The 72,089-nt window shown below is 36.0% G+C and overlaps 1 protein-coding gene, 1 long non-coding RNA gene and 2 pseudogenes across 2 annotated transcripts; 3 read left to right on the top strand and 1 right to left on the bottom strand.

Annotated features, from left to right (window-relative positions):
* Positions 1-1,450: 1,450 nt before the first annotated feature.
* Positions 1,451-2,387, top strand: LOC139074645 (olfactory receptor 5G3-like; annotated as a pseudogene).
* A 10,175-nt stretch (positions 2,388-12,562) lies between these two features.
* On the top strand, positions 12,563-13,507 carry LOC139074591 (olfactory receptor 5G3-like; annotated as a pseudogene).
* A 7,178-nt stretch (positions 13,508-20,685) lies between these two features.
* LOC103567141 (olfactory receptor 5G9-like) lies at positions 20,686-61,354 on the top strand. The gene is made up of 4 exons (XM_008543762.2): positions 20,686-20,733; positions 22,894-23,174; positions 53,295-53,463; positions 60,926-61,354. The coding sequence occupies exons 1-4, from the start codon at positions 20,686-20,688 to the stop codon at positions 61,352-61,354; spliced, it is 927 nt and encodes a 308-aa protein (XP_008541984.2).
* On the bottom strand, positions 34,682-38,888 carry LOC139074590 (uncharacterized). Its single transcript, XR_011524277.1, has 2 exons — positions 38,714-38,888; positions 34,682-35,025 (listed from the first exon to the last, which is right to left on the bottom strand). It is a non-coding gene; the product is annotated as an uncharacterized lncRNA (long non-coding RNA).
* Positions 61,355-72,089: the final 10,735 nt, after the last annotated feature.

Raw genomic sequence — 72,089 nt, 5'->3', positions numbered from 1 at the left:
ATCCCCAACTAGGTGTAAATTCCTAAAAATAACAACTGATGTTAGTGGCTAACTTTAATAAGCAATTGCCCTGTGGAAAATGTATCCCACAGATTTCTCAAATAATATAAATTCGGAGACACAAATATTGTTTTAACTATTGTTTTGTCACTATAGCATCTTAATTATTATATTGTCAAAGTATGATATTTTTGTTTGTTTATGAATGGAATTGAGTTGGTTATAAACATTATATGATATTAGAATCATTCCTATGGATACTCTTGCACCTTGTGCTTCTTACTGTAATTTTAATAAGTTTAATACATTCTTCCTTAATTAATGAGTCAGACAGGTAATATTCACTTGAAAATTTTGTCTAAATAAAAATGTTAATCATTTGGCATTTTACATATTTCATTAATACTAGATATTGCCTGTCTGAATTTATGCCTTAAAGAGGATAATAAACATTATGGGAACTTAGGGGAAATAATTTTATTATTGTCATGTACAAAATATATTTATACAGTCATAGATATAGGTAAAAATTATCTGGAGATGAAGTCTGCTGAGCTTACGGTGGCTACTTATTTTTCTATATGATTTCCATGAAAAGTTTCTATACAATATTTGACTGATGAATTAATCTCAAAGGAAGGCTATCTCAATGTGTTCCAATGCATTGTATTCTTTTATTTGAATTATATAGTTGTTGGTGAAATTTTCTTCACTTCATTTAACACCAATCTAGAATCCTCTGTTCTTATTTGTTTGTGCCACTTCTGTCTTCAGGATAGTCAAAGAATAAAAAAATCTGACGTCTTGTTTGAAGAGCAGTCCTTTATAAATATAAATATGATCATTATATGCTACTATATAATGTCCATTCTAAATACCTCTCTGATATTTGTATACATTTCCCCTTCTAATCCTTTTATAAGGTGAATAGATTAATGTACAAAGGTATGAATGTTGTTATGACGTCTGAGTGGTTCCATCCATTCCATAAGGACAGGAACAGAAAGGGCTTTACTTCTGTATTGTTTAGCCTATCTCAAATGTCTGTTATCAGAATCTGAATTCCTCATCATTTCTTACATTATCACTGGTAACTGTATTCTGGGGTGGATATTATTATACTATCAAGCCATAAAGATGAAATACTGAGACTGAATTTCATTTCAATTTTAGAAGCCAAGAGGGTTTTACGTCTTATAATTGGACTCCTTTTTGAGTGGCAGAGGGTACTGAATCCAAAAATATCAAGTATGAATTGCTCAAGTTTACATGGAATCTGTGCATAACTGACAGAAACTAGTACTCAGAATACTGTTGACCACTCCAACACTATTCCCATAATTGCCTCCTACACAGATAAAAACACATGTAGTTTAAAAGACTATTTTGTACACACCAATTCATTTAAAAAAATTTTTTTTAATTTCTTATAACACATTACAAGCGACCAATGGAAGATAAGAATCAGACATCAGTGATTGAATTTCTTCTCTGGAGTCTCACAGACCGTCTCCCTCAGCAGATTGTCCTCTTTGGCATGCTTTTCCTTGTCCATCTTTTCACAGTAGGGGGTAACTTGGCAATGATCACTCTCATATGAGTTGATTCCAAACCTCACACTCCTACATACTTTTGCCTAAGCAAATTTGTTGCTATTTGCTCCTCCTCGTCTCTTGACCCCAAGCAGTTGTGTAATATATTTGTGGGGGAAAAAGTCTTCTCTTTCATGGGTTGTGCTGCACAGATGTGTTTTTATGGTCTCTTTGTGGTAACTGAGTCTTTCCCTCTTGCTTTGATACCATGTGATTTGTATATGGACATCTCTAAGCCTATGTTGTATACACTCATTATATCCCAAATGGTCTATGTGCAGCTGGTGGTAGGACCTTATATCACAGCTCTCATAAGCACCATGACCCTTATGATATTGACTTTTTGCTTACCCTTCTTTGGTCAAATATAATTAATCATGTTTTCTGTAAAATTTCATCACTGCTTTCTCCTGCATGCACAAAGACCTCTATGATTAAACTTATGTTTTTATTTTTGGCTGGATCTTTCAAATAATCAGTGGCCTGATCATCAGAGTCTCCTAGGCTTTTACCCTGGTGGCCATCTTGAAGATTCACACAGCTGATGGCAGAAAGAAAGCTTTGTCCACTTGTTCTTCTCACCTGGCAGTGATCTCCATCTTATATGGGACTCTTTTCTTTATCTGTGTTCAGCATAGCTCAGGTTTCTCCCTGGACATCAATAACATGGTTTCTCTATTTTATACTCTGGTAATCTCAATGTTGAATCCCCTCATCTACAGCTTGAGGAACAGGGAGTTGAAACATTCACTAAGGAGCAAATTTGAAAGGAAAAAAACTACAGAAGGTAGATAAAAATAATTTTAATTGTGCTGCACCACAGGTGTTGATTCAATAAAGTGTGGTAAAAAGAATATTAGAAATTCTTTTTACTTCCTGAGTCTGCCAGTTACCAGGTCACTTATATACTGGGAATACTGTTTATATTGTTTTTTCCTTCAATCTTCTCCTTTGAAAACTTATGGGAAATAAAAAATAATTTTCAAATATATTAAAGATATAAATGTAATACATGCCAGAAGAAAATCCAGAAAATTTATATTTTCTTATATATGAGAAGACATTTTATTCCAGACAAGAAATGCCAATATTATAAGGGAAAGATTAACAGATTTCAATAACAAATGTTCCATAGAGCTTGTTCAAAGTTAGAAAGTGGAAGGTGAGAGAACAATTGCAAAACAAGTGACTCACAATGAGTTAATGTCCCAACAGGAAAATATTGGAACATATATGCATATATATGAAAAACAGCAGAGAAATGAAACAAAGTATAGAAATAGACCAACAAATGAAAGGGAAATTGACAGAATTGGAAATTCAAATTGCTAAAAACATAATTATATACAAAATTGTTCAACTTCACAATTGCTCATGTAAATCAAAATGATACCACAATGCTTTTGTTCATCCATCAGATTGGCAAATACAAAATGATCATGTGTGTAGTTCAGTCAAGATGGCAGTATAGGGAGACTCTGAACTCACGTCCTCCTACAGACACAACAAATTTACAACTACTCTTGCAAGTATTACCCCTGAACAAGAACTTAAAACTGGGTAAAAAGAATCCATGCAACAAGGTACAGTGCTGACTGAGGTGGAAGAGGCAGAAATTCCTTTCTGGGCATAAAAAAGCCACCTTCATGAACTACAGTCCTTTACAGCCAGTTGCGAGCAATCCTAACATACACAGCCTTTGCTGGAGGAGTGGGTGATTTGAGTGAGGGAGCATTACAGCTATAAGCAGCTTTTGGACTCAGCACAACCAAAATGAGGGTCATAATATCTCATTTTGCTGGTTATTAAGTACAATGGGGAATGCCCCCAGAAAAGATATTTGACATAAGGGGGAAAAAGCATACTCTTAAAGGACCCACATACAAGTTCACCCACTTTGAAAGGCAACCTAAAATCACCAGAAAGAAAGATGCACAGCCTTTTGGTGAAAAGAGATTCACCTCCTAGGTTCTGGGTGCATCTTGGTAAGAGGTGAGAACTCTCTGGGGACTGAGACATTGGAAGTAGCCATTATTGTAACCTAGTACAGATGTTCTGACACAGACACTTGCAGAGACCACTGGAATACTTCCCCTGGCCTATTAGCCCAGGGGTCTGCCCCACACAATAGAAAAGCAATTTAATCAAGGTCATCCAGGAAAAGCAGTCTGCTCTAGGTACTGGCATCACCTAAAGCAAGCCCTCAGGCAACTTGTGGGCCCACATAGGTGGGGTACATGGAACCTCTGCAGCCAGGTGATTGGGTCACCTCTTCAGGTCACAGCATGCATGAGGAGTTGGTGGAGTCTGTGGGGCATTGGTGGTGTGTGTGAGATCTCTGCAATGGGGTGACTGGGCCCACTTCAGTGGGTTGGGGCATGCACATGGGGCAAGAGAGTGTTGATGCAGTGTGTGACACAGTGTGGTCAGTAGGATGTTTCAGCTGCAGCAGACTTGTGCTTCTCAAACAGCCACATAGGGGATCAGCCCCACCTTCCAAAGCCTAAAACAATTGGGTGCACCCATGCCTGGGGCCATCCCCACTTAGCTGCAATCCTGACAAGGGCTTTGCAGGCCAGAGGTCAACAGTAATTGTCAACACCTGAGCCTAGCAACCAGCCATGCTCAGGGCCACTCACTGAACAGAAAATCTGCAACAGGAATGTGCTATTAGAGCTTTCAGCCAACTGTGTTGGGATTCCCAACTCCAGATATAAAGTGATGGAAGAGTCCGTAGCAGCCACAAATGGCTGAGCATTACAACCAGCAGCCAGGGTGACAGCCTAGTCTCCCCAGGCACCTGCAGCAAGAGCAACCCTGCCACAACAGAAGGATACACATAGCCCACACAGGGGAATCTCCTGGAATATTTAGAACTGATGATAAGAGGGAAGCACATTGCTGGGCATCAAAAGGCATCACTTACATAAGGCCAACTTTCCAAGGTTAGGAAACTTAGCTGACCTACTTATACATAGATACAAGCTCAGAGAAAGGCACAAAATGAGGAGACAAAGTAATGCATTCCAAGCAAAGGAAAAGGACAAGACATTAGAAAAATAGCTAAATGAAACAGAAATAAACAATCTACCTGACAAATAGTTAAAAAAACATAAGTAATAATGACGCTCACTGATCTTGGGAGAAGAATGGATGAACTCCATGAGAACTTCAACAAAAAATTGGAAAATATAAAAAAGAAATGATGAGAAATGAATAATACAATTCTGGAAATGAAAAATTCACTAGAGGGCCTCAATAGCAGAGTAGATGATACAGATGAATGAATCAGTGAGCTAGATGAATGACTAGAGGAAATCACCCAAGCTGGACAAATAAAAGAAAAAAGAAGTAAAAAGAATGAGGACAGTCTAAAGGACCTCTGGGACAACATCAGGCACAACAACATTCATATTATAGGTGTCCCAGAAAGCGAAGAGTGAGACAAAGGGGCAGAGAATCTATATGAGGAAATAATAGCTGAATTCTTTCCTAACCTAAGAAAGGAAACAGACATCCAGGTACAAGAAGCACAGAGAGCACTAAACAAGATAAACCCAAAGAGACCCACACCCAGACACATTATAATTAAAATGTCAAGAGTTAAAGATAAAATGAGAAATTTATCTCTAAAAGCTGCAAGAGAAAGGCAGTAGGTTACATACAAAGGAATCCCCACTAGGCTATCAGTTGACTTCTCAGTAGAAACCTTACAGACTAGAAGAAATTGGCAAGATATATTTAAAGTGCTGAGAGGAAAAAATCTACAGCCAAGAGTACTCTACCCAGCGAGGTTATCATTCAGAATGAAAGGAGAGATAAAGAGTTTCCCAGAGAAGCAAAAACTGAAAGAGTTTATCAACAAGAAACCAGGCCTATGAGAAATGCCAAAGTGACTTATTTAAGTGGAAAAGAGAAGACTGCAAATAAGAATAAGAAAATTCTTAAAAATAAAATCTTTGGTAAAGGCAAATATACAGTAAAGGTAGCAGATGAACCAGCTAACAAGATAATATGAAGGTCAAAAGTCAAAACTACCAAAATTATTTATTTCCAGGATAAGAGGGTAAAGGATACACACACACAAAAAAAGGGATCAGATATGATATAGAAAACATAAAATGTGGGAGGAGGAGAGGAACAGAGTAGAACTTTTAACAAGAAGGCAAATTAATGAGATCATCAACTTAATATATATTGCTATATACATAGGTTATGATATATGAACCTTATGGTAATCACAAACCAGAAACCTATATAGATACACAAAAGTTCAAGAGAAAGGAACCCAAAGATAATAATAAAGAAAGCCATCAAACCATAAGTGAAAAGAGCAAGAGAAGAAAGGACTAGTGAAGAACTACTAAAACAACCAAAAAAAAGTAATGAAATGGCTTTAAGTACCTACTTATCAATAGACAATTTAAATGGCAATGGTCTAAATGCTCCCATCAAAGTCAAACAGTGAATGATTGAAAAAAAAACAAGATTTATATGTATGCTACATATGAGAGACACACTTCAAATCTTAAGACACTCTCAAACTGAAAGCAAGGTGATGGAAAAACATCCTCCATGCAAATGACAATGCAAAGAAACCTGAGGTAGCCATACTTATATCAGACAAAACAGACTTTAAAGCAGAATTTGTAACAAGAGACAAGGCACTACATAATAACAAATGGAACACTCCCCAGGAGGTTATAACACTTGTGAATATTGATGCACCCAACATAGGAACATGTAAATATACATATCAATTATTAACAGATAGAAAAGGAGGAATAAATAGTAACACAAAAATAAGTCCCCATGGGACTTTAAGATTCTACTTACACCAATGGGTAGATAATCCAAACAGAAGATCAATAAGGAAACATTGGCCTTAAATGACACATTAGGCAGACAGACTTAGTAGATTTATAAAGAATATTCAATCCAAACCCTACAGAATGCACATTCGTTTTAAATGCACATAGAACATTCTCAAGGACTGAACACATATTATGCCAAAAACCAAGTCTCAATAAATTTAAGAAGATTTAATAATACCAAGCACATTTTCTGACCATAAAGGTATGAGGCTAGAAATTAATTGCAGGAAGAAAATCAGAAAAGGAATAAATATGGGGAGAATAAATAGGATGCTACTGAACAACGATTGGGTCAATGAAGAAATCAAAGGAGAAATCAAAACATATCTGGAGACAAGTCAAAATGAAAATAACATACGCCAAGATGTATAGGATACAGCAAAAGTGGTTCTAAGAAAGAAGTTAATAGCAATACAACCTTTACTTGAGAAACGAGAAAAATCTCAAATAAACAATCTAACAGTGCATCTAAAGAAACTAGAAAAAAAAGAAAAAAGAAAGTACAAAATCAGTAGAAAGAAGGAAATAATAAAAATCAGAGCAGAAATAAATAGAGGTTAAAAAATAGAAAAAATCAATGAAATGATGAACTGATTCTTTAAAGATAAACAAAATTGACAGAACTGTAGCTAGACTCACTAAGAAAAAAAGAGAGAAGGCTTAAATAAATAAAATCAGAAATGGAAGATGAGAAATTACAATAGACACCTCTGAAATAAAAAGATCATAAGCAAATACTATGAAAAACAATATGTCAACAAATTGGATAATCTAGTAGACATGAATACATTCTTAGAGTCACACAACCTTCCAAAACTGAATCAAGAAGAAATAGAGAACTTGAATCAACCAATCACTAGTAAGGAGATTGAAACAGTAATCAAAAACCTCCAAAAAAAAAAAAAAAAATCCAGGACCAGATGGCTTCCCTGGTGAATTCTACCAAACATTCAAAGAAGACTTAATACCTATCTGTGTCAAACTGTTCCAAAAGATTGAAGCGGACCAGAGCCTTCCTAACATTCTATGAAGCCAACATTATCCTGATACCAAAACCAGACAAGAAAAACACAAAAAAAGAAAATTACAGTGCAAAAATCCTCAACAAAATACTAGCAAATAGAATACAACAATACATTAAAAAGATCATACATAATGATCCAGTGGGATTTATTCCAAGGATTCAGGGATGGTTCAAAATCTGTAAATCAATCAAGATAATATATCACATTAACAAAATGAAGACTAAAACATACGTGATGCAGACAAAGCATTTGACAAGATACAACATCCATTTATGGTAAAAACTCTAAATAAAATGGTTATAGAATGAAAGTACTTCAACATACTGAAGGTCATATATGACAAATCCACAGCTAATATCATACTCATTGGAGAAAAACTTAAATCTATTCCTCTAAGAACTAGAACCAGACAATGATGCCCACTTTCACCCCTCTTATTTATCATAGAATTGAAAGTACTACCCGGAGCACTTAGACAAGAAAAAGAAATAAATACGATCCAAATTTGAAAGGAAGAAGTGAAACTGTCACTATTTGCAGACAACATGATTTTATATATAGAAAACTCTAAATAATACACCAAAATATTTAGAAATATTAAATGAATCTGGTAAATTTGTAGGATATAAAATCCACATACAAAAATCAGTTCCATACCTATACACTACCAAAAATCAGCAGAGAGAAATTAAGAATACAATCCCATTTACAACTGCAACAAAAAGAATAAAATACCTACAAATAAACTTAACCAAAGAGATGAAAGATCTGTACACTGAAAACTTTAGAACATTGAAAGAATTGAGGAAGACACAAAGAAATTGAAAGATATCCCATGCTCTTTCCTTGTAAGAATTAATGTAGTTAAGATGTCCATACTTCCTAAAATAATCTACAGATTCAGTGCAATCCCTACGAAAGTTCCAGTTTTATTTTTCACAGAAATAGGACAAAGAATGCTAAAATTTATATGGAACAACAAAAGACCCTAAAAACCAAAGGAATCCTGAGAAAAAAGAGCAAAGCTGGAGATATCTCATTTGCTGATTTCAAAATATACTAAAAACCTATAATAACCAAAATAGCATGGTACTGGCACAAAAACAGACACATAGATATGTGGAACAGAATCAAAAGCCCAGACATAAACCCACACATCTATGGACAGCTAATTTTCAACAAGGGAGCCAAGAACATACAATGGAGATAGGAAATTCTCTTTAATAAATGGTGTTGGGAAAACTGGACAGCCATATGCAAAAGAATGAAAGTAGACAATTATCTTTCACCATATACAAAATTAACTAAAATAGCTTAAGGACTTGAATGTAAGACCTGACACTTTTCAACTTCTAGAAGAAAACATAGGCAGTACACTCATTGACGTCGGTCTTAGCAGCATATTTTCGAGTACCGTTTCTGACCAGGGAAGTGAAACAACGGGAAAAATAAAGAAATCCGACTACATCAAACTAAAAAGCTTCTGCAGAGTAAAGGACACCACCAACAAAACAAAAAGACAACCTAACAGTCACAAACCATATATCTGATAAGGGGTTAATATCCAAAATATATAATTACCTCATACATATCAACAACAAAAAAACTAACAACCAAATTAAAAAATGAGCAAAACATATGAACAGACATTTCTCCAAAGAAAATATACAGATCACCAACAGACACATGAAAAGATGTTCAACATCACTCACTATCAGGAAAATGCAAATGAAAACTACAAGGACATATCACATCACTCCCATCAGAATGGCTGTAATTAACAATACAGGAAATAACAAATGTTGAAGAGGATGTGGAGAAAAGGGAATTTTCATACACTGCTAGTGGAAGCACAAACTGGTACAGCCACTATGGAAAACAGTATGGAGATTTCTCGAAAAGTTAAGAATAGAACTACCATGTGATCCAGTTATTCCACCACTGGGTATTTGTCAAAAGAACATGAAAGTGTAAAGATACATGTACCCCTATATTCATTGCAGCATTATGCACAATAGCCAAGTCTTAGACACAACCTAAGTGCCCATGAAGAGACGGATGGATAAAGATGTGATATATATGCATAATGGAATTCTACTCAGCTATAAAAAAATGATGAAGTCTGGCCATTTATAACAACATGGGATAGACGTTAAAAGTATTATGCTAGGGGAAATAAGTCAGAGGAAGATAGTCAAACACCATATAATCTCACTCATAAATAGAAGGTAAAACAGCAACAGGGAATGACAAAGAGGCAGAGATTGGGTTAGTGGCTAACAGAGGGAAAGGGGGTAGGGAGGAATGTGGAAGGGGTGATTAGGCACAAGTGTATGGTGATGGATTGTAATTAGTCTCAAGGTGGTGAACATGATGTAATCTACACAGAAATCAAAATATAATGATGTACACATGAAATTTATGTTATAAGCCAATGTTACCTCAGTTTAAAACAGTGATTATGTGCCATCCTGGTAAGGTTACCATTTGGTTATAGATAGCAATTTTACACTTAGCTACTGTAGCTAAGCTATGAATAGCTACATTTCAGAAAGTAATTTGATGATTGTTGTTAAAACGCACATAATCTTTGATCTAGCTATCTCATTTGGAAATCTATGCTATAGAAATATAAATACCAGACACTAACTTTGCAGAATCTTTCTTTCTTTTAAACATTGTGCAACTCATTACACAATGAATGAGTTAAGTATTCATGCTTTGGAGGAAACTCCCTGATACAATCATTGATAGATGGGGAAAAAAAATCAAGACAAAGTTTAATGTGTAGAATTAGATTTTGCAATCACAAAATCACACTTGTAAAGAAAATGTAAGGGTAAAATCTACCTAATGTGTAAAATATGTTGGTATGTTCATATGTACATGATCATGGAGAGAAGCATGCCATCATGGAGAAGCTCCAGGCCAAACTGTGCACATTGGTTATTGAAGCATGACATTGAAAGTAGCAAAGGAGGGTGTTTCATACTCATCTAAGTTGTTGGACTTGTTTTACAATAAATATGTTTAATCTTTTAGTTAAAATTCACTTTTGAAAAGCTACAATCTTTGTTAAAACTGAATGAGTGAGTGAATGAATACATCAGTAAATAAATAAATTCAGGGAGTTGGGCCCAATGCCTTCTCCTAAGGCTACTTCTACATAAAATGTTCTGTGATTTCACAAAACATTTCTAAGCATTGATGAATGAAATATTTTTCAAAAATAAATAAAACGGAGGGGCTGGCCCCATGGCCGAGTGGTTAAGTTCTCGTGCTCCACTGCAGGCAGCCCAGTGTTTCATTGGTTCAAACCCTGGGCGCCGACATGGCACTGCTCTTCAAACCACGCTGAGGCAGCATCCCACATGCCACAACTAGAGGGACCCACAACGAAGAATATACAACTATGTACCTGGTGGCATTGGAGAGAAAAAGGAAAAAATAAAAATCTTTAAATAAAATAAATAAATAAATAAATAAATAAATAAATAAAAAAATGGAGAAATTCTCATCAACTCTATTCTTCAGTGTCTTACTTTTTCCATCTAAGGAATTGTATTTTCCCCTACCCCCCAGATCTGTAATTTTCATATATAATAGTAAATTTTCCCCTTATTAAAAACTTAGAAATGATAACAAAATGCTCTTAAAAGTGACACAATGCAAATACATTGAAATTTGAAAAGTATGCTAAATATTATCTTAAATATGTCCATACAAAACTACATTTTATTGCCTTTGTAGCACAACATTTCATAGACAGAATGCATGTTTCTCCTGATACAAATGTAATTTGTTTTATTTTATACCTGCCTACAAATGATGTTTCAAACTTTGCATCTGGTATTTATATTTTTGTATCATAGATTTCCAAATGTAAGATAGCTAGTTCAAAGTTTGTGTACAATCAGCTAATCTTGTGAAATTTTCCAACACCATTTTACTAAGAATTGTTAAAACTTGGGCTTAGGAGGACAAAGGGAAATGTAATTTTCCTAATTCTTTCTAAAGAGATCAACAATTTCTTTTGCCTTAAAATGACTCTATTCTGTATCTTCATTATATACCATGTCTTAAAGTACAAGTCAAATTTTGAGATAGTCATGTCCTAGTATGACACCTGAAGTATTTTGACTTTCAATTTTTTTCTTAAACATTTATGATACAAAATATACTGAAAGGGGATTGGGAGGAGAACAGCAGGAAGCAGGTGATAATTATAAATTTCTTGACTTGCTTTCTGTTCCTTTTCAAATTGTATGCAAATATATTCAAATCAACTGTCTTCCTCTAGCTCCAGTTATTGATGTTCTGATATTGTAATGTATTCTTCTGCCTACAATTCTCTTCCTACCATATTTAAATGAATTCTACTTGTTTTTCATATACTGCTTGCATATAGCTTCCACTCAGACATTATCCTAATTCTCCAATCTCAATTAGAGCCCCTCTGTATTTTGCTGTTACAGCATCATGTTTTTTTTTCTTCAGACTTTATAAGTTTAACATGGTACATGTTAACATAGACTTTTGTTTTGTTTTTATTAGTGAGAAATATTCCCAGCTGATTCTTCATATTAGGCAGTGACTCAAATTCACTTGGAAGTGTATTTTTTTGTTTGTTTCTTGTTTTTCTGTGAGGAAGATTGGCCCTGAGCTAACATCTGTTGCCCATCTTCCTCTTTTTGCTTGAGGAAGATTATCACTGAGGTATCATTTGTGGCAATCTTCCTCTATTTTATTTGGGATTGTGCCACAGTGTGGCTTGAAGGGCAGTGTTAGGTCTGTGCCCAGGATCTCAATCTGTGAACCTGAGGCCACCAAAACAGAGTGCATGAATTTAACTACTGTGCCACTGGGCTGGGCCCACATCTCTATTACTTTTACATGTTTGAACTGTTTGGCATAAAAAGCAAACTAAAACTGAACAGTCAAAGTAAATACTTGAATATCATAAGAACATCGATTTTAATTACAGCTAATGTATTAAAAGGCTATATGGCTTTGTAATTATTAATCTATAAAATTTATTTTTGTTGTTCTTATTACAGATTGTCAGGAAACAATGGATGATAAAAATCAAAGAGCAGTGACTTAATTTATTTTCGTGGGCTTAAAAGATCATCTTCCACAGAAGATTATTTTCTTCTTGATATTTCTTTTTGTTTGTCTTGTCACATTAGGAGAAAACTTGGGGATGATCACTCTCATTTGGATGGATTCCCAACTCTGCACCCCCTTCTACTTTTTTCTCAGCCACTTGTCCCTTGTGGATGTCTGTGCCTTTTCTTCTGTTGCTTCAAAAATGTCGTGTGATAGCTTTCCAGAGAGAAAAGTCATCTCCTTTATGAGATGTGCTTTATAACTGTGGGTTTTTGGTCAGTTTGTAGTGATTTGAGTATTTTTTCCTGGTCACCGTGACATATGATCAGTACATAGCCATCTGCAACTCTTTATTGTACACAATCACCATGTCCCAGTGGGTCTGTGTGCAGCTGGTAGTAGGACCTTATGTGATGGGCATTCTAAGTGCCATCATCTATGAGACCTTCACTTTTCTCTTGCCTTTCTGGGGTTCAACTCTGGTCAACCACTTTTTCTGTGACATTTTCCCTGTTCTTTCCTTGGCATATGCTGACACTCAGAACAATAATTTGGTTCTTTTCATCATGGCTGGATTAATAGGAATACTCAGTACCCTGATCATCCTGGTCTCCTATATTTATGTCCTCAAAACCATATTGAATATCTGGTATGCTTATGGGAGGCAAAAAACTTTCTCTACCTGCTCTTCACCCTTGTCTGCTGTGGCCACCTTGTATGGTACCCTTTGCTTCATTTAAATACAGCCCAATTCAAGTTCATCTCGGACATTAATAAGGTGGTTTCTGCATTCTATACCACATTGATTCTTATGTTGAACCCTCTCATTTACAGCTTGAGGAACACAAATGTAAAAGATGCATTTAAGAGGACTTTTGTTAGGAAGAATTTCCTGCTGGGTAAATAATTCAAGAATATTCAAGTAATTCAAGACTAGCTTTTGCCATTGTACAGGTGGAGCAGCTAAAGTGTGTATTAGAAAGATAACGTGGGGGCCAGACCAGTGATGTAGTGGTTAAGTACACGTGCTCCACTTCAGTGGCCTAGAGTTTTTAGGTTCAGATCCCAGGCATGGACCTAGCACTGCTTTTCAAGCCACATTTTGGCATCATCCCACATAAAGTAGAGGAAGATTGGCACAGGTGTTAGCTAAGCGACAATCTTCTTCAAGCAAAAAGAGGAAGATTGACAAAAGATGTTAGCTCAGGGCTAATCTTCCTCACACACACGCACAGAGATAACTGGACTTGGTCTAAAGAAATGTCAGTTTAAACCTTGTCTCCTCCAATTATCAAGAATATTAAAAGCATATAAATCCTACACAGTTTTGGGTTCTCAATGTCTTAATCTGTAAAATGAGGTAATTAACTCAATGCCATCTAAATTATTTTCTTCTCTAAAGTTCTATGATTTTACACAATGTGTCCAAACTCCTATGAATGCCATCTTTTCATATAGTGGCCAAAAAACAAAAAAGATCTTCCTAGCAATCATATCCCCAGTTTTCCAGTTTTCCCTACTAGTAACTGTATCCCTTGAGTTCAATTACCTGAAAGGTTTTTCAACTCAATGCTTTATAATCATAACACAAGTTTTGATAAAAATGATTAAGCACAAAAGGTAGAATGAAACTTTAGTACTTTATAAACAATAAGTTAAAAGCCCTAGGTGGAAAATTGTGAGGGACTAAACATCATGTGTGTTTTGTACACAAATTAATACATAACATTAAAACAATACCTGAAACATGATAAATTTTCAGGAAAAAATTTAAATGAGTGAATGAATAAGACATATAGTGACCTTAAGTCATAAATATACCCTCTCCTAACAAATGGGAAATATAACTGCTTTAGGGATATATCTCTTCTAGTTTTCTCTGGATAAATTTCTTTCATTAGTCTTCTTCTCACTGATGTCTTTTCAACCCAAAGTGATTTAAGACCCACATCATTCTTCATGGAAATGACCACTTCCTAGGATTAGCAATTCTCATTCTATCTGTAATTGCTTCTAGTTTACAATCTACATGTATTCCTGACACTTTTTATTTCTATTCCTCTAGCTATGGCTGGTACTATTTGGTTATTCTGTTACTACATGAGATTTTGAAACTAAAGATATTTGCTCTTTCTTCCACTTTTCAAAATGCTGGCCATGACCATGCTCCTCCCTAAACTACTATTTGTTTTTTCTCTTTTCTTCTCATTTCTTTTCCTCCTCCTATTTTCCTTTCTTCTGTTCCTTCCTGCTCCTTTCCCTCCTTTTTTTTCATGAGATCAATGTATGAGAGATCATGTATATTGCCCTTGATTTTGGAGGAATGTGTCTCATCTAAGTTGAGTCCTCCTCAAACAGCAGAAATATTTGTCCCCATTTTCTTTCTTCATGTTACACTATCTAACATCTTTTTAAAAAGGAATTTTACTTTTTTCATTTGTTGTCTACTTGGTGGGGCCAAAGTTTTCTTACTATATGGTCCATCATTAAATGTCAACTCCCTGATTTTTATAACGTGTTCCTTCTTAATTGAATCTGGCCACCTTCTTAGGAAACTCACCTGCATTCTATGGCTGTTTCCTCTAGTGCATATTGGTTTGTAGGCTGGCTATGTCTAGGAAGAACTGGTTAATACTTTTATCCAATTTTTAACTCATTTTCTTGCTTTCTTCTGTATCAAGGCCATATTTATGGCTTGGTATTTTCTTATAGTGAATAGAATGGTAATAAGCATAGGATATGAAATGTATTTATAGACTTATTTGTAGACTCTTTACTTTATTGAGACAAGTAATTTTTCAGAGCAGAGGAGTAGGGCATATTCTAAGTGCTATAACAGGAGGACCCAGGCTACAACATTTATCTAATCCAGCCCTTTGACTTGGACCCAGGCAATCTCATGTGATTGTTGATGAATAGTTTAGCTTTCCTATTTCTGAGAAGGCTGCTGATGTGATTAAAATAGGTTTTTCTAGACCTTGATACACAGACTGACACATTGGATACACATGGAGCCTAAAATATTTTCATGGCAGTGATGCTGAGATTTTAATCCTGTCAAAGCTTTGTTTTTTTTTTAGCTGTCTTACTCACTGATGTATCCCAAGCACCTAGAATACTGCTTGATACATCATGGGTAATCAGTAAGTATTTATGCACTGAATGAATGAATACAAATGTGACATGGAGTAAAATATAATTTACCCTTTTCCTCTTAAGTACTTATGCAATCTCCTTACACTTCTGTCCCCATTCATTGCTGTGACCACAAGGGAGGCAAAAGCGAAAGTTTTTCTGGATCAATCTTCCAAGTTTATCTGGTTTTTCATCAATAACTTATTATGTCTGGCATTTGAATGATCACTTAGACCAAGAAACCTCTGGTATTTTCAGGCTTTACAGCCCTGATGTTGTGCAACTTGAATTCTCTCACTTCTTGAACTCTAGGTCTCATCATACCTGTTAAGTTCCAGTGATCTCAAATTTCAGAAATAAGAATTATACAAGTGTGATGAGTGAGAGAGCATAGTCTCTACCATAAACATAAATTTCTTATCATGACACTAGTTTTCATATTAGTGGAATAGAAAAAATATATATAATGGAAAGAAATATCTAGAAACAGACAGATGAGTATTTTGGGAATTTGTATATGATAAATTTGCCGCTTCCTTCAAATACAGAAAATTCACACTAGTCAGGAAAAATTTGAATGATAACTATAAGGGAGAATCACTCTATTACATATCAAATCTAACCTAACAGTTAATTATGTTATTTAATTAGTAATTAGAAATGTCTAGTTAGTGAATGTGTAATTAGAAATGTGAAATTAGTCATTATAAATTAGAAAAGTGTATTAATTCTTTATTATGAATTCTGATGGCAGAAAAATAGTGAAGGATATTGTTATATTTCAAGTAAATAATAGGAGAAAATAGAAGAATATAAGATATATGTTCTTTCAGTTCAATCATCTATTCCTGTCTTCTGGTGGTTCAGCAACACCCACTGACATCTCTTGTCTGGGGTCCTATTATCCCCACACTACTCAGCTAGCATTGTAGTTGTGGAACACTGTCTCCTATGGCCAAGTGTAGTCTAAAGAGGAGAGCTACCACCAATCACTGTTAGTGACATTGGTGCCCTTCTGATCAGCATATTCTTATGGTATTTATAACTGTTGCACCCTATGGGCCATGTCTTGCCAAATAGTCACCTAAAAGGTCTCCAGCTGTAAATTCTAGATTTCCCATATCCCTGAACTTCTGAATTCATTTATACACTGTCTACCATAGTGATTTGGTTAGCATAAGTCATCACTCTTTTCATGCATCCACTCAAGCCGAGAATCCAATCAAGTGGCCCTTGTCTGAGTGTCAAAGCCCCTATCTTGGGAGAGTGTTCCCAAGTAAAAAGTCTCTCATTTTCCAATTTTATATTCTGATTCCCTTGACCAAGCACTCTCAGACTCTACTCCTACACATAAACCCTTGTCTCATGCTAATACAGCTAGCAAATATTTGCAAATCCTTTGGGGTATAGTCTAGATTTTTCACACTGTTGTCAAATCCAAGACCTCCTATTTGGGTTTACCATGACTTTACCTCAATTATAGGTCTAGTGCCCTGAGGAGGTGGAGAGTTCTCTGAAGAGAAGGCATGTTGTCCTAGGGAGAGAGACCTCTACATTTTCTTATAGCCTGGTGGAATACTACCTCTCAGTGTGCAGGGCAGGCCACGTCTTCAGGATTAGATAGTTCTGAGATGTCAATATCTTCAGTGGCATCCACCCAGATATCTCCATCCCAAGTGATAGGGTCCCAGGACCAAACCTTGGCATAACAGACTTGACTTGTTTGGCCACTTAACTCTCTTTGAAGTTCAGACACTATTATTATTAAATCTTGAGCTTAGTCCCTAGTCTCTACCAACCCCACATAAAATGAACATGAGAATGTCATTGTATGTAACCAAAGACGCCCCTTGGCTTTCATATTTGGCTTCAATGGCTACTTACTCTCCCTCTGTTGTAGATCATCAATGGCTTATCAGTAACCCTCCGACTCCATTATCCTGATAGCTACTATTCCAGTCATATGTCTTAAATACCCGGTACAACATACATTCACTATTAATGCAGCTCATCCACTGGTATATCCTCCCCATTCAGCCTATTGCAAATTAGAATTGTTAGGCTGCTATCCTCTGTTGAAGGATGTCTGAACTCTTATCTATTACTGGTTATGGGGTTCTCATTGTCACATTGATGGTGACTGATTCAGCTCCAATTCGACATTTGCCTGCTCTCTCAGACTACTGATGCTACCAGCTATTGCAGGCTGCCTTCTCCTGAAGCAAAAACACTGAGATAGAGTTTGAATTGCAACATGTTTATCAAGGATGAACACTTATGAATGGAAGGGGAAATAAGTTAGATTGGGGAAAGAAAGAAGCAATACTGTGTAGCCAACTTGACAGAACCTACACCAATGTGGTGAATTTCTACAGAAGTACTGCCAGAGTTGTCTCAGGTTAAGGCAAAATGGCCAAGAATTTATATTCCTGCCCACTCAGTCAGCTGATGGGGTCTGTTCCTGGAATAGTGTGACCTTGGACAAGGTGGCTCTCTGCAGCTGAGGCCAATCCTAGCAACTGAAGGCTGTCTGCTTACTGCACTCTTTGTTTTTAGTTTGAACGTTCTTCCTTGATGAGATCTGGATGGTCCAGCTCTCTGTATAGCTTTTGGAAGAATCAGATTACCTAAGGCCAGGGGAGGAATGAAGAATTGGAGCCAAGCACAAACAGAGCCAAGATAAAATATACATTTTCTCTAAAGACATAGTAGAAATGGTAGTAGACATTGACTTGGATCTCTAAAGCCCAGTGATCTGTGTGTTGAGATGAAGTTTCAGTCTCTTGGGTCAGCTATGATCCTGGTGGAAACTAATTATAGAAACCACATAAAAGCAGATATCAGAGACTAGCCTTCTAGGTGAGGTCTAGGAAGATAGATGAACATTTTTTCAGACAATGAAGACTGACGCTTAGAATTCAGTCTTAGCTCAATTCTTCTCTCTCCCATATGAGGAAAAAAACCCTGTCCATTCAAGTTTGATCTTCCCTGGACTATCTCTCAAAGAAATAGCCTTAATTCATTTCCATCCACAAAGAAAGTTCTCAGTACCCAACCCCTAAAAGAAGGTAGATTACTCTCCTAAGTTTTCCACCTGCAACCACACTCTTAGAACTATTTGTCCATTACTTCATTTGTTTAAAAACATTCACTGAGCATTTACTCCTTAAGGCACTATTCTGGGAGTTGGGGATATAGTGTGGAAAAACTAAAAACAATCTATGCCCATTGTTACAGGCTGGTAGGACACAATAAAAATTCAGTGTTAGGTAATGGTAACTGCTTTAAAGAAAAATTAAACTGTTGAAAGGGAAAAAGTGAATGAGTGTCATGATAGGATTAACTATAATCTTTTTCAAAGGATTATCACAGATGGCCTTTATGATCATTGGATATTTTAGCAGAAAGCTGAATGAAATAAAGAAGAAAATTGTGCAGCTCCCTGGAGAGAAATATACCATAAGCAGAAGAAAGAGAGAGGAAGCTTCTGAGGTAGAATCTTGATTTGCTTTCTAAGAATGGAAAATGGACTGAGTGAGGTGACGAGAGGTAGAAAGATCTAGGTCTTTCTGTTAACCCACTTTCTTGGGCTCTTATGAAGCTTAAAATTAGTTAATACTCTCAAAACACTTTGAAGAATGCCTGGCATATAGTAAACATCTCCAGTGAGTAGATTAGTGTCCTCTGGAAAATTTTATGTGAACAGATGCCATCTCTTTTCTGAAATACCATGAAAGACTCCTTATTGCTTACAGAAACAAGTTGAAACTCATTTGCCTAATGTTAAATTACTTATGAATTTCAGGCCAAGTCTATCTATCTGACCTTATAATTTGAAATTTTTAACAGCCAATGTGGATTACATTTTCTCTCAAAGATGCTGTGCATATTTATAGCTTTCTATTGCAGCATAGACAACCCCAGTCCACCTTACTTTTATTTACCTATATTTTAGCATGCCTTTGCGATTCACCATGTCCAAGGGACTATTTCCAAACCCTCTGGTTGCAATGATTCTACCTTCCTAGTAATTCATGGGTCAATTACGGGGTCACTAGTGCTGCTATGTACCCAGGCTCCCTGTCTGATTATAATCTGTCTGAAGCAGAGCTCTATTTTAGAATCTCAAATCTGCACAATGTGAACAACTGGTACTCATCATGCAGTAGTTTATGGCTCAAAACTGTGTGTGTAGGTGGTCCCAAAGGGAGAGAGAATATTATTTTGTGCAGCTATGCTTGACACAAAGTCCCCAGACTATTTTCTCATAAAATAACTTTATTATCCTCTCTCTAGTCCTGATCTCCTGAGCTTCTGGTTCCTCAAGGGAGTTGGTTCCAATTTATACAACAACCTCTGCTGCACGTTTTCAGAACTGACTCAATGAACTCCTTTTGAAGGTGTCATTAGAAGGTCCAGGTTTCAAGATGGTGTAACTATATTGTTTATCTTCCTAGACACCTGAGGAAACTGAAAAGAATGACAAGTCTACATTTGTTGAGTAATTCATTTTCATATCAGGGTGTGTTAATTTTGGAATTCACTTTGCCATAAGCAGGCAGAGTCTAGGGCATGTTTCTTTAGACAGGTGAGTAAAGTGACTTCTCAATAGCCTTCAGGAGGCCACATATGGAAAAGAATTTAGGAACGTGGGAAAATATCATCTCTAAGCTTAGCATGACAAATAATTTGGTGCAAATAGAATATTTACTCTGTGTATTTTGGTTTAAATAACCTAACTTGCATGTACATTTTAGTTGAATTTTGTATTTGTCATAGAGATATTGTAATTTACTGGGTCATTTATGGGCTCAGAGAATGTTCAAATTAAGAGACTTTGACTTCTCTGGGTCTTAATTTATTCACCTTACCTAAATTGGGTGTTATAAGTAGAAAACAAACCTCTGAATCGGCTGACTTGAATTTTCATGCTGCTCACGTCATAGTCGCATGTATACCTTGGATAATGACTTTTCAGTATTAGAATATTTGGATTGGGTACAGCCAAGGAAATTTAACTTAATAGGCACTTCCACAGAAAGAAACCATCATTTTCACACAGGAATTTAAGTTTTATACAAATTATAAAGCACAACAATTATCACTGATGGATGTATTTCATCACATTTGTTTACAGAGGCAATTTCTTGAGATGATAGATGTATATATTCTAGTTTCATCTTATGAATTTTTTTTCATAACTTAAGTTTGTGACACTTAAAATGCCCTGTTTCCATCTTCTTTAGTATAGCTGATTCACATATGAATGACCTCTAGTGATTTTCTATGTTTAGAAAAACTAAATTCTTGGAACATTTTACTACTAAAGTATAGTTTTTCTGACTAATCTTAAATTCTACCCCTCAAGGTCTTTTCTTCCAAGCTCTGAGACAACAGGAGGTCAGGGGCTTTTAATTTCATTAATTTCTTCTTAACAAAACCCTTTCAAGATTTTTTTCAGGAAAGTATATTGTTAGACTTATGTCACTGCTTCTCCTGTGGCACATCCATTAATATTTTTATATGATTGTGCTTTTGGAATCATTATGATTATTTCAATGCCCAAATTGATACCTTTCTTCTTCAATTTTTGTTGATCGTTGTCCTCATTTCCTCTTGTCCTCCCTCCTCATTCATTTCTTATGAAAATATGTTTTATTTTGGGATAAAGATTCACAGGGAGCTTCAAAGATAGTACAGAGAAGTTCCACATACCCTTCACCCTGTTTTCCCCAGGGGTTACATCTGATGTAACTACAGTACAACATCTAATCCTGGAAAGTGACATTGGTATGATGTGTGTGTATCCTTCTATATAACTTTATAACATGCTTAGGTTTTTTTAACCAACACCTCAGTCAGTAGACAGAGCTATTCCATCTCTACAAAGATCTCCCTTATGCTACCCCTTTACAGACTCACCACCACCCTCCTTCCCATGATTCCTGAGACTGACAACCACTCACATGCTCTCCATCTCTACAATTTTGACATTTCGAGAAGGTTATATAAATGGAATCATAGAATTGTGGACTTTTGAGATCCACCTTTTCAATTCAGTCTAATAACCTTGGGTGCATTCAAGTTCTTGTGTGTGTCATATTTTGTTCTTCTTTATTATTGAATATTGTTCTATTGTATGGATACACCACAGTTTAACATTCACTTATGGTAGGACTTTTTGGTTATTTAAAATGTTTGGCATTATAAATGAAACTTGTATGAACAAAATTGTACAGGTATTTTGTGTGTACATAAATATTCATTTTTCTTACAAAATTACCCAGAGTGTCCCAATCGTCCTTAAAATATTTATATTTTTCCTCTCAAAAACCTATTAACACTATTTGGATCACAAAAGCAATATTTATGTCACACAATATTTAAGAACTGCTCCCTCCTTTGATGGACTTAAAAATCTGATGGAGTTCGATTAAAGTAATCAGTGTATACACCATTGATATGAGGGAACATGAGAGTTTTGGAAAAGGAGTCACACCGGATTTTCATCCAGTTCCAAAGTTAACTTCTCTTGTCTCAGTTTTCCCTCCCTCTTTAGATATCATAACCTTAGATAACTTAATTAACTACTGCTATAGATTCTAAGGGCATTGGGGAGGAAGTTACGTTACCAACGTCTATTTACCCTTAATTAGCAGTGAGAATAGGTATCAGTCTAAATTCATTGAATTCTCATAGTGCCTTTTTTGATGGTGTGCTTCTTAAAATGTCCTTGGTTCCAAGGTAAATATTTTTAGAAACATAACCTGGGATGGTTAGAGAACTTGCCTCAGATAATCTCCAATGTCCACTTCTGGGTTAAAATTCTATGATTCTATTTTAAAAGCCTGTTTCCAAGGAAGAAACAGAAGAGTTCTATGAGGTATAATGTCTTACTCAGGATCACACAAATAGTTCGTGGATAGACAGCATGACTGTCAGGAGTAGAAATCAAGAGAGTGAGACGTCAGGCCATGCTTTTTAACTTAAAAAAATAAAGTTAAATGCAGATCAAAAATTAAGAAGTCTTTAATTATGAACTGAATGCAAAGAAACATTTTTCTCTTTCTCATGACATTAAATCAGAGAAATGGATTAATGGAAATCAAACTACGGTGATTGCGATTTTTTTATGTGGGCTTAACACATCAATTCCAGCACCAGGTCGTCCTTTTTGTAATATTTCTCTTGTTTTATCTCATCAGTCTTCTGGGAAAATTGGGGATGATCACTCTCATTTGGATGGACTCCCGACCCCACACCCCAATGTACTTTTTTGTCAATCACTTGTCCTTTGTGGATGTTTGCTCCTCTTCTGTCCTTGGTCCCAAGATGTTGACTGACATCTTTGTGGAGAAAAAACTAATCTCTTTCTTTGGTTGTGCTACCAAGTTATGGCTTTTTGGTCAGTTTGTTGTGACTGAGTGTTTCCTTCTCGCTTCCACGGCTTTCTCAATCCTTTATGGGACAGCTGTCTCAATCCTTTATGGGACACTCTTCTCCATCTATGTATGTCCGTCTTCTAGTTTCTCCCTGGACATCAATAAAGTGGTTTCTGTGTTCTACACATCAGTGATTCCCATGTGGAACCCCCTCATCTACAGCTGAGAAACAAAGAGGTCAAGGATTCTTTCAGAAGGGCATTTGAAAGAAAAGAGTTTCTTATGGGTAGATAAACTAGAACATCTTTTGTATTACAGGTTGAGAACTAAGATAAATACAAGATACATGAATATGGGCTGGATGTGGGAAACGTGTTTAGATTCACTCTTTATTTTACTCTTAAGTATTCTGTGTCATTGAAACATCATAGAAAGTCTTTACATTATAACTTTTTCATTTTTATTTTCTCATTCAGCAGGAATGAGTCTTAGAACTTTAAACTGAGTTTGGTGGATTATTGAATGTCAAAATTTTAAAAGATATTCTCAAGGTTTGTGACTCATATAATAAGAATATATACAGATGGCCAATAGGCACATGAAAAGATGCTCATCATCACCAGTCATCAGGGAAATGCAAATTAAAACTACAATTAGATATTATCTTATGCCCATTAGAATGGCTATAATCACCAAGATAAAAAACAACAAACGTTGGAGAGGTTGTGGAGAAAAGGAACCCTCATCTAGTGCTGGTGGGAATACAAACTGGTGCAGTCACTGTGGAAAGCAGTATGAAGATTTCTCAAAAAATTAATAATAGAAATACCATATGGTCTAGCTATCATACTACTGGGTATTTATGCAAAGAATATGAAATCAACAACTGAAAGACACCAATGTACCCCTATGTTCCTTGCAGCATTATTCACAATAACCAACTTGGAAGCAACCGAAGTGTCCATAGACCAAGGATTGGATAAAGAAGACATGGTTTATATATACAATGGAATACTACTCAGCCATAAAAATGGTAAAATTGTCCCATTTGCAACCAGATACATGGATCTTGAGGGCATTATGCTAAGTGAAATAAGTCAGACAGAGAAAGACCAACACTGTATGGTTTCAATCATATGTGGAATATAAACAAATTTACAGACAAAGAGAATAAATTAGTGGTTTCCGGGGAAGCGGGGTGGAGAGCTTGCACAAGGGGTGAAAGGGCATACCTATCTGATGCATGACAAATAATAATGTACAACGGAAACTTCACTATGTTATTAGCTTTTACAAGCACAATAAAAAAAAGTTCTTTGCTAAATCCCGAGTAGGTGTTAGAACCACTCACTTAACAGTAGTGTTGTTTTACTGACAGGAGGTTAAGTTCCCTCAATTGCCTGTGAACTTGGTCTTGTCTCTTTAAAAATAAACTGTTAAAAATTGGATTATGGTCAAAAGGTAAAAAATTCCAATTATAAGATAAATGATTCCTGGAGATGTAATTAACAGCACAGTGACTATAGTTAGCAATATTGTCTTGTACATTTGTACGTTGCTAAAAGAGAATATATCAAAAGTTCTCTTAACAAGAAAAATATTTGTAGCTATGTAAGGTGATTGATGTTAACTAAACTTGTGTTAATCATTTTGCAATAGATACATATATCATCATATTCTATACCTTGAACTAATACAATGTGACATGACAATTATATGGTATTCACTAGGCAGGAAAAATATTGAATTTATGAATTATTATTAATTTGTTTGTTGAGGTAATACTTGTTTATAACATTATATCAATTTCAAGTGTGCATCAGTATATTGTGACTTCTGTATACATCATGTTCACTGCTAAAAGTCTAATTTCTATCCATCACTGTACAAATGTGCACCTTTACCATTTTCACACTTTCCCATGCCACTTCTCTTCTGGGAAACAACAATCTGTTCTCCATATCTGTGTGTTTATTTCTTGTTGCTTTTCATCTTCCACATATGACTGAAATAACATAGTATTTGTGTTACTCCATCAGACATATTTTACTTAGCATAATACCCTAAAGTTCCATCCATGTTGTCACAATTGGCAAGATGTCACCTTTCTTATGGTTGAGCAGTTCTCCATTGTGTGTGTATATTATATATTATGTAATTATGTAACCACATCTTCTTTATCCATTCATCTGTCAAAGGGCACTTAGGTTGTTTCCATGTCTTGGCTATTGTAAACAATGCTTCATTATAGGGGTACCTATATCTTTTCAATTTAGTGTTTCCATATTATTTGGATAAATACCCAGAAGTGGAACAGCTGGGTCATATGGTAGTTTTATTCTTAATCTTTTGAAAAATCTCCATACTGTTTTCCAGAATGTCTCACTAGTTTATATTTCCACCTACAGCATATGAGAGTTTCCTTTTATCCACATCCTCTCCAACACTTGTTATTTCTTGTCTTTTTAATAACTGCCATTCTGATGGGTGTGGATAATACCTCATTGTGGTTCTGATTTGCATTTCCCAAACAATTAGTGATGTTGAACATCTTTTATGTGATTGTTAAAAAAGGTATTAATCAGTAGGTATGTAAATATAACACTCTCTAATACTCCTTTTGTGTTTGGAGTACATATTTTGCAAAGGCTTTTTAAATCCCATATACTCTCTACTCATAGCAATAATTTATTGGGATTTTGTCACTGTAATTACATTATTCATGCATGTGAAGTGCAGAATGCATTGAAGTTATTTAATAAAGTGTTAGTTATTACTATTGATACGTATTGATTTTTGTGTCAAGGGTGGGACATTAATTCTATTTTTATAGAAAATGAGCCTGAGAGCTGTGAAGAATCAATGGATTGCCCATTACCTCATACATTTGTCTCACACATTTATTTTCTTCAGATACAATATTCTTTCAACCATACTTTTGTGTTTTATGTTCTGTAGCATAACAACAAATCCAAGAAATAAGGGAACAAACCATTTGTTGTACAATTGTACGACTCACTGGGATCAACATTTTAATCTTGAAGGCCTTTTTTAAAAAGTAGTTAATTTTAGTAGGAAGATCCAAGATGGCAGCGTGAACAGACTTCTTTGTCTCTCCCCCTTCGAATCTACAGCTAATTGGACATTCATCGCTTGACAAAGGATATCTATATAGCATCTCAGGACATCGGAGAGACCCACACTGCTATACATCAGAAGGCAGACGGACATCCCTACCGGAGGAGGTGGAGATAGGTGAAAACTATCCAACCCCGACCCCCGAACAGCCTAGATCCTGTGGGCAGCTTTCTCCCTGCAGACACCCCCAGAGCATCGCCACACACCAAGGGCAGGAGGGAGTCCATACCAGAGGAGGGACGGTGGAAACAGGTGAATGGACCCCTACCCAAGCCCCCCGCATTTACTCCTGAGACCAGAGGGAGGCTCCAGGGTTGCACACGGGAGGCCGTGGGGAAAACCCCTACCCGCCATAAGCAGAGAGGTCCCGCCCAGCATCAACAATGCCTGGGGGCCCCCAGAGAGAAACCCAAGAGGCGCGCCAGCCCGCTGGCTGCCGCCGCTAGCTCCTCTAAACAGGCTTTTGCCCAGGAGGGGATCTGGACTACCAAAGATCTCCTGGGAGAGGTCCAGGGCTGGGTGGAGATCCAGCTGCTGGCAACGCGGCCCAGGGTGAAAAACTCTGAAGTCCTGTCCTGGCGGCAGGCAGGGACTTTGCCTGCCATTATTGGAGAGGCTCTGCCCAGCCTCCGCAAAGCCTGGGGGCTCTCCCAGATGGTGCACCAGCCCGCCAGCTGCCACAGCAAGCTCCACTGACCGGGCTCTAGCTTGGGAGAGGCTCGGAACTACCAGAGATCTCCTGGGAGAGGTCCGGGGCTGGGTGGAGCTCCATCTTCCAGCTGCACAGCCTGGGGGAGAAACTCTGAAGGCCCATCCAGGCAGCAGGCAGGGTCTTTGCCTGGCATTAACAGAGAGGTCTTGCCCAGCATCCACAACACTGGGAGGGTCCCAAAGACGAGAATCTCAGGCAGGACAGCAGCCGAGCAGCTGCCACTGAACTCAAGGTATCCAGCTATCCCCCAGTTAGGGCAATGAGCTCCCCAAGATCCTAGGGGAGAGGACTGGGGCTGGGTGGAGTTCCAGCGACCTGGTTCTGTGGCCCAGGGGGGAAACTCTACAGTCTCACAGAAGCCTCAGCGATAGCCTCTGCACAGCACTAGTAGAGAGCACCCATCTGTCAACCACAAGGCTGGAAGACCTTGGGAAAAAAGTAGCATAGCTAGGGGAGCTAACCACAGACTGTAGAAAATGCCCATAGCTCTGCTGTGACCCATAGTGGACAAGCGAGATTTTGTGGGTGCTGACAGTGACAGAGCTGCAAATATAAGTGATCCTGCCCCTGGCCGCTGGAAAAGCCCATAAAACCACTGCAAAACCTAAGGAGGGACCACGTCTAGGTGGTCTGCAACAGTAGGCACCAGCAGCCTGAAGCCCCCCTGTGAAAGCCTCCACAGCTGAAGAGGGAACCCACAGGATCACTGTGACTGCGTGGAGGGGCCCAGGCCCAGTTAGCAACAGCTGATAGGGTTCCTGGTTGGAGCAGTATAAACAGCTGTCCTCCCACCACACCAGTAGAAACAAGTGGAAGCAGTAACTAAACTCTATCTCTATGTGGAGGCACAAATCTACACCATCAAGCAATATGAAAAAATATATTAAATCTCCAGAACAGAAGGAAAATGACAAACACACAGAAAACAACACCAAAGACAATGAAATATACAACCTAAAGGATGATGACTTCAAAACAGCCATCATTAAAAAACTCAATGAGTTAAAAGAGAATTCAGATAGACAACTCAAAGAGTTCAGGAGCTATGTCACAAAAGAGTTTGATACTATAAAGAAGAACCAAACAGAAATACTGGAAATGAAGAACACAATAGAGGAGATTAAGAATAATCTAGACACACTGAACAGTAGGGCCGATAATATGAAGGAAAGAATTAGCAATTTGGAAGATAGAAATACAGAAATGCTGCAGACAGAGGAGGAGAGAGAGCTAAGACTAAAAAGAAATGAAGAAACTCTCCAAGAATTATCTGATGCAATTAGGAGATGCAACCTAAGGATTATAGGTATACCAGAGGGAGAAGAGAGGGAGAAGGGGGCAGAAAGCCTATTCAAAGAAATGATGGCTGAGAACTTCGCAAACCTGGGGAGGGAGATGGAACTTCATGTAACAGAAGCCAATGGATCTCCAAACTTTATCAATGCAAGTAGACCAACCCCAAGACATATAGTAGTGAAGCTAGCAAAGGTCAATGACAAGGAGAGAATATTAAGGGCAGCCAGGCAGAAGAAATTAACCTACAAAGGAACTCCCATTAGGCATTCAGCAGACTTCTCAGCAGAAACTTTACAGGCTAGAAGAGAATGGAATGATATATTCAAAAATCTGAAGGACAAAAACCTGTAGCCGAGAATTCTCTACCCAGCGAAAATATCCTTCAAATATGATGGAGAAATAAAATCTTTCCCAGATAAACAAAAATTAAGGGAGTTCATTGCCACCAAACCTCCTCTTCAAGAAATGCTCAGGAAAACCCTCATTCCTGAAAAATCAAAAAAAGGAAAGGGACTATAAAACCAAGAGCAAAGAAGATAAGTAGAAGGACAACAACAGAGAGTAGCAGCTCTACATCAGAACAGACTAAACCATGGGACGAGAAACAAAGGAAATTGAAGAGAACTGGAAAACAAGACATAAAATGGCACTGGTAGGCCCCCACACTTCAATAATCACTCTAAATGTAAATGGATTGAACTCTCCAATCAAAAGACACAGAGTGGCAGGATGGATCAAAGAACAAGACCCAACAATATGCTGCCTCCAGGAAACACACCTCAGCCTCAAAGACAAACACAGACTCAGAGTGAAGGGATTCAAGACAATACTCCAAGCTAATAATGAACAAAAGAAAGCAGGTGTCGCAATACTAATATCAGACAAAGTAGACTTCAAAGTAAAACAGGTAAAGAAAGACAAAGAGGGACAGTATATACTGATAAAAGGGATTCTCCACCAAGAAGACATAACACTTGTAAATATATATGCACCCAACACAGGAACACCAAAATTTGTAAAGCAACTCTTAACAGAACTAAAAGAAGACATCAACAATACTATAACAGTAGGGGACCTCAACACCCCATTAACACCAATGGATAGAACATCCAGACAGAAAATCAACAAGGATATTATAGAAATAAATGAAAACTTAGACCAGATGGACTTAATAGATATATATAGAACACATCATCCAAAAACAGTAGGCTACACATTCTTCTCAAGTGCGCATTGAACATTCTCAAGAATAGACCATATTCTGGGAAACAAAGCAAGCATCAATAAATACAAGAGAGTTGAAATAATATCAGGCATCTTTTCTGATCACAATGCTATGAAACTAGAAATCAACTACAAGAATAAAGCAGAGAAAGGTGCAAAAATGTGGAGACTAAACAACACACTACTGAACAAACAATGGATTATTGAAGAAATTAAAGAAGAAATCAAATATTATCTGGAGACAGGTGAAAATGAGAACACGTCATACCAAATCATTTGGGATGCAGAAAAAGCAGTCCTAAGAGGGAAATTCTTCTCAATAGAGGCTCACCTCACAAAACAAGAAAAAGTTCACATAAGCAACCTCAAACAACACATAACAGAATTAGAAAAAGAAGAACAAAGCCCAGAATCAGCAGAAGGAGGGAAATAATAAAAATAAGAGCAGAAATAAACGATATTGAAACTAAAAAGACAATAGAAAGGATCAATGAAACAAAGAGTTGGTTCTTCGAAAAAATTAGCAAAATCAGCAAACCCTTGGCCAGACTCACCAAGAAAAGATGGGAGAACTCTCAAATAAATAAAATTAGGAATGAGAGAGGAGAAATCACAACGATACCAAAGAAATACAAGGGATCATAAGAGAATACTATGAAAAACTATATGCCAACAAATTGAACAACCTAGAAGAAATGGACAAATTCCTGGACTCTTACAACCTCCCCAAACTGAAGCAGGAAGAAATGGAGATTCTGAATAGGCCAATCACAAGTAAAGAAATAGAAACAGTAATCGAAAAGCTCGCCAAAAATAAGAGTCCAGGACCAGACGGCTTCTCTGGAGAATTCTACCAAACATTCAAAGAAGACTTAATACCTATTCTTCTCAAACTATTCCAGAAAATTGAGGAAGATGGAGTACTCCCCAACACATTCTATGAAGCCAACATCACTCTGATCCCCAAACCTGACAAGGACAACACAAAGAAGGAGAACTACAGGCCGATATCACTGATGAACATAGATGCAAAAATCCTCAAAAAAATTCTGGCAAACTGAATACAGCAATATGTAAAAAAAATTATACACCATGATCAAGTGGGATTTATACCAGGGACACAGGGATGGTTCAACATCCTCAAGTCAATCAACGTGATACACTACATTAACAAAATGAGAAACAAAAACCACATGATCACCTCAATAGATGCAGAGAAAGCATTCGACAAGATCCAACACCCATTTATGATAAAAACCCTCAATAAAATGGGTATAGAAGGAAAGTACCTCAACATAATAAAGGCCATATATGACAAACCCACAGCCAACATCATACTCAACGGAGAAAAACTGAAAGCCATCCCTCTGAGGACAGGAACAAGACAAGGGTGCCCACTTTCACAAATCCTATTCAACATAGTACTGGAGGTGTTAGCCAGAGAAATTAGGCAGGTAAAAGAAATAAAAGGAATCCAAATAGGCAATGAAGAAGTAAAACTCTCGCTGTTTGCAGACGACATGATCTTATATATAGAAAACCCCAAAGAATTCATAGGAAAACTACTAGAAACAATCAACAGCTTCAGCAAAGTTGCAGGGTATAAAATCAACATGCATAAATCAGTAGTATTTCTATACACAAACAATGAACCAACAGAAAAAGAACTCAAGAACTCAATCCCATTCACAATCGCAACAAAAAGAATAAAATACCTTGGGATAAATTTAACCAAGGAAGTGAAAGATTTATACAATGAAAACTACAAGACTTTCTTCAAAGAAATGGACGACGACATAAAGAGATGGAAAGACATTCCATGCACATGGGTTGGAAGAATAAACATAGTAAAAATGTTCATACTACCTAAAGCAATCTACAGATTCAACGCTAGCCCAATCAGAATACCAAGGGCATTCTTTACGGAAATTGAGCAAAGAATCCTAAAGTTCATATGGGGCAGCAAAAGACTGCAAATTACTAAAACAATCCTGAGTAAGAAAAACAAATCCGGAGGCATCACAATCCCCAATTTGAAAACATACTACAAAGCTACAGTGATCTAAATAGCATGGTACTGGTACAAAAACAGGTCCACAGATCAATGGAACAGAATTGAAAGCGCAGAGATAAAACCTCACATCTATGGACAGATAATCTTTGACAAAGGAGCTGAGGGCCTACAATGGAGAAAAGAAAGTCTCTTCAACAAATGGTGTTGGGAAAACTGGACAGCCAATGTAAAAGAATGAAGATCGATCATTCTTTTTCACCAGTCACAAAAATAAACTCAAACTGGATCAAAGACTTAAAGATTAGGCCTGAAACAATAAGTCTTCTAGAAGAGAATAGAGGCAGTACACTCTTTGACATCAGTTTCAAAAGAATCTTTTCGGACACTATAACTCCTCAGATGAGGGAAACAATAGAAAGAATAAACAAATGGGACTTCATCAGACTAAAGAGTTTCTTCAAAGCAAGGGAAAACAGGATTGAAACAAAAAATCAGCCCACTAATTGGGAAAAAATATTTACTAGCTACTTATCCGACAAAGGATTAATATCCATAACATACAAAGAACTCACACAGCTTAGCAACAAAAAAACAAACAACCCGATGAAAAAATGGGCAGAGGACATGAACGGACATTTCTCCAAAGAAGATATAAGTATGGCCAAGAGACACATGAAAAGATGTTCATCATCCCTAATCATCAGGGAAATGCAAATCAAAACTACACTAAGATATCACCTTACACCCGTTAGATTGGCAAAAATATCCAAAACCAAAAGCGACAAATGTTGGAGAGGTTGTGGAGAAAAAGGAACCCTCATACACTGTTGGTGGGAATGCAAACTAGTGCAGCCACTATGGAAAACATTATGGAGATTTCTCAAAAAGTTAAAAATAGAAATACCCTATGACCCAGCCATCCCACTACTGGGTATCTACCCTAAGAATCTGAAATCAGCAATCCCGAGAATCCCATGCACCCCTATGTTCATCACAGCATTATTTACAATAGCCAAGACGTGGAACCAACCTAAATGCCCAGAACCTGACGACTGGATAAAGAAGATATGGTATATATACACAATGGAATACTACTCAGCCATAAAAAAAGGACCAAATTGTTCCATTCGCCTCAACATGGATGGACCTGGAGGGTATTATGTTAAGCGAAATAAGCCAGACAGTGAAAGACGAACTCTATATGACCCCACTTATAGGTGGAAGTTAACATATAGACATGGAGAACTGATGGGTGGTTACCAGGGAAAAGGGGGGGTGGGGGGAGGGTACAAAGGGTGAAATGGTGTGCCCACAAAATTACTAACAATAATGTACAACTGAAATCTCACAAGGTTGTAATCTATCATAATCTTAATTAAAAAAAAGTTAAAAAAATAGTTAATTTTAGTCCACTGACTAAAGGATGTAAATAATCTCTAATACCCTAGAATTTTTTTGCTTGTTTTGCTTATTTTTCACCATACTTTCTGGTAGTTTTGGTGTCTGTATTAGGTGATGACTTGGGTCAAGATACTATTCAATTAAGAGGAAGCGGGAGTTAGGTAATGTTATAATCAACAATTAATGTAACAATTTTTTTTGTATATGACTTTCATGTGCCTAAAACTTTACTGGGTGTTATTCATATTGAAAAGAATGGTGCTCATGAAAACTACAACCTGGTGGAGCATAAAGACAAGCAACAAACTAAAATATTAAAAAGATGATTACATATCCATGGTGATTTCTGTGACAAAAATAATCAAGGCATCAAGATAGACTATAAAGGAGTATGTTTATGCAGGGGTAGTAAAGCAAAACCTTTGCAAATAATGTAGAAATAGTGAAAAATATGAATAAATTCTGTTCATTGTATGGCTTTCCTTGGAGTCTGGATGTCAGTATTTGGGTTATAAAATTAGAAGGGACCTACAAAATAGTGTTACTGAACACAACACAGTTTCATTACCTGATGTGCAGGAAGGCCAAATTGCAGCAATGTCGGGTTTGTAGAAAGTAAAGAGGTTTATCATTGAAATGCAGACAGACAAGGAGATGGGAGTTAAAAGTCAAATCCATATCCTCAAAGGGAAAAGGATAAGGTTTATATTCTTGCCGAGGAAGATTCACATTGAGCTAACCTACACTGCCAGTACTCCTCTTTTTCTTTTTGCTTGAGGAATATTAGCCCTGAGCTAACATCTGTGCCAATCCTCCTTAACTTTTTGTATGTGGGACACCTCTATAGCATGGCTGATTTGTGCAGCAGGTCCACACTAAGCATCCAAACCCACAAACATGGACCACTGAAGTGGAGAGCATGCAACGTTAACAACTTGGCTTCAGGGCTGGGCCCAAAAAGGGTAGGGGATTTTGCCTGGGGTTTTAGGTAGTGGAGGAGAGTATGTGCTTGGATTTTAGGTAGGGGAGAGGGAGAAAGTGGCCTTCCTGATTGGCGTTTTCCCACCAGTCTGCATTTTCCTTTAAGACTGACTTTCTTTTTCTTTGTCTAGACTTTTCTGTTTAGTTTTCCTTCTCAGCCTGTGTTTGGCTTTTTCAAGCTGCATCTCGTTTTTCTTGATGTCTAGACGTTAATTTCCTAGGAAAAACATTTCACACTTATTCTAAGGAGGGACAGAAAGACCTGGTTAGTTTTAAATAACAGTTGATTATGCTGAGTATGCACATCTGCAGTTAGTAAAGCTTAGCTCAAATTTTTGTTCTAGGCAAGATTTTAAGTTCTTCATTCTCAATTTCAGTACACATTGTCTTATGATCATTCCTAAATCTTAGGGAATTGGAGGGAAGACCACTCTAGCTACTTCCTGCTGTGAAAAGGTGAAGTTCAGTGTCTGAGGAATGAAACTGTTCTATCTTTATTTTTAAATGGTTTTGGATACTAGGTGGGGAGAGCAAGGAATCCTTTGCATGAATAATATTTTTGCAGTCTGATCAATGGCTTTGGAACAAGATTTAAGTCCATATTTTATAATTACACAGATGGTCACACATATTGGCAAAATCGACAGCCCAAGTTTTAGTATCCCCTCCATAGTGGACCTCAATCCTAGGGGAATCTTTTGTAAGATGCCTGTAAACCAATAAAGGTTAGGGCCTAGAATCTGAGGTGAAACCTGATGTAGCCATGTAGCCTGCTATCTAATAGTCCAACAAATAAGATAAGAAACTGGGAGTCATTTATTACTTATCTTTAGGGGGCAGTCTTCTGAACAACTTGTGGCCTATAAGGTGTTCCCTTGTTGTTTCAGAGAAGTCAGTGCCTAGAGTATGAAGCCAGGCAAGGTTTGGGTTATCCCAATTGTGATGATTTTCTACAACATTGTTCCTGTTCCCTGTGGCATTTCTCTTGTGGTCTCATTCAGTGGGGATGAAGTTGATGTTCGGTGTGCTGGTACTCCCAGGATTTCAATAACACTCAGTCTCCATGATGAAGATGGTGCAGAGGGACATCTGACAGTGTTTAATTCCTTAATTTGAGTTCCCCTGGGTCTTTTGGATGATCTCTAGAACATAGAACATGTCTCCCAAAGTTAGACCTATATTGTAAGCAAGTAACCCAGTATTTAAGAAGAAGCATTTCCAGAGAAATAGAAAGAAAAAATGAGATTAATATTCAGAAAAAAATATAATCCAATTTCTGAGCCCAGGGGATGACCAGTCAAGAAGATTTCCAGATTTCAAGGTTCAAGCATCTTTTGCAGTTTGAAATGTCTGATGATGTCATTGAGTGTTCAGGTAAACATTTGATTGGCTTATACAGTAACAGTCATGAAGATTGTCTAAACATAGGTTATCATTGTGTTTTCTCTTAAATTTATATCAAGTCATCAAGCTTTAGTTTACAGGACATCTGGAAAAATGGTGCTTTCAGTTCTCAATGACTCAAAATGAAAAAGATGGAAAAAATTAAAAACACCAATTTGGAGATGAGTGCCAGATTTTTGAGGGAACTAAAACAATTCAAGATCCAGTTCAGTTTACAGGTAAAAAGCAAAAACTTCAAAGACAAATAACAGAACTAGAATCTAACTCCACAAATGTGTACTATAGTTTCTACTGAAACATAATTTTTTTCTCTAAAATAACCCTCATTTTTTCCAAATATAGTCAAATTCAGTCTCATTGAATTGAAAAATAAGTAGTTTCAATAAACCTGTCTCAATTATTTACATAAGTACGGCAAGAATAGCAATTGATCATATAAGGTCTTTGCTGAAACTTATATAAGGAATCTCAGATTGAACTTTAAAGGACTCTTGAGGCCATGAAAGCCAAGCTAGGGACTTGTCATCAGACTCTGCCTGCAATGCACACATATTTTGGGTAAATTCCTCTCTTCTCAAGTATCCCAAATTATCTTGAGATTCTTGCACCAGCCAGGGAAGTCACCTTCTTTATTCACCTGGTAAGGTTGTTGGGAACCCTTTAAGCAAGGCAGCAGATCAGTATTTCCAAGTGGCTTTATTTGTTATGTAAAGTCAATCCTGTGACGTAGAATTGTTTGGTAATATCTGAGTCTATGCCTGTTTATGCCAAATATGATATTCAAGTCAAAGCCTTGGTAATATAACCAATGTTTTGAATTGTGCCCTGGTATAAGGAGAATAGATTTTTATTGAACTTATGCAAATAACTATATTGCCATGAAAATAAATATACTTATTCATTAAGAGTCTCCAAATTCTGGAGGGATAAGGTGGGGAAAAAAATAAATGCTTCACTTCAGTTTATAAATTGCTATGTCATAATCCCTTAAGAGATAATAGAAAAAGATTTTCTTAAATCTAGGGAAACAAAAAATAAAAAATATCAGCAATATTTCAAAAGGAAATTCATAAAAATTGTAATCATTCTCATAAATTTATTCAGTTCCATGTAATCACTTTTGATCTTGATCTTTTGTTGGCAGTTTTATGAGGCCATCAGTTTCTCTACTACACGTCTGTAATTTCTTACCCAGCTAAATTTAATAATCTGAAAGTTTATCAGAAATCTGGATTCTAGAGCAAATGTCAGATTCATTTCCATGAATCTCTCTAGAGATGAAACATATTTTCAAAAACATCAGAGTAAAACAATACTGTCTGTGAATAACAAAAGACTTAAAAATGGCAATTGACAGAGAAACCTAGCTATTTCTGTGACATACAACACTTTGAGATAATAACTAGAATTATGACTGACAACCAGGACAGATCAGAGTATTAGGAATGTTATATAATTTTTAAAGCACTTATATTGATGATATTTAGCACACAATATAACCTCAGAAGGTTTATCATCTTTTATTTGACAATACTTCCTATGTAATTTAACACATCAAACAAGTTTAGTTTAATAGCTCTCTTCTTATAGAAAGAGAGAATAAATTCTTTGAGAATTACCAGAGTTTATTGGTAATCCTCAAAGTTAATTTTAAATCAGAAGAAAGACTTTATCCAGGATTTGAAACTTGAGGAAATTTTGTCAAAATTTAAGAAGATTGTAAAACAGTTGCTCAAATGGGAAACAATGCTTAGTTATCCATTCAACCAAAGTGATGACAGAAGATCTCAAAGGCAAATGTAGAGAGTTAAATGCTTAAAGAAAAGCTCTCATTGAGAGACCTTAGCCTTTTTGAATGTAGAAAATGATTTTAACAGAACATAGATTCTCTTTTTCTTAGGTAGATTTACTCAAAAATAAAGAAAAATCTTTTATAACCTCTTTATCAAAAGCAGAGCAAATTTCAAGAAAATTATGTTTTTCAGAGAGAGAAAGACAAATTCTAATTTTGCACCAGCTTACTTGTGATATTGATACATATTCACTTAATTAAATTCATTTTAATCACTGCCAACTTGACAATGCACAAAACTCTTTCCTTTGGGTTTTATTTCTACAAGCTTGCTGTCACTTGCTTTTTACATTCAGAATTTGTCCCATGTCTTCTCTCCTTTTACTTTAGGACTTATATATCTTTCTTAAGAAAACAAAAAAAAATCCATTTTTTATAACTTCTTTACTGAAAACATACATCTTGTTTTCTTGTAAGATGTAAGAATGTAAGAAAACATTCATCTTACCTTCTTCTAGAAATACGTGCTTTCTCATATAAAATTTTTCATCATAGCGTAAAACATGTTTATTGATAAACCCAATCATCTATCATTTCCTCTGAGATAACAATCCAAAGACAGCCAAATCTATGCTTAGTAATCAATTTCTAATATTTTATCTTATGTGGAAAGTACCTAGCAATTCAAAAAACTTTTACTAATTAACTTAATTTAATAAAATTCTAAGGATTCAAGTTAACAAAAAGATTTTGGAAGCTATTTTTCATGTATACATACCACAAACCATAGTTATCATACCCAAAAACTCCTTCATTTTTTATATATGTAAATCATGTGATCTAAATAATTATGTTTAGATTACTCACCAAAACCTCATGCAATGTTAAGCAGCCAGCCATCATATTAGCTTTTTAAGTACATTCATCACAATGTAATTATTGTTAAAATCTTCCCCAAAAAACTTTCATCCTTTTCACACCCATTTAGTTTACCTATTCCCAATAATTATATTTAGATTCCCTACAAAGACTTCATGAAACATCAGACAAAATCTGCTATTATTCCAAGTTATTATGTTTTTGCTGACAAATTTTGTAACAGAGGTTACATTTCTGTATCATATCAAATGTTGACAACTCTGAAGCATTTTTATTTTAATCAAACTGACACACTTAAACACACTTTCATTTACCAAAGATCATTGTATATCATGTTAACTCAAAAGACATCTGAGGTAGTTTCTATTATACTTAGAAATAATTTATATAGATAAGCCCTTACTACAAGCCAGTTAGTTAGAGCTGTTTTAGAAATTATACCATCTGGAGGTAGACAAATATATAGAGAGAGTTACACGCTGGTAGACACAGAGATCTTCAAAATTTTAGCAATGTCTCTTACAAAATTCAAAAAATAGTTGAATACAAATTGCTACTTGGCAGATGGACCTGCTCAGATGGGCAAAGATTTTTACTAACAGTTCTTTTGCTTTTGCTATAAGGATTCTTTTAAGTGCTATTTTTGAAGTCATTTTGCCTTTTAGAAGCTTCTGCATACTAACCAAATGTTCCATTCCATTGTCTCTGAGAGGTTTTGAGTCTCTTTTTAAAGAGGACCCTTAAGGTGGACTTACCTGAAACAGAATTTCCTCAGAATGGTCATTGTAGATCCAAATTATTTCAATAGCTTACCCATTTCCTTTTGCATAATTTTAAATCAGGATTTTGGAAGAGCTGAAAAAGGGAACTTAGTGAGAGAAGAGCAGCAGATTTGGTTTCGTTTCACTAGCATGTTTGCTGCTGCAGCTGACATCCACCATTCTGGCATGAATTTTATTTAATTATTTTCATTTAAAGAGGCAGTAAAGGATTCCTGATCCTATTTAGAAGCCTCAAAACTTAAAATAGTCATCCCACTGGGTAAATTTTATAGCCAGTTTTTCCAAACTGCACATGCAAATATACCAGTTTGGATAAAGTGAAATGGTACCATTTGGCCAATTTAAAATGAGGCCTCCTTTAGTAGGTTTAGTTAAAATTATCTGAAGGGTGGATTTATATGCTCTGACAATATCAGGCATTGGAAACATTACCCACTGAGACATATGTTTATCTTCATAATATAATCTATAGTACAATCAAGCAAAAAAGATGAAATTATTTTATATAAAACCCATTTAAATATACCAATTTTCTTACAAAATTTTTTCTCAATTTCATCAACTCTTATAACTGTAATTATAGTTTTCATTAGGACTTTATCAATAAGTCTCAGCCTTATAATACTGGGTAGGGGAAGCATTCCTAGCCAGGCATAACATCCCTCCCCAAAAAGCATTCAAACAAAGTTAACATGACTTCTTAATATAATATTAGCTCAAACATTTTAATCTTTATAATCTTATCAATCTTAGCACATTAACTGTTGCCCCAAGTGATTATTGGTCAGGTTTCTCATTGTAATTTCTGTCTTCTGGCTTTTTAATTTTTTCCAAATGAGAGTAAATATGACAGGCTTTTTTGAGGTCCCTTCACATTAGGAGGCTGGTAGGGGGTCCCTTTAGCCTGCTCAACCTTAGACAGTGTTTTATTAAAACCTTTGTTTTAACTTCATTAATGTCCATTCTATTCATCCCATTTTTTCATTTTAATAACTAGATAAATATTTTTGTCCTGCTGGGGTGACTCCTGTGACTCTTCCCTTTCTGATTCTTTTTTCTTTACCCCCTTTATAATATTTATCTTATTTGCCCCACTGTCTTATTTCCTAAAATTCTCTTTAAAAATTTCCACCTTGTAAAGCAGAGTCCCTTTATTTTTTTCATCTTTATTTTATTCTTCTGTTAACTTGATATTTTCACTAGCATCTGTAAGACCATTTGAGGAAGCTGAAACCCCAAATTTGATTGTTTCATCTTTTTCTTTTTCACAAATTTATAACAGAAAACATTCCAACTTTGCAATATATAACCCAGAAGCTTGCCTCTGAGAATCAAATTTGAGTTTCCCATTATGGCATCACCCACACATACACACATTATGCACATTTGCAGACAAACACACACAGTTATCAAAAGAAATGGAACCAAGATTTCCTTTATGAGAACAAAGCTTCGGTAACCTGAAAGGGAACCCCTGAAAAGGTGAACAAATTACACATTCACATGTGCACACACACACACACACACAAATATTAAAACAAGTGGAACCAAGAGTTAGCTCTTTCAACAAATCGGGCTTCCCCTGAACAAACTTTAGTAAGCTGGACCAAAGCCCATGAAACTGAGGCAAACAAACCACACATTCACAAACATACACACACCCACAAATATCAAAACAAATGGAGCTCAGAGTTAGTCCTGGCTGAGTGAGGATCTCTAGCTGTTTCATCAAAAATACCCCCTCCAAACAAACTCCAGTAACCTGGAACAAAACCCCTGAAGCAGAGGCAAAAAAAATGAAAGAGAAAATAAGACTCAGTAACTTTTAATGCGTCAACTCAACAAAAGTACCAAAAAAATGGAAGCTGGAGTTTTCTCTCTGAGCAAATTCCCTAGTACTTTCAACAAAATTGTGGCCCCCTTGGGGCCAGCCCCATCGCCCAGTGGTTAAAATTCTGCATGCTCTGCTTCAGCAGCCCAGGTTTGTAGATCCAGATCTCAGATGCATACCTGCACCACTTCTTAGCCATGTTGTGATGGTGACCTACATTCAAAATAGAGGGAGATTGGTGCAGATGTTGGCTCAGGGCAAATCTTCCTCAAGCCAAAAAAAAAAAAAAAAAGAGGAAGATTGCTAGTATGTGTTAGCTCAGGATGAATCTTCGTTCAGAAAAAGATAATAAAATAAAATAAAAAATTAAAATTAAAAAAATTAAAAAATAAAGTTCAGACCCCCTCAAACAAACTCTGGTAACCTGGAATAAAACCTCTGCAGCAGAGACAAACAAACAAAAGTAAAAATAGTACTTGGTTAATTTTAACAAGGAACCTTGCCAAAAGGACATCCATTCCCAACCAAAAGCAAAAACTAAAAAGAATCTAAAGCCTGTTTCCTTGCCACGAGAAAAATGCAGCTACGTACAGTGGTGTCAGGTCAGCAGAAAGTACCCAGGATAGTCCTTATGGCAAATTGTATAGGCAAAGCTGGACAGCTTCCCAGGAAATCCCAGTCTGACCAGGGTCACAGAGCCAAGGACAAAAGAGCCTCTTGGCTGGCTCACCTAATTTATAGCAAACTAAACACAGGTTCATTACCCAATGCTCAGGAAGGCAAAAATCACCCAAATGTCACACTTGTAGCAAGGAAATATGTTTATTATCAAAAGACAACCAGACAAAGCAATGGGAATTAAACCTCAAATCCACCTCTGTGAAGGGAAAAGACCAGGGGTTTATATCTGAGATTTTAGATAGAGGAGTGGGAGCATATGCTGGGGTTTTAGGTAGTGGAGGGGGAGCACATGTCCTTTCTAGTTGGTGCCTTCCTATAATCCTGCATTTTGCCTTGAAGATTTGGTCCCTTTTTCCTTGACCATTTGGACTTTTCTGGTTAGTTTTCATCCTAAGACCATGTGGGTTTGGCCTTATGAGACTGAATCTTCTTTCTTCTTGACGTCTGGACATTGACTTCCTAGGAAATACAGCACACTCATATGCTAAAAAGGGAAATAAAGACCTGGTTCGTTTTAAACAGTAGGTAATGCTGAGTATGCACATCTTCCATCATCAAAGTTTATCTCAAGTTTTTTCTCTAGGGAATATTTTAACTCCTATCTCCTCCTATGGCTGCTTTTCAATATAAACCTCTTTCCTTGCTGCAAGCCTGACATTTTAGTGATTTGGCCTTCCTTCAAGATGGTTAATGAATCTGTGTTTGTGTTTAATATCAACAGTAAAAGATAATTCTGGAAATTCTAGAACAGAGGGTAATGTTTTCAAACTAATTGATTCTGATCCTCAGAATAATTTTCTTCATTCATTTATATGATGTGGATGTTTCTGGAATGGAGAAGGTTGAAAGTAGGAAGGCCTTAGGTATTGCTTTCTTGGGATAAGACATTTACCATGAAATGTATGAGTGCAAATAAAAATTATTACTTTTGAAAATACATTAAAATACTCATCATTTTTTCACCAGATGACACTTTGATGCATAAAATAATATCTTTCTAGGGACATTATGCTAGATTAATTGTGGTCTATTTCCTAGTCACTCCAAGTTCCCATGCACCTTGCAACAAAATCAAAACAAAACCTGGGATAGATTATTTGGTAGCCTTAAACAGTGCACTCTGTTTCCTTTCTATCTTTTTAAACTACTATGTAGATTGCATTGCCCTGCAATGGTGTGTACACCATCCAGAGGCTTCCTCTCTGGAATTTCTTCAGTTAAACTTGGGGTCTTACCTGGCTTTTACATTTTCTCTTTCTTCATCCTGGAGCAGTATCGCAGTGCATTGTTTACCTCATGGATGTCTCTGCTCAAATATCCTATGATCAAAGAGCCATCTGGACTTATTTACCTAAAATACTTGTCTTCTCTTCCCATATCGCAAACAATTTTCTTCTTTTTATTATTTTATGAAGTACTTAAGAACACCCAAATATTATTTATTTACTTATTTGCTTATTGGGTATTCCTTTGTTTAGAAGATAGGATTCATGAAAGAAGGATGTTTTATATTCATTACTTTGTGCCTGACTCTACCTTGTGGTGTGGAATAGGTGCTCAATGTATATTTGTTGATTGAACCATCAAAAATGGTCAACATTATATCCTGTATTTCATGAACATTATAGTTTGCTAGGCATAGGTTCAATTATCAACTCTGGCTATGTTTTCTTGAATGAAAGTTTATCTGTAAAATCGGAAAATGCATCAGAATTGAGTAATTATACATACACATATAAATACATGTATGAATTTACACGGGGTGTGGCATGTAGTGGAAAATGAAAATGGTAGCATTTTTTTTAAAGATTGGCAATTGAGCTAACAACTGTTGCCAATCTTTTATTTTCCCCTTCTTCTTCTCCCCAAAACCCCCCAATACATAGTTGTATATTCTAGTTGCGAGGGTAAAAATGGCAACACTTTAAGAGTGAATTCATATTTTATGTTTTATTTCATTTATCACTCTATGGCAATCCTGGTGATAGAATTTTAGCATAATTTTTTGGTAAAGCCTCATATTGTGCATTTTTCCCTTGTGATATGTACTTGTTTCTTTTTGCAGACATCAATTTATTCTATTTGTGTATATAACAACACCCTGTTCTCATTTTGGAGATTTACCTCTCACTTACAGATTTCAGTCTCTGATGGATGTGACTGAGGTCCGTGCCTCCCACATCAAAGTATGGGCATATGACCTTAGCTTGCACTCTTTCTCCCTGGATTTTGAGTTGTAAGGAGAATGACACAATGATCTAAAAATGATTGTATCTCATTTATTTCAACCAGTGTCCCCTTAGTAGTTGGAGTCTACTAGTAATAGTCTCTAATACCAGGAAACTTAGAACTGTTCTGTTCCTTGTCCAGTTTAGTCTGTTCTCTCACCTTCCCATTTGTGCTGTGAGGTACCTTATATATTTCCCAGGAATCTCTCATTTCTACTGCTGTTAACTGAGGAACTCTGATACATTGCCCAATTTTTCTTTGCCTACAATAATTTTCAATGTTCATGGTTCTTTTTTCAATAATTTCTTCAATAAAAATCTCAGCTTATAATTGATTATTTAGCATACATTAGGAGAGTGGAATAGATTAAATTGGCATTTTATTTCTATTTGAATGTTAGTTGAGGATCTCAGTTATTCTTAAAAGATTCTGTTTTGATGATCATTTAACACAATTCCATTTGTTGAATAATTCTGATAATAATTAGCATTGATTAAACTTCCACGGTGTACCAGGAAACATGTTATGTGCTTTCCAGAATTATTTTCTCTGATCTCTATACTAGTATAGATATGCACACTAGTAAACTTTTAGTATTCTGTTTAAAGATGAATATACTGTTTTAGTCACTTTATTACTGCATAGTAAATCACCACAAAGCTAGGAACTTAAAACTACACAAATTCACGACCTTTCAATTTCCATTCTTCAAGAGTCTTAGTCCATCATGCTCTGATTCTCTGCTCAACATCTCACAGGGCTGAAATCAACATGTTAGCAGGTGTTGACTCCTTTCTGGAGGCTCTGGGGAACATTTGACTTCCAAACTTATTTGTGTCTTTGACAAGTTTCAGTTCTTGGTGGTTGTAGGGCTGTAGTAGCTTTTCCTTGCTGACTGTCAGTCAGGGTCCACTCTCAGCTCCTTAAGGCTGCTGATAGTCTTCTCATATGGCCCCTGCATCTTCAGACCAGCAGTGACTCATCTAGTTCTTCCTACACTTCAAATCTTTCTGACTATTCTGCTCTCAGCTGGAGAAAGCTCTAAAGCCATAAAGGTCATCTGGGCTTATCTCCCTCTTTTAAGATTAACCGTTTCGTATAATATAACATAATTATATGGGGGATGTATCATCAAATTCACAGATTCCAGTGATGAGAGCGAAGATCAGAGATCTTTGAAGCATGACTTCAAATGTTATTCCAACCATACTGATATTCACAAAGTAAACATCTATCCCAAAGACAAATAATCAGTAGGGGAGAGAATTGACATTTAAGCTTGTTTTTGCTAATGTGTGTGTGTGTGTGTGAGTTTTTTTCCTGGGCCTGTAGTTTTGATTTTTTTTTCTGTTTGTCTCCATGCTAATATAATTTTTAAAAGAACTGATTAGTAGAGAATATTTAATCTTTCATAATAACAGTATTATATATTTTCTGAGAATCTACTCTATTGTAGACACTTCACTGTGTTTTGTAAACAACTCATTTAATATTTCAGCTCACATTCTTGTTATGACTTATAGATCCACTCTACAGCCAGGGAAACTGAGGCTTCAGAGATCTCGAGCCACATGCTTCAGATCAGGCAACTACTAAATGGAATAAGTGGTGTTTGATCCCACTCTGAGTCCTCTAGAGCCTGAGTCATTTCATGTAGCTTGCTTAAGGTCATTCCTTAGAGGCAGGATACCCTTCTTTTTGTTCCCCTCAGAATTTCTCTAGAGTCACATATGTTTATTCTTCCAGACAAACATAAGGACAAAATGACTTAGAAATCTATTTAATATGATAATTCTTGTAAGACATTGTAAAACTATGGAATTAAAAGAGAGTTTGTTGTAAAGCTCTCAAAAGTAATCACTTCTGCTTTCTCATGCACAGTACTTTGGAAAGACTATTTGCAAATTGATTCTGATAAATAGTTTCTGTTCGTTTTAGTGTATTTTCATTTGGAAATGCTGATCAATTTCAAGTGAATTGTTTTTTTTTTAAATATTGGTTTAAAGGTATGCTATTTTTTCAGTGAGGAATTTTGACCCTGAGCTAATATCTGTCACCAATATTCCTCTTGTTATTTTTCTCCCCAAAGTCCCAGTACATAATTGTATATCCTGTACATCCTACTTGTAAGTCCTTCTAATTCTTCCATGTGGGACGCCACCACAGCATGGTGTAATGAGTGGTGTGTGAGTCCATGGCCAGGATCTGAACCCACAAACCCCAGGCTGCTGAAGCAGAGTGTGCAAACAACCACTATACCACAGGCCTAGCCCCACAAGTTAATTGGTTTAACATATTCTTCTTGCATAATACCATCTAAATTACTTTATTCTCTAAAGTTCTATGATTTTAGACAATGTGTTCAATCTCCTGTGGATGCCATCATTCCCTACAGCAGCCAAAACAAAGAGCTTCCTAGCAATGATTCCCCCAAGTTTTCCACTTTTACCTTCTAAGAAGTTGCTCTCTCTTGAATTAAATTACCTGGAAGACTTTTCAACCCAGTACTTTATAATGATAACACAATTATTTGTTAAAAATAATTAAGCACAAAATTGGAGTGAAATTTTAGCCCTTTATGAGCAATTACTTGAAGCCCTGGATGGACAATTTCAAGGGAGTAAACATTGTGTGAGTTTTGTACACAAATTAATACATAAAACATTATAGCAGCACCTGACACATAGCAAGTTTTCAGGAAAAAATTAAGTGAATGAGTGAATAAAACAAATTTCATATATATAGTGAATTTAAGTCATAAATATAATCTCTCCTAACAAACTGGAAACAGGTATGGTTTAGGGATATAGCTCTCTTCCATTTTCCTTTAGATGTATTTCATTCATCATTCTTCTTCTCACTGATGTCTTTTAAACCCAACTGATTGAAGACTCACATCATTCCTCATGGGAATGATCTCTTCCTATGATTATCAATTCTCCTTCTCTCTATCTATAATTGCTTGTAGTTTACAGTTTACATACTTTCCTCACATTTTTTCATTTCTACTCCTCTAGCTATAGTTGTTACTAATTGCTTACCCTGCCATTACATTAGATTTTGAAATTACACATGCTTTCTCTTTCTTCCACTTTTCAAAACGCCAGCCATATCCATCGCTCTCCCCAAATTACTGTTTGCTTTCTTTCCTTTCTTTTTACCCTTTTTCCTCTTCACCTTCTCCTTCCTGCTCCCTCCCCTTCCTTTTTTTATGAGATCAATGTGTGATAGATTATGTAAATTGACTTTGATTTTGGAGAGAGTGTATCACATGTAAGTTGAGTTCTCCTCAAATTGCAGAAATAATTGGCCCCATTTTTCTTCTTCGTGTTACACTATCTAGCATCTTTTTATAAAGGAATTGTTGTGTGTTTTTTTTTCTTTTGTCATTTTATGTCTACTGGGTGAGGCCAATGCTTTCTCACTAAGTGGTCCATCATTAAACTTCAGTTCCCTCATTTTTATAATCAATGCATTCTTCACAGAACCTGGCATTCCTCTCAGGAAAGTCACCTGCCTCATGTGGCTGATTGCATTAGTTTATATTGATTTGTAGACTGCTTATGTTTAGAAAGAACTGTTTAATGCTTTATCTAGTTTTTAACTCAGTCTTTTGCTTTACTCTGTATCAGGGCCATAATAATGGCCTGTAATTTCCTTGTATTGCATAGAACTATAATAAATGCAGAATATTAAATTTATTTCTAGACTACTTTGTTTATTGAGACAAATAATGATTTTTCAGGGAAGAGGCATGGGGCATATTCTACGTTCTCTAAGGCATGTTCTATAGTTCTCTGAAGAGAGAGCATGTTGCCCTAGGAAGAGAAACTTCTGCATTTTCTCATAGCTTGGAGGAATACTAGCTCTTACTGAGGAGAGGTAGGCCATGTCTGCATGCTTGGAACGTTCTGAGTAGCCAGTTTCCTCAGTGGCATCCACCCAGATATCTCCATCCCAAGTGTTAGGGTCCCAGGACCAGCCCGTGTCATAACAGACTTGGCTTGTTTGGCAACTTAACTATCTTTGAAGTTCAGGCATCATTATACTTAAACCCTGAGCTTGGTCCTTGGTCTCTTGCCACCCTACATACAATGAAGGTGAGAATTTCATCATATGTAACCAAAAAGATCTCCTGACTTTCACACTTGACTTCAATTGCTAGTTACTTTCCCTCTATTGTAGATCATCAATGGCTTGTCAGTAGCCATCCAACTCCATTATCTTGTTAGGTATTATTCTGTTCCTGTGTCTCAGATACCTGATACATTATACTTTCACTCATTAGTGCAACCCCTCTCACTGGTATATCCTTCCAATCCAGCCTATTGAAAATGTAACTATTGGAACACTATCTTCTGCTGAGGATGTCTGAACTCTACCCTTCACCAGTTATGGGGTTCTACTTTTCACTTTGATGATGACTGATTTAGCTCCAATTGTACGTTTTACTTGCTCTCTCGGACCACTGATGGTACCAGCTATTGCAGAATGTCTTTTTCTGAAGCAGATACTGAGAGTTTGAATTTTAAGATATTTATTAGGGATCAAATCTGTGAATGGAAGGGGAAAGAAGTTAGATCAAGGAGAGAAAGAAGTAAGAGTGTGAAGCTGACTTGACAGAACCTGCACCAATATGGTGAAATTCTAGAGCAAGTATTGTCAGAGTTGTCCCAAGGTAAGCCAAAAAGGTGAGATATTTATATTCTTGCCTACTCAGTCACCTGATGGTGTCTGTTCCTGATATGGCATGGACTTTGGCTAAGTGGCTTTTGCAGCTGAGGCAGACTCTGAAGTAGCTGAGAGTTGAAGGCTGTCTACCAACTGCACTCTTTGTATTTTGGCTGAATGTTCTTCCTTGATGAGATCTCATGGCCTATCCGTATCTATTTTCCTGTAAAACAAGATGACCCAGGGCCAGGCTATGAATGAATACCTTGAACCACATACAAACACAGCCAAAAGGAAATTTACACCTTCTCTAAAGATATGGTAGAAATGGTAGTCAATATAGAATTGGATCTCTAAAGCCCAATGATCTATGTGGTAAGGCCAAGTTTCAATGTCTTGGATCTGTTATGATCTTGCTGTAAATGAATTATGGTAGCTATATAAGGACAGTAGTCAAAGGCCAGCCAGTCAGGTGAGGTCTAGGAAGATATATGAACATTTCATCAGATGCTCAAGTTTGACACTTAGAGTTCGCCCTTGGCTCAACTCTTCTCTGTCTCATCCCAGGAAAAAATTCCTGTCCATTTAAGTTCCATCTTCCTAGAACTATCTATCAAAGAAATAACTTTAATTCCTTTCCATTCTCACAGACAGTTCTAATTACCCAACACCTAAAAGAAGTTAGATAAATCTCCTAACTTTTCTTCCTGCAGCTACACTCTTAGAATTATTTGTCCATTCATACATTTGCTTAAAAATCTTCATTTAATATGTACTCTTTACAGCACTTTTCTGGAAGCTGGGGTTATAGTATGAAAAAAACGACAAAACCCTTTCCCATTTTCATAGGGTAGTAGTATGCAATAAAAATTCAGTGTTAGGAGATGGTGATTGCTTTGATGAAAAGTGAAACTGAGTAAAGAGAAAAAATGAATGAGCATTGTGGTGGGGTTAGCTATACACTTTTACAAAAGGTGATTAGAGATGGCCTTTATGACGAGGGAATATTTTAGCAGAAACTTGAAGTAAAGAAGTAATGAAGTAAAGAAGAAGAGCGTCCAGATGTCTGGAAAGAAATATACTATAAGCAGGAGGAAGAGAGAGGAAGCTCCTGAGGTAGAATCATGCTTTGCTTGTTCCAAGAATAGAAAGTGGGTTGAGTGAGGTGGTAGGGGATAGGCGAAGCTAGTTCTTTCTATTAATCCACTTCCTTAGACTCTTATGAAATTTAAATGACTTAATACTCTCAAAGCACTTTGAAGAATACCTGGAATGTAGCAAACATCCCCAGTGACCAGATTAATCTCCTGTGACAACTTTTATGTGAATAGATGGCATCACTTTTCTAAAACACTTTGAAAGACTCATTATTGCTTACAGAAAAAAGTTCTAACTCCTTTGCCTAATGTTAAAATATTTATGAAGTTTGGGCCCAAATCTATTTTTACAATCTTATAATTTGAAATTTTCAACAGCCAGTGTAGGTTACCTTTATCTCTCAAAGATACCGTCCAAATTTATAGCTCTCTATCACTGCCTAGACATCCCAGGGCACTTTATTTTTATTTATCTCTATCTTAGCCTTCCTTTGAGATTTACTATCTTCAAGAGACTACTTCCAAACCCTCTGGTTACATTGATCCAACCACCCTAGTACCTCACGGGTCAATCATGGGGTCCCTAGTGCTACTGTGTACCCAGATTCCTTGTCTGATTTTAATCTCTCTGAAGCAGGGCTCTGTTTGAGGATTTCAAATCTGCACAGTGGCAGGGGATGGTGCTCATAATGCAGCAGTTGATGGCTCAAAATTGGAATTTCAAAGTGTGTGGGGGTGGTCCAAAGGGAGAGTTTTATTTTCTGCAATTACACTTGAGTCAAAATTCCCAAATTATTTTTTCATGAAGTAGTTTTAATATATTCTCTCTAGACTTGATTTCCAGAACTTCTGGTTCCTCAAGGGAGTTGGCTCCAAATGACACAACAGCTCTTTAGAAAAACCTCTGCTGTGTGTTGTGCAGAATTGAGGCAATGAACTCTTTCTGAGAGTGTCATTGGAATGTTCAGATTTCAGGATGGCATAACTATATTATTTATCTTCCTAGTCACCCGAAGTAGCTGAAAAGAATGACAAGTTTATATGTGTAAAGTAATTCATGTTCATATCAGGGCATGCTAATTTTGGAATTAACTTTGCCATAGGCAGGTAGAGTCTAGGGCCTGTTTCTTCAGACAAGCGAGTTAAGTGACTTCCTCAGTTGCCCTCAGGAGGCCAGATATGGAAAATAAGTTAGGAGCCTAGGAAAACATTGTCTCTAAGCTAATCATGAAGAATAATTTGGTACAAATAATATATTTTGTCTGCGTTTCTTGGTTTAAATGACCTAACTTGAAGATACATTTTGGTTGAATTTTGAGTTTGGCATAGAGATACTGAAATGTGCTGGGAGTGTTATGGGCTCAGAGAACATTCCAATTAAGAGGCATTGGTTTCTCTTGATGGTTCGTTTCCTCACTTTACCTAAATTGGATAAGTGGAAAATAAACCTCATGCTGCTCATGCCCATAGTTCCATGCATACCTGGGATAATGATTTTCTGTATTAGAATCTTTGGATTGGGTATGACTGTGGAAAAATAATGAAATAGGCATTTCCACAGTCAGAAAGTACTGTTTTCACACAGGATTTCAAGTTGAATACAATATTTTAAAAACATAATAATTATCAGTGACTGATGGATATACTTCATAACCTTTGTTTACAGAAGCAATTAGTTTATATTATAGATGTGTATATTCTAGCTTCATTTTTATAACATTTTTTTCATAATCTAAATTTGTGACACTTGAAATGCTTTATTTCCACCCTCCTTGAGTAATAGGTAATACAAATATACATGGTCTGTAATGTGCTTCTATGTTTAGAAAATATTAAATTATTGGAACATTTCCAGGCTAAGATATAGCTTTTCTGACTAATCTTAAACTCTACTTCTCCAACTCTTTTCTTCCGAGCTCCTTTTCTTTTGAGACCACAGAACGTCATTGGCTTTTACTTTCATTAATGAATTGTTAAGCAAACCCTTTGCAAGCTGTTTTTCTGGGAAAGAATGTTGTTAGATTTCTGTTGATACTTCTCCTGATGCATACCCATTAATATTTTTGTGATTCTGCTGTTGGAGTCATGATTATTTCAAGGTCCAAAGCGTATGCCTCTCTCCCTCAATTTTTCTTTTTTTCTTTTGCATTGGCCTCACTATCCCCTTGTCTCCCTTCTCATTCATTATCTTCTAAAAATACTTCTTATTTTGAAGTAAAGATTCACAGGAAGCTTCAAAGATACTACATGGAAGTCAAACATACCTTTCATTCCATTTTCCCCAATGGTTACATCTTTTGTAACTACAGTGCAACATCAAATCTAGGAAACTGACATTGGCATGGCATGCATCTATCATTCTATATAACTTTATCACATGTTTAGATTTCTTTAACCAACACCACAGTCAGTATATACAGCTATTCCACCTCTACAAACATCTCCATTTTGCCACTCCTTTAGTGACTCATCACCACCCTCCTTTCCACCATTCCTAATCCCTGGCAACCACTAACCTGTTCTCCATCTCTATAATTTTGCCATTTGAGAATGTTATAGAAGTGGAATCATAGCATTGTGAACTTTTGATAGTGACATTTTTCAGCTTAGTCTAATACCCTTGGATGCAACCAAGTTTTTGTATGTGTCAATTTGTTCTCCTTTATTAGGGTATAACATTCCATGGTATGGACACACCACAGTTTGTTTAACCATTCACCTCTGGTAGGACATTTTGGTTATTTCAAATGTTTGGCATTATAAATAAAACTTATTTGAGCAAAATTTTACAGGTCTTTTTGTGTGGACATAAATATTCATTTCTCTTGGATAATTGCGCAGGAGTGTACCTTGTCATCCTATAAATATTTATATTTTTCTCTAAGCACGAAAGAACACTAATTGGGTCACCACATCTACTTATTATTTAAGAATTGTTCTCTTTTTTGATGGACTTAAAAGTTTTATAGAGTTTGACTAGAGTAATGAGTATATATACAATTGATAAGAGGGAACAGGCATTTTGGAAAAGGAGACACAGAGGATATACTTTTGAGGATTTTGATCCCTGTTCCAAAGCTAATTTGTCTTAACTCAGTTTTCCTCCTTCTGCAGACATCAGAACTTGTTTTTTAGACAACTCAATTAACTATTGCTATAGAACCTAAGGAATTGGAGAGGAAGTCACATCCCTAACACCTGTTTACCCTTAATCTGCAACGAGAAGAGGTCTAACACATGCTTACCCTTAATCTGCAAGGAGAATAGGTATCAGTCTGAATTCATTGAATTCTCATAGCACCTTGTTAAATGAAGTGTTTCTTAAAATATTCTTCATTGAAAGGTGAAAATTTTCAGACGTATAACCTGGCACAGTTAGGGAACTTGTTTTAGATAATCTCCAATGTTCACTTCTAGATTAAAATTCTATGATTCTATTAAAAAACCCTGTGTCCAGGGAAGAAACAGAAGAGCTCTGTGAGGTACAGTGACTTACTCAGGATCACACAAATAGTTTGCAGATAGACAGCATGACTGCAAAGAATAGAACCAAGAGAGTTAGGTGTCAGGCTATTCGATTTAACTTAAAAAAGTATATGAGTTAAATGTGGATTTAGAATTAAGAAGCCTTTAATTATGAATTAATTGCAAAGAAAAAATTTTCTCTTTCTCGTGACAGATTAAATCAGAGAAATGGATTATGGAAATTGAACTTTGGTGATTGATTTTTTGTGTTTTTTTTTTGGGGGGGTGGCTTAACACATCACTTCCAGCATCAGGCTGTCCTCTTTGTGAAGTTTCTCTCATTTATCTCATCAGTCTTCTGGGAAACTTGGGGATGATCACCCTCATTTGGATGGACTCATGACTCCATAGCCCCATGTACTTTTTTCTCAGTCACTTGTCCTTTGTGGATGTCTGTTCCCTTTCTGCCATCGATCTCAAATGACTGACATCTTTATGGAGAAAAAAGTTATCTCTTTCTTTGGTTGTGCTACCTGGTTATGTTTTTTTGTTCACTTTGTTGTAACTGTTTCCTTCTGGATTCCATGGCATATGATCGGTGTATGGCCTTCTGTAAGCCATTGCTGTATACACTTATTATGTCCCGGTGGGTCTGTGTGCAGCTGCTGGTAGGACCTTATACCATGGGTCTTTTAAGTTCCATGACTCATACAACTTTTGCTTTTCTCCTGGCTTACTGTGGCCCCAATATCATCAATCACTTCTTCTGTGACCTTCTTCTCTTTCTGGCAGGTGCAGACACACAAGTCAATCAGGTTTTACTTATCACCTTAGCTGGAGCTCTAGTAGTTCTCAGTGGTGTGATCATCTTGGTCTCCTAAGCTTATGTTGTCATTGCTATCCTGAGGATCTGATTTACTTATGGAAGGTGCAAGGCCTTCTCCACCTGCTCTTCACACCTGACATCTATCTCCATCCTTTATGGGAAACTCTTCTTCATCTATGTATGTTCGAGTTCTAGTTTGGCCCTGGACATCCATAAAGTGGTTTCTGTGATCTACACAGCAGTGACTCCCATGTTGAACCCCCTCATCTACAGCCTGAGAAACAAAGAGATCAGGGATTCATTCATAAGGACATGTGAAAGGATGAAGTTTCTCATTCTTAGGTAAACTAGAATACCATCTGTACCACAGACTGAGAGCTAACAGAAATGCAAGATGTAAGAACATGGGCTGGGTGTTAGAAGTCCTACTTTTATGTTGAAATTCACTCTTTATTACTCTGTGCCATTGAAAAGTCACACAATGTATTTAGGTTACAATTTTTCATTTTGGGTTACTGATTTCTCATTCAGAAGGAATGAGTTTTTTAACTTTAGATTGAGATAAGTGACTTATTGAACATCAAAACTTTAAAAGATATTCTCAAGTTTTGTGACTAGGATATGAGAGATTCTTTGTTAAATCCTGAGTAAATATTATAACCAGTGACTTAACAGTACTTCTGTTCTGCTTACAGGGTGTTGAGATTCCTCAATTGTCTGTGAGTTTGGTATTGAATCTTTAAATATAAACTATTAAAAAGTGCATTATTGTCCAAGGAGATAATTCCAGTTTTAAGATAAATAAGTTCTGGAGATTTAATATACAGCATGGGGACTATAGTTGATAATACTGCATTGTATATTTGTAAATTGCTAAAAGAGCAGATATTAAAAGTTCTCTTGACAAGAAAAAAAATTAATGTTATAAACCAATTTTACCTCAAAAAAAATTGTAGCTATGTAAGTTGGTTGACGTTAACTAAACCTGTAGTAATCATTTTGTAATATACACATCTATCAAATCATTATGGTGTACACCTTGGACTAGTAGAACGTGTTATGTCAATTATATAGGATAAATACAACTGGAAAAATTGAATTGTCTTTTTGGTTTTATTGAGGCAATATTGGTTTATGACATCAAAATTTCATATACTTCATTATATTTGACTTTTGTGTATACTACATTGTGTTCAGCACCAAAACTCTAGTTTCCATCCATCATTGTAAAAATGTCCCCATTTACCCCTTTCACCCTTCGTTCACCCCCTTCACCCTTCCTTCACCCCCTTCTCCTCTGGCATTCACCAATCTCATCTCTGTATCTACATGTTTATTTGTTGTTTTTCTGTCTTCCACATGTGAGTGAAATCATATGGTATTTGTCTTTTTCCTTCTGTCTTATTACACTTAGCATAATACCCTCAAGGTCCATCCATGTTGTCACAAATGGCAAGAATTCATCTTTTTTATGGCTGACTGATACTCCATTGTGCATATATATATCACATCTTCTTTATCCATTTATCCATGTATGAGGACTTATGTTGTTTCCATGTTTTGGCTATTGTAAATAATGCTGCAGTGAACATAGGAGTGCATATGTCTTTTTAGATTATTGTTTTTGTGTTCTTTGAGTATAGGCCAAGAAGTGGAATCGCTGGATCATATAGTATTTTTATTCTTAATTTTTTGAAAAATCTCCATGCTCTTTTCCATAGTGACTATACCAATTTACATTCCTAGCAGTAGTGTATGAGGGTTGGCTTTTCTCCATGTTCTTTCCAACACTTGTTATTTCTTGTCTTTATAGTAATAGCCATTCTGACGGGCACAAGGCAATATCTCATTCTGGATTTGATTTGCATTTCTTAAATAATTAGTGATGTTGAACATCTTTTCATGTGACTGTTAAAAAAAGTGAATTATTCAGGGAGTATGTCACCATAGCACTCTCTAATACTACCTTTGCCTTTAAAGAAGGTAACAGGAAATGAGAGTCAAAGAATACTACAATGAATAATTAATTTAAAAAATTTACATATGCCTCATGTGATTGACATAATTTATTGAGTGTTATTCACATCGAAAAGAAAAAATCCTCATGGAAGCTACAGGCTAGTGGAGTAGAAAGACAAGTAAACAAACAAAAACATTAAATAATGATTACAAATCCATAGTGATTTCTGTGACAAAAATAAGCAAGGAACCAAAATACAGTGTAAAGGAGTATATTTTATCAAGGGTAGTAAAGCAAAGCCTCTTTAAAGAAGGTAGGGATTGTGAAAGATGAAGAAATTCTGTTTATGGTGTGGCTTTCCATGAAGTTGGTGTCACTATTTGGATCATAAAAGGAGAAAGGGTCCTGAAGAATAGTAATAGATACTGCTGGATAGTCTAAAACAAAGGGCAAAGTTTTCAAGCTAAGTTTTCTGATCCTCAGGATAATTTTTTTCATTCATTTATATGATGTAGGTGTTTTGGAAGTGGAGAAGGTTGAAAGTAGGAGGACATTATGTGATGCTTTGTAGGGAGAAGAGATTTACTATTAGCTGTATGAGTACTAATAAAAAATGATAACTCTTATGAATAGATGAAAATACTCATTACTTTATTAGTAGGTGACTCTTTGCTGCATAAATTAAGATCTAGGTACTTTATGCTTAGTTACTCCAAGTCCCCATGCACCATGAAAACAAAACAAAACAAAAACTGAGGCAGATTATCTTGTTAGTCTTCAACAATGTTATCTGATTTATTTTCTTTTAAAAAAAAAATCACTGCTTAGGGTGCACTTCCATGAAATGCTGTATATACCATCTAGAGGCATCCTCTGTGGAATTTCTTCAGTCACAAGTGCAGTCTTATCTGGCTTTTAAATTTTCTGTTTCCTCATCCTGGAGCTGTGTTATAGTTCGCTGTTTACCTTATGTACATCACTGCTCAGATGTCCTATCATCAAAGAGCCCATCCGGACTTCTTTGCCTAAAATAATTCTCTCTGTCCTTCCATCTCTCAACCATTTATCTTTTTTTCTTTATTATTTTTTGAAGTACTTAAAAACACCCAAATATTATTTATTTACTTGTTTCTTTCCTGTGTGTCACTCCCTATAGAAGATGAGATGTATGAGAGAAGGATGTTTTATGTTCATTACTTTATGCCTGACTCCATAGTCAGGCATGTAATCCATGCTCAATATATATTTGTTTATTGAACAATCAATATATACTCAGTGCTCTATTCTTTAATGGACAGTATAATTTGACAGACATAGTTTCAATTATTGACTGGTTATGTTTTCTTGCATGAAAGGTTTATCTTGAAAAAGCAAAAATGCATCAGAATTTAATAAACACATATGTGCGCAGAAAGGCATGTAGAACTTTACATGGAGTTTGTCTTGCAACATGTAATAAAAAATGATAACTTTTTAAGAATGAATTGATTTTTTCTTTATAATATTATTCCATATATCACTATCTGGCAGTTCTAGTGATATGATATCAGGATGAGTTTTTTGGTAAAGCCTCATATTTTGCATTATTTCCCTATGATATGTAGTTGATTCTTTTTATAGACATCAATTTACTGTATTTATGTTTATAATTGTATCCTGATTTCCCTTTGTAAACTTAATTCTCACCTACAGATTTCAGCCTTGGATGGACACAACTGAGGTCCCTGCCTCCCACAACAAGCTATAGGCATAAGACCTGTGAGCTACCTAATATACTTCCCAGGAATTTCCTATTTCTGTTGCTTGTAACTTAGGAGCTCTGATATATTGTCCAATTTTTCTTTGTCTACAAAAGCATTCACTGTTCATTATTTTTCTCTTTATTAATTTCTTCAATAAAATCTCAGCTTAAAATTGATTGCTGAGCATACCTCAAGAGAGTGGAATAGATTAAGTTGGGATATTATTTCTAGTTAAATGTTAGTTGAGGATGTCAGTCATTCTTAAATGATTCTATTTTGAAGATCCGTTATATAATTCCACTTGTTGAATAATTCTGATAATAATTGACTTTGATTAAACTTCCACAGTATACCAGGAAACATGCTATGTGCTTTCCAGAATTACACTGATCTCTATACTAGCATAGATGGGCACACAAGTAAAATATTACTGTGTCCATTTTAAAAATGCATATTCTCTCCTAGTCATTTTTTTTTACTACTGAATAACAAATTACCACAAAGCTGGTAACTTAAAAATGACTCAAATTCAGTACCTCTCAGTTTCCATGGGTCAGGAGTCCAGGTTCCTCATGGCCTAATTCTCTGATCAACATCTCACTAGGCTGAAATCAACACGTTAACAAGTCTTGGCTCCTTTCTGGAGGCTCTACGGAAAACTCCATATCCAAGCTTATTTTTGCATTTAACAAAATTCAGTTCCTTGTGGTTGTAGGGCTGTAGTGACTGTTCCTCACTGACTGTCAGCCAGGGTCCTCTCTCAGCTCCTTAAGGCTGCCAGCATTCCTTTTCATGTGGCCCCTCTATCTTCAGACCAGCAGTGACACATCTAGTTCACACATTTCAAACCTGTCTGACTCTTGTGCTCTCAGCTGCAGGAAGCTCTGAAACCTTCCAGGTCATCCAGGGTAATCTCTCTCTTTTAAGGTTAACTGTGCCTTTTAATATAACATAATCATATGAGGATGGCTCTCAAATTCACAGATTCCAGGGATTAGGATAAAGATCAGGGATCTTTGAAGGACCATTTTAGGAATTCTGCCAACTACACTGATGCTCATAGAATAAACAGTGATTCCAAAGATGAGTAGTCAGAAAGGGGAAGAATTGACATCCAAGCTTGTCCTTGCTGATGTATGGTGTGTTTGTGATGGTATATGTGTTTTCTTTCCTGGGCCAGTAGTTTGATGCTTTTTTCCTATTATTTGTTTCCACACTAATATAATTTTAAAAGCACTTAGTGCAGAATATTTATATTTTTATAATAATACTATTATATGTTTGCTGAGGATCTACTCTATCATAGACACTGCACTCAGTGTTTTATAAACAACTCATTTAATATTTTAGTTGCATTTGTTGTATGAGTTATTAGGTCCACTTTACAGCTGGGGATACTGAGGCTTTTGAGAGCCTAAGCCACATGCCTCAGATCAGACATCTACTAAATGGAGGAGATAGCATTTGACCCCACTCTGAGTCTTCCAAATCCTGAGACTTTACATGTAGCCAGACTAAGTCCATTCAGCAGGAGAGGCTATCATTCTTTATTTTTCCCCTTGATTTCTCCGAATTCACATATGTTTAGTTTTCTAGGCAAAAATGAGGACAAAATGATTAAGAAAGATATTATGTAATGTGATAATCTTGATAAGATTTTGTAAAACTATGTAATTAAAAAAGAGTTTCGTGTTAAGCTATCAAAGGTAATTACTTCTTCTTTCTCATGCAATCTACTTTGGAAAGACAGTATTCACAAATGATTCTGATAAATAGTTTCTGTTCACTTTAGTGTATTCTCATTTGAAAATACTGATATGCTTCGAGGTAATTGGTTTGACAAGAAGGTTCTTCCTGTATTATTGGCATGCTCATTTTCTCAACAACTCAGGAAATAGAGGCATATATTTAGAGGGCCTTTCATAATGTCAGTTCAATCCATTAAGATACAACCCCTGACTTATTATAGTGTTTTTTAATCAAAGGAAATAATGCACAAACAATAAAGAAAAAAGATGGTTGACAGGCACTTCATAAAAGTGGTTACGCAAATGGCCTGTAAATATTGTGAAGTTTCTCAATTTCACTAGAATTGAGGGAAATGACAGAGGCACAATGAGATACTATATACATTCACCAAGATGGCTAAAATGAAAAATCTTAAGTCTTATACACTACTTACGGAACTGTAAGTAATAGGTTTTGTAAAATTTCTTGAATTAACAGTCAATATTAACATATATGTACCATATTACAAAGAAACTTTTTACCAGGTATATTGTCACGACAAACGTATGCTATGAATACCAAAAGATATGGTGTTCATTGGGTGTTCACGGGAGAAAAATTTACAAAAGTTAAAAACTGGAAACTACTCAAATGCCTAACAATAAAGGAGTGGATAAGTTATTTGTGGAATATCAATATAATGGGATACTAAAAGCAACAAAACATATTAACTATAGATGTATTCAGCAAAAGATGAATTTCACAAACATAATAGGGATGGTGGAGACTTTGTATTTCATGACTTGGGTGTTGGTTACATGAATGTGTTCACTTTTTAACAATTCACTCAGCAGTACACTTAAGATTTGTGCACTTTTCTGTGTGTTATTCATCAATAAAAGTTTAAAAATCTAGCATAAGGCTTATATTTGTCAGTGAAACCTTTCTAAATTTCTCATTTAAAAAACTACATGAATATCATGGAAATTCTTCACACATTCTGACTCTCAGTGATTTTCCTGTCAGTATTAGAAAGAGAAGATAAACTATCACAATGCCAAATAATGTATCTAAGATATCCTTGTGGTGAATCCTCTACTATAATGTACTTTAGTTAAGCAATTGTAGAAGTTTTGTGGTACTTTTTGCTGGGAAAACTCGACAGTTGCTATATCATCACACTAAAGTTTACTCTATTTCCTTGTTTAAGAAGGAGGTAAGAAATAAAGTTTACCCAGTCAAACACAGAAAACAAATAAGTTCATCCCAGTGGATTTTTAAGAGTTTAAAGGCAATAAGAACATTTTAATTTACTTCCCTTTCAACAATAAAATTCCCAAGATATGACATGCTTTAGGGACATAAATTCTCTCAGAACAAGAAATGATGTAACTACTTCTGAAACCTTAATCCACGTGAAAAAGATAACTTGTCTCAGAGTGGAAACTTACTAGTTCCTTTGGAAGAGTAACAAGAATAAAACCGTGACCCCTGGAAATTCTGGCCTCTTCTCTGTGCAGAAGCATAGGTAGGGGTGGGAAGATGGCATACATGCTGACAAAGAGTACAACTTATACTCAATTTTAATTTTAATTCTCTAAAGAAGAAAGGAACTCATTGGAATGTAACTTTAGATAAGTTTTTTATCCATTTCTGCTCCTGTGTTTACTCTTTAAGAAATTCAAAATAAGTTTAATGGATTTATGTGAAAATGAAAATGACTGACATTTAAAATGTGTTTATTTGGTACATAGAGAAACAACCACTGTCCGATCATAGCTAGTCAAATGCTGCACCAAACGAATAAGAAATAATGTGAAATCCTCTAAGATTCACAAAGAGGTTATAGTCAAGTGAAATCCCTCTTCAGGTTCCAATGATTGTGCCCTCAACAGGAGAGAACCTGGGCCACTCACTCCAGGTGTAGTGTCATCTCTATGGAATGTTGCTCCAACATTATCAATCATTTCTTCTGTGACATGTCCCCCCTCCTTTCTCTCGTATGTGCTAATATCCAGGTCAATAAATTTTTAGTTTTCATTGTGTCTGGAGCTATAGTAGTCATCAGTAGCCCGACCATTATAATCTCCTATTTCTACATCCTTATTACCATCCTAAGGATCCACTCTGCTGAGGGCAGGTGCAAAGCCTCTTCCACCTGCTCTTCCAATATCACAGCTGTTTCCATCTTATATGGGACTCTTTTCTGTATTTATGTGAGGCTAGGTACGATTTTTTCTCTAGACTTCAATAAAAAGGTGACGATGTTTTACACAACAGTGATCCCCATGTTGAATTCTTTCATTTACAGCTTGAGAAATAAAGAAGTGAAAGCTACCATGCACAGAATGGTCACCAGAAGGAAGTTCTGCATTACAAGTTAAATTCCCGTTTAAAATACAAAATTGATGGAGGAAAAGCTTCCAGACATCACTACATGATCATCATCCAAAGATGCTAAAGAATTTGCAGAATTTGGGGGATGGCATCCTTCCATCCTTCTATACTACTTTTATGTCAGTATCTATTTGGTTTTATTTTTTACTCTCCATTTCATCACATCCCTATAGATGATAAAAATTCCCAGTCACCTACAGAGTCAGAGCAATTCTGCTTCCTCAAACATATTCATCACTGGAAAAACAATACAATATAATAAAGGTTGAAACTGCCTAGCTACTAATACTATCACACTAGTTGTACCAAAGTAAACATCCAGACCAGATGAGATTCAGTGGAACAAGATATATGTCATCTATCCCTAAATACAGAATTGAAAATATCAAATATACCAGTTACTTAGCTTATAAATGATTTTTTGTTAACTGAAGACTTCTCCCATATCACATTCCTTTTAAAATAATCTATGCCTATTTTCTTTATTCTTGTCTTCTAAATGTATGTCATGATCATTGTAGAAGAAAAGAAAGTACAGACAAGCAAATGAAGAACAACATTAACGAAAATGCCATATTTTTATTTTTCCACCAAGTGACAAGACCTCGTAATAATTTCCAGATGCTTTTCTACATATTTGACTCTTAAGTTGTTCCAATTATTATTTTACTAGTTGATACTTATTTTTATATTGGTTCTTTTAAATAAGAATAAATAGGGATAACTTACTATGGAAATTAGAAATAAAATTCAAAAAAGAGAATGAGAAATGAGAAAAATTCTAAAAAAATCACAGGCAATAGATGTTGAAAAGTCAGAGGTAAACTAAAATGGATAAAATGTATATCCTATTTTCATGCTGGTCTTTTGTTGTTGTTGTTTCCAAGTTTAAAAAAAAAAAAGAATGCAATAGGGCGAAGTTAAAAATTATTTTATTTATTTATTTTGTGAGGACAATTGGCCCTGAGCTAACATCTGTTGCCAATCTTTCTCTTTTTGTTTGAGGAAGATTGTTGCTCAGCTAACATCTGTGCTACTCTTCCTCTGTTTTGTATATAGGATGTGTCCACACCATGGATTAATGAGTAGTGCATAGGTCCACACCCAGGATCTGCACCCACGAACCCCGAGCTGCCAAAGCAGAGCATGCAAGATTAACCACTAAGCTACCAGGCTGGCTGCTAAGAAATGTTTTAATATCTTTTTTCCCCTCAGAAAACATTTTGAAGAATTGAAGAGGAATTATAATTATTTTCAGGGAAGGTAAGATGATTTTTGAAAAGAACCTATTTGATACAAATTAGAGTCTGCAGGCCTTCCAGCCCCGATAGGTGGGCATGATCTAAAAATGTAAAATTTATCTCTAGATTATAGAAAGATCTACATCTGAGTAGAAACAAAAAACAGTAAGACATGCTTGAGCAGTGATACAGGGCATAATTAGGGTATAGATTTAGCTCAAGCTTCTGCCCAAATAAGTTTCATTATTGGGTTGCTGCATGAGCAAATGTCGTATTAGGCAAAACTGATGGAGACAACCATGTTGCACAATTATTCCTCCTCACTCCAGGGATAGCTGACTTTGACTATTGCAATTATTTCAAGTGCTAATCTACACTAACACTCTTATCTTCAAATTGTGAAACTAAATTACAAAGGGAGGAAAGTATTTTCTTATGATATGTAACAGGATTATGGCACACCTGTTCTAGGAACACATAGCTCAGAGATTTTTACTCCTTCATCAATCATTCTTACAAGTCCTTACATTATAAAGATAATAAATAAAATGGCTTTGTAACAGTAGCTGCAAATACTTTACCTAGTCTGTCCTTTGCTACTTTAAAAATAAATAAACAGATAATTTTTTTCATTTTTTTTACTACTTCCATCTTTAAATATTGACCATAGATTAGAATACTTGACAAATATTTATTTTTGTGTTTTTATGTTTTTCATATTTCTATTTTAATCTAATTATTCAGGAATTTAAAACTACCTACAGATTTTTCTCCTTCCTCTTTATAGAATAACACTTACACATTAATAATAATGGTAATTGTAAAATGCTGCTGTCAATTAAGCTATTGAATACTCTTTAAGAACAGCTAGTGTAAAATTCTTAAGCAACAGGTAATATCATAAGCCCTGTAAAGATAATTTTATTTATTTATTTATTTATTTTGAGGAAGATTAGCCCTGAGCTAACATCTGCTGCCAATCCTCCTCTTTTTGCTGAGGAAGATTGGCTCTGCACTAACATCGATGCCCATCTTCCTCTAGTTTATATATGCGATGCCTACCACAGCATGGCTTGCTAAGAGGTGCCATGTCCACACCCGGGATCAGAACCAGCAGACCCCAGGCTGCCAAGCAGAACGTGTGAACTCAACCACTCTGCTACTGGGCCTGCCCAAGATCATTTTGTTTTAACATAACTCTATAAGGTAGGAATTATCCTCATTCAAAAGACAAGGAAAATTGAGGGTCATAAAAATAGAGTCACTTGCTGGAAGCTACACAGAAGGAACTAGCAGATACACCTATCCAATTAAATTCTACTTGGTTCTCAGGCTCTCCTTTCCTTTTATCAAACTGCCTCCTTTATTCTATGTGTATTTTTTATGTTTTGTATTTACTTTTATTTGTACCTTTATTTTATATATAACAAACTTTTGTTATTATATATAAAATGAAATATGTGTATTGGGAAATATATAACTTAACAATATCAATTTTATTCAGTCATTTGTTTGGTGCCAGTATTACCTGCTCTAACTCTTACTTATATAGAATGCCTATTAATCAGTATGTCTAGTCTTTTATGCCTCACTTATCATTTTTGGAATTTTGCTTGATATATTTACCAATGAAATTTTTTATGTAAATTCAGATTGATTTTTTTCCTATTAAAATGTAAATTTGAAAAAATCTTTATAACAATCTGATAATTTTTCAAGGAATTTTTTTTTTCCTTTTTCCCTCCAAAGCCCCGCAGTACGTAGTTGTATATTCTTCGTTGTGGGTCCTTCCAGTTGCGGCATGTGGGACGCTGCCTCAGCATGGTTTGATGAGCAGTGCCATGTCCTCACCCAGGATTCGAACCCACGAAACACTGGGCCTCCTGCAGCGGAGTGCAGGAACTTAACCACTAGACCACGGGGCCAGCCCCCTCAAGGAAAATTTATACATAAATTGTGAACTGGCATAACAATTCAGTTAATGATTTCTGTCCCCTGACATTCCCTACCCAATAAGACTGAGAAAAATGAACAGTTTGTTGTCATTAATGTACTTCTGTTTATAAGGACATAAGAATGTAAACTGAATTACTTTGACCAACATTTTTTGGTCTCCTCTGCGTTCTTCACTTCATGTTACAAGGTCTTGGAAAGAGTGGACGTCAATCAGGGATGGCATTCAATATATATACTGGTAGGTCGAGGGAATTGATCCATCAGGAAGAATGCTGGCTGAAACAGGATCCTAGAGCCTTCTGCTATCCCAGGCGTTATCCTTCTTGTGGCTGGATTGTAAGGAAGTCTGGAGTTGGAGTAGAGGGGCTGAGCTGATCAGATTGGGCAGTGGGTACTTGAAGGGCTAAGACAGGTGGCTATTTTCCAGAGTGTGCATGTGTTTTGATATTTTGCTGGTACAGCCACACTAGTATTACCCCAGACACTGTAAATGTCTGTTGAATTGATTAAGTTGTGATCTCTGTCCTGTATTGTCATAGCTTTATAAGGGATGGTAAGTTCCACACAAAATCACCATAACAAAAGGTAGCACCAATAAATTCCATAAGTGAGGTCACTACACTTTTTTTTTTTTTGAGGAAGATTAGCCCTGAGCTAACATCTGTGCCTGTCTTCCTTTATTTTATGTAGGATGCCTACCACAACATGGCCTTACAAGCAGTGCCTAGGTCCACACTCCAGATCAGGCTGGCAAACCCAGGGTTGCTGAAGCGGAACCTAGGAACTTAACCACTGTGCCACCTGCCGGCCACTGAGGTCACTACATGTTTTGAAGTAAAGAGAGAGAGATTGCTTTGAACTGTGGGTGTCAGTAGGATGGCTATTTATAGAGGATATTGTGTTAAGCTATCCTGAAGACTAGGTTGAAGACTTAATACTGTGATCAAAGATTCAGAGGAGGGAAGAATGAGTAGCCCCATTAGGTTGAATTGCAGTGAGTAAAGGCAAGAGGATGAGATATCATGTCGGAAAGGTAGTTTGTGGAAGGGTTAGTGAGGTCTCAAAGAGAAGGAAATAAGACCAACTCTGAACATATTCAGTACTCAAATGGCTGTTTAGGTTCTGTCTCACCCACCATGTAAATCCTGGTGCTGCAGGTGGGATGGACTTGAGGGTAGAGAGCATAGGCAGGGAAGCCCATTTGGAGGCTCAGTCTGGGTCTTGCTCTGGAGTTCCTGAAAGTGGTTTAACATTGAATCTCCTGTGGCCCACCAGAGATTCTGATTAATTATCTTAGAATAGGACTTAGCTACTGGCATTTTTAACAAGCTTCCAAGGTGAGTCTAACATAGAGCCAGGTTGACATCAACTAGCCTAGGTCAATGTTTCCTACACTGGAGTCTGAAGGCACTTTCATTATACTATTTGTGAAAGTTTTATGAGAATTTTAGAATTTCTAAAAATCACTTTAATGAAAATTTATGGATTTTAAATATACATCTTTTTACTAGTTATAAAGATGAAATATCTCTTTTGGGGGAGTGACAATTCAAAATTGAGGAATATTTTCATAACAGTTTAGTTAGTTAAGTTCATGTTTCTCAAACTACGTCCATAGATCCCTGAGAATCCACAATCATTCTCTCACATGGTACAAGAAAAAAATACATAGATTTTCTTTGAAAAGCAGATAGATGCATATAGATACTCATTTTGAGAAGCATCAGTCAGGATTGGGGTAATGAAAGACTCAATAGTATAAATTCTTCAACACCTTCATTCTACAGACTTCTTTTCACGGGGTGAAGACTACTCCCCCACTGTCTGCTGTTGATCACTTTAAGTGATCTGGAATGTCTGAGATTTCAGCTGTGTGCTTGAATTTAAGGTAAACCATGCCAGATACTTCCACTTCTTATTCATGCATAGTCTATCTAGTTTTCTCAAAGTTCTTTTTACTATTTGTTTTTATCCTTGACTTTCATTATAGAGGCTTTCTCAGACGTGGAGTGCTTCATGGTTGTCTGCTCTATTTAAGATTGGGTCATTCTAAGGCTGTTTGGAATCTATGAGTATCTGAATGAAGGTTTTGAATTGTGGGATTCACTGGGCCACTTTATTGTAGAACCATGAAAGTTAGAATGTTAGGCCATCTTTACACATTCATGGAGATTTATAATCAAATATAGGCAAGTTTTTACATACCAGAGTTTTCCTGTAATGAAAACTGTACATTTCTTTAATCTTAGTATTTTAAAAATAGACTATGCGAAGTAATTATATTTCCCCACCAGTTCATATTTACATAATGTTCCCATGATATCTTCAAAGTATTTAGTATCTGTTGGAATAGTAAACAGATACGCTAGGTTAGAATATGCTAGGTTATTCTATAATTATCATCAACCCCCATGTCTCTATGTTGTAAACCAATAAAGCAATATTTTTTTCTTATTCAGTTTACATTCTCATTGTTTTTCAGTGGATTTTATATCCAAAGACTTCATATAGTTGAAGCTTCCACCATTTGGAACTTTGTTACACAGCGTGGGAGGGCAGAAAGCACACAGGCTCTTAATTTTTTCTACCAGCAGCGACATGTGCCGCTTTTGTTCAAATTACAGTGGTTAAAGCAAGTTATATGACCATGTCTAAAGCCATGGGAATGGGGAAAGGCAATACTCTGTAATGCAGAGATATACAGGGAATAGGGGATTGGTGGAGAGTGGTGAATATGTGATAAAGATGTCATATTTATATATTGTATATTTATAGCATACACATTAGCTTACCACCATAGGAGAACATATCCTCAATAGGTTTTGTGGATCATATCTGCACAATACACTGTTCTTCCCAGCATTTATTTTGGGGGACTTTAATTACTACTAATTAACTCCTCACTTCCCCTATGGTAACCACCAATCCAATCTTCAAGGCTATGTGTTTGTTTGTTGTTCTTTTTATCTTCTACTTATGAATGAGATCAGATGGTATTTCACTTTCTCCCTCTGACTTATTTCACTCAGCATAACACCCTCAAGGTCCATCCATGTTGTCACAAATGGCCAGATTTCATCATTTCTTGTGGCTGAGTAGTATTCCATTGTGTATAAATATCACACCTTCTTTATCCATTTGTCCCTTGATGGGCACCTAGGTTGCTTCCAAGTCTTGGCTATGGTGTATAATGCTGCAATGAACATAGAGGTGCAAGTATCTTCATGCCTTTGTGTTTTCAAGTTTTTTGGATAAATACCCAGCAGTGGGATAGCTGGATCATATGGTATATCTATTCTTAATTTTCTGAGGATACTCCATACTGCTTTCCATAGCGGCTGCACCAGTTTGCACTCTCACCAGCAGTGAATCAGGTAACTTTCTTCCTTTTGTTAAATTTTCCTGCCCAATAGGTCATTTAGGTAAAGGAAGAAAATAATTGTTTTTTAAAGATTGGCACCTGACCTAACAACTGTTGCCAATCTTCTTTCTTTTTTTTTCTGCTTTATCTCCCCAAACCCCCAGTACATAGCTGTATATCTTAGTTGCAGGTCCTTCTAGTTGTGGGATGTGGGATTCCACCTCAACATGGCCTGATGAGCGGTGCAATGTCCGTGCCCAGGATCCAAACCCTGGGCAGCCACAGTGGAGCACGCAAACTTAACCATTCAGCCATGGAGCTGGCCTGGAAATAATTTTTTAGAACACACAAATATACACTGTAGATAAACCTAATTATTTGCATTTTCATTGACAAATGGGTTTGTCTGGTGAATTTGACATTCCAACCTTAATCAGAAGTAATTATATCATTAGAACTGGAAATGAACTATTTGAAAATTAGGTCTTTATGATTTTAGAAAGTAAATTTTTTATTAAGACACAGTTGACATATAATGTATTAGTTTTAAGTGTACAACACAATGGTTTGATATATTGATAAACGTTTACCACAATAAGTTTAGTTAAAATCCATCAGCACACATAGCTACAAATTTTTTTCTTGTGATGAGAACTTTTAAGATTTACTCTTTTTGCAACTTTCAAAGATGTAATAAAGTGTGATTAACTATAGTCACCACGATGTACATTACATCCTCTGGACTTATTTATCTTATAACTGGAAGTTTATACCTTTTGAACCCCTTCACCCATTTTTCTCTTCCCCTACCCTCTCTCTTTGTCAATCACCAATATATTCTCTGTATCTAAGAGTTTGGGTTTTGTTTTTATTTTTTTTAGTTTCAGTTTCCACATATAAATGAGATCATACAGTATTTGTCTTTCTATTTCAGAAAGTAAATTTAAAAAAAAAATCTTAGAAATATATATTCTAAGGGCTGGCCCAATGGTGTAGAGGTTAAGTTCACAGGCTCTGCTTCAGCTGCCTGGGGTTCACCGGTTCAGATCCCAGGTGCAGATCTATGTACTGCTTATCAAGCCATGCTATGCAGGCATCTCACATATAAAATAGAGGAAGATGGGCACAGATGTTAGCTGGGGTTATCTTCCTCAGCAAAAAGAGGAGGGTTGGCAGCAGATGTTAGCTCAGGGCTAATCTTCCTCAAAAAAAAAAATTATATATATATATACTCTAAGCAAAGAACAGTTCAAAACATATTTACATAAATAAATCAAAACTATGTGATAGGTAACAGGAAAAATTAAAATATGAATAGCCATTGCATTCAGTAACTAAAATTAAAAAAAAAGTAGAAAATATAAATAGTATGTTTATGGAACAAGCCTTAACCAGTTCTTCAAGGAAAAGAGCTTTAACTAACCATCAGGAAGATAGTAAAAAAGATCATAGGCTCTCTACACACCCTGACTGATGGCAAGTGCTTGTTGTATATAGAAGACCCTTTACTCAAGAAAGCACACAGACAAAATCCCTTAGCAATATCAAACCAATGACTCATGCTGCCACCAAACAGAAAGGGGTTGTTATGCAGACATCTCAAAGGAATCACCTAATTTTCAAATGAAGCACCAAAGGAACTAGAAAAAGCATTAGAAAATATTTGAATTTTCTAGGAGCATCACACATATGCTTGTCTTCATGAAGAAGAGACAGAAATCATGGAAGAGAAGATATCCTTTTAAAAAAAAAGATGAGAAGAAAGGTATTTAAGTATTAGTTGAGGACTTTAAGGAAACTACAGTGCAATGTGAAAATTAAAAGCCACATGGGAGGCTTTAAGTAAAGAACTGATATTTAGAAGATTTAATTCATGCTTGAAAGTACTAATTTGAAAAGCTCTTGCAAGATGCAGAGAAAAAGGACAGCATGACTAAGAAGAGGAGAAGAAACATTATGATATCAAAACCATAAAGTTGAGATTCATCAACAGATTATGTGTATGTTTAGGGTAAGTCAGAGTAATAGAAATGGAAGGGATGATCAAAGCTATAAAATGTTTTCTGAGCTAATGAAGAGTCAAATATTTAGCTTTAAAATTTTCACTGTCTTTTAGATAAAAATCAATAAAAAGAAGCCCAAAAATCCTGGAGGATTTTTTTAATTATGAGGTTAATAAAATAATTATTTAAATATGAAGGCAAACAAAATCTGCTACCCAAAAAGGGGAAAATTTCAAACAATTCTGTGTTTTTAATGAAATTAATAGTAAAAAAATATAATAAAATGACAATGTCTAAAGGGTTTTCAGTGGAGAAATAAAATTATCTGTCATATGTGAGCCAACAGAAAGTTATTACCAAAATTAAAATCTCATGGAAAAATTGCTTTAAAGAATACACTAGCATGCTAAGAAATGAAAGACAGAAAAACCCCATACAGAACCTTCTACAGTGGGGAAGTTGTGTTGCAGGCCTAGTGACCTGTAATTTTCCTTTATTCAGGATAGAACCAAAATTCGGTTCTCCATGTAGACTCAATTTTGCCAGGCTGATGTTGTTTGTATCGGAAGTGAAACATAACCCCAAAGAGTTTTGGTTTACTGGCTTTTATTCTTTTCTTGACAATAAGAAATATATTTCCTTTGCCCTTTCCTAATAGTTCAGCTATAATCTTCTGCTAAAGTTAACAACCAGTTAATACGTCAGCAGTTGTTCTCTTCCAGGCTTTGCTCACAATAGTGAAACTACATATTTTGGAAAAAGTCCAAGGAAAATTATTTCTTTGGCAACATGTTGCAGTAAATGCTATGTCTGAGAAAAGTCCATTTTCTACACTCTTTGCTCTTCCTCCCAAGATACTAATGCAGAAGAGAGAGGGGCATGGGGAGCTAAGGTCTTCCAGTGGCCCACCCTCTCTGTGCTACTTCAATTTACAAAGGATTCCATAGAGTTTTCTTGCTTAGCCTGGAACTAGAGAGAATGGAGAGAATGCATCCAGTTAGAAACAAGTGTAAAATTATCAGATAACAAATCTCATTGGACTTACTTAGAATATGAAACAAAGCTTCAATTGCACTTTCCCTTATCAGGCTCATTCCTAAGATACAGTACACTTAGGGGACAGAGCATCTTCAATAACAAATACAAAGGGATTAATGAAGCAACTAGTTCAGCGAACTTTTATCTAATTGATAAAGACTCCGAATATGTTTTACAGTGAAGTCTTCCATATTTCCTTTCTGTAAGAAAATAAAGAATAAAATCAAATAAGTATTGTAAATTCTGACACATTCTGTGTGTGAACGTAGGCTTGTTAAGGGAAGGGATGAAACCTGAGAAACGACTCATTTTTACCTTAGTTCTTCTTGACATCTTTAAAGGAGAGGCAGCCCATTAGACTGTAAGTTGCAATCTTCTAAATAATTTTATGTTCTTCTTTCTACCTGATTTTAACAAATTCAAGATAACATAAACTATTTTAACTGGAATTAATATAAATTATGAATTTGATTCTTGGTCAGGATCTGCATTATCCTCATCTTTGTTAGATGACTGTGCAAGACCTAACGAGAGAATTTATGTAGACACAAATTTAGGTTCTGCAACTTTATCAAACTATAAAATAGAACAGAGATATTTTAACAGCAGAATAAGAGGAAAATATAGTACTCACATGTGTGGTGATGGACTATAACTAGTTTTTGGGCTGTAAACATGATGTAATCTACACAGAATTCAAAATATATTATGATGTACATCTGAAAGCTACATAATGTTATAATCCAATGTTACTGCAATCAAAAAAAGATAGTCCTGAATTCAATTAATATCCTTGTCTAAACCACCTGGGTGAATTCCTTGCCAAGAGAAGGCTGTCATAGGTTGTGTTGATGTCATCCTCTGGCTCTCAACATGAGAGGAGATTGTGTCCCCCAGTCTGTGTGGTTTGGTCTGTACAGAGCATCATATTCTATTCTAAGCACCAAATGAAATAGATAAACTGAGAAACTTAGATGTGTATAGATGGGTAGAAGGCTTGGGCAGGTGCTGAAACCAAGACTGACAAGGAGGAGTTGAGCAGCTTTGGGCAACTGTCAAGTGGAGGACTGAGATATAGTATGTGATGGATCCTGGAGGAGTTATTAGACTTTTGAACAGGTTT

Source organism: Equus przewalskii, chromosome 11 (genome assembly GCF_037783145.1).
Source record: "Equus przewalskii isolate Varuska chromosome 11, EquPr2, whole genome shotgun sequence".
NCBI classification, from domain to species: domain Eukaryota; kingdom Metazoa; phylum Chordata; class Mammalia; order Perissodactyla; family Equidae; genus Equus; species Equus przewalskii.
The sequence above is the reverse complement of the archived record's forward strand: the minus strand, read 5'-3'. Positions and strand labels throughout refer to the sequence as shown.

Excerpts from the sequence above, each read along its gene's own strand:
- LOC103567141 (XM_008543762.2), top strand. The coding sequence starts at position 20,686 with ATGTATACCTTGGATAATGACTTTTCAGTATTAGAATATTTGGATTGG. Across the intron at positions 20,734-22,893 it reads TATTAGAATATTTGGATTGG|CACCAGGTCGTCCTTTTTGT; the intron begins GTACAGCCAAGG and ends CATCAATTCCAG. Across the intron at positions 23,175-53,294 it reads ACTGAGTGTTTCCTTCTCGC|TTCCATGGCATATGATCGGT; the intron begins TTCCACGGCTTT and ends TTTCCTTCTGGA.